Raw genomic sequence first — 72089 nt, forward strand, 5'->3', positions numbered from 1 at the left:
GGGGATGAAATGGGCAGACGGTGGAGGTGGTCGGGTCCAGGACCCCCAGGTCAGATGCCACACATCGTCCCAGTAACCCACACCTTCCCCTCCCTCTTGCCCAACCCCAACCCGCTCCTCATCTCTGCCATCCCATGGGTTCGATGAGACTGTGTGATGGAATGGCTCTCTTGCATGCAGGGATCACCCCGGTGGCAGTGGAAAGTTCTACGATGGGCAGGAATCAGACATTGTCAAATGACGTGGAGCATCAGAGCTCATCGCAGAACGGATCGTCATCATTCTCCAACCCATGGACCAGACCCGCTGTTACTGCCAACCCAGGGCCGCACCTGCAGGTAGGGGTTTCAGTAGGGGGGGGGGGGGGGGAGCAGGACAATTGGTGCTCGTAAGAGGACACACATCCATTCAATCACCCTCTAAACCCTGGGCTTGTCAGCGATGGCGGCAAAACCCACTGCCCAGGCATCCTGGTGGGCTCGGTCCACATTGAAATGGATGTATTGTGCCAACTGGGCATATAGGGCCTCAAAGTTGGAAAGAATACACCCGTGCACCGAGCTCTGTGAGATCCCGGACAGGTCCCCAATCGGTGCCTGAAATTACCCCGTGACGTAAACATTCAGGGCGACCGTCACCCTGACGGCCACCGGGAGCAGATGTCCTCCCCCATGCTCCTGCTTCCAGGTGCAGCATAATCCAGCAGATATGTGGCACTTTCCCCCTCGATGTCATGCTCGCTCTGGCAGTTCCTCGAATGGCAGGCGCTGTCGGTACACACGAGGCCTCATGTGGCACCTTCTTCCTACCTCCTCCTCAGCTTGTTGGGTGGCTGGCTCTCCATCCTCACAGGCCTCCTCCTGTTTCACTGGGACAGGCTCCACTGCTGCAGGGTCTCCCCAAGCAGCTCCTGCTTGTACAGCCTCAGTGCATCTCCCAGGGCTGCAGCGGCTAGGATGAAGGCCACATTCCTGGTTGCATTCAGTCGTGCATTATCTGCAGGGGTGAAAGGCAGACATGTTAGCATGATGCATACCTCCGTCCCCGACCAGGTCCAACAGGCTACATGGAGGCCCGACCTGCACTGCAGCCCTGCCCCTGCATGTCCCTCTCCCGTCCACCCTGCTCTCCATCCCCAAACCTATGCCCGGCCATTCCCACTGGCACTCTTCCCTTTGCATCCCTGGACCCATTGGTGCCCGGCACTGTCGAAGCCTCTGGCCCGGCACCTCTCCCTGCCGGCAGGGGAACCTGTGGCTTGCACGACCCATGCCAGCAGTACGCTCCACGGTGCCCATCTGGTGCCCTTCTTCAGGGGTTACCATGGGTATTGCCCTTGGGTGGGTGGGATGGTGCCCCACAGGTGGATGGTGTCTGGTTGTGGGTGGGGGGCATGGGGCATTGGAGTGGTGCAGGTGGGGGGTAGGGAGGGGTTGGGGTGAGGGAGGTGGTTGTCACTCTGCGTAACCACAGTGAACCACGGTGGTTGGTCAGTGGGGCATGCAGCAAGATGGCTGCCCTGCAGGCCATGGCAATGGTGGTCCGTGCCTGGACACCCCAGTCCCAGGGGTTACCCTGACACCACGGCCCATCCCTTGGTCACCCCCTGTTACAACACACTCCCTTCCCTGGCAGACCACCCCCTACCCCTCACACCCAGCCAGCCTTGCCAGCAGCAGGACCGGCAGCCCACGGTAGCACCTCTTTGAACATGTCCTACCTCCTCTCCCTCCCTCAGCAGTGACGGCGCCTGTTTCCAGGTTTTTAAAATCACAATGATACTCGCCGTCGGTAATTCTTCCTGGCGGAGGCAGAGCATCATGGAGGCTACGGAGAATACCAGGTTGGGCCTATTAATGAGATGCCTGCGGCGTTTACTGTATATGTGGAGTAGAACGCATTGACACCGCCGTTGAGGCACTGGAGCATGGCATTCCATCGGGTGCCCACGCGGCCATGATTTTCAGCTCATGTGTGATTCTCTGTCCAATCGCGTTTCCCGATTCCGGTGTCGCTGCTTTCTATCCTGCCCATAATGCTCCATGACTCTTACCAAGTCAAAACAAAGCTTTGAAGAAAGATGGTTAAAGATCCATCCGTTTCAAAACATTGGTTGGTTCTATTTTTCATCTCCACAGTATTTCATGGTATGCGTAATTTTCAAAGGATTTTCTTTCAGTTATTGTGCTGAAAACACTAAATAGCTCAGAAGAAGTTGACTAAGTAAGGCTGCCACATATGGTAAATGAGGAAACGCAGCTGATGATTAAAGAGATAACTGAATTCCTTTTTGTGGTTGAAAGTCTGTTTAGTCATTTGTGCTGGCTAGTACTTCGCCACTCTTGGAACATGTTCATGATTACTCAGAAGCTGTCAGAAATAGCTCACGGCAATTTAGAATGATTTTCTGTCTCATTTCTTCAGCTCACCTTAAGGTAAGTGATATACTCACTTAGACGTTTCTGTGATGGTAAATACATAGTGATCAAGCTCTGTAAATACGGCCAGAGAGAAATATTACTGAGAAAAATTCAATTAATTGCATAATAAAAGGCTCAGAAGATGTGTACTTTCTCCTCGAGTTGAATTTTCAACTTTGATTTTCAATTTTCAATTTTTGATTTTCAAAACTTCAATTTTGAAACGCATCCTTAAAAGTAACAATCTGCGGGTTTTCAGGAGCAAACTTGTAAATATTGAATGTTATCAGTTGTTATCACCATGGTGGCTAGTTTCAAAATTCAAATTGAAGACACAGTTATGATTGAATCTTTAGATAAGTGCAACAGTAAAGCCAACATCGGCATTCAGGATAAAAATAGTAGTTTGTTCTCAGGGATAGATAAAGAGGATTTACTTGTACGATTTATCAAGGTTCTGAAATATCGCAGAATTACCGAGTTTGTGTTTCCTTAACAATGAGTAACATTTGGTTGCTTGAGGTTAATGTGGACTTAAGCGTCCATTTTTCAAAGCACTGCTGCCAGAGCATCACTTCACAGAAACAAAGTGCTCCTGCATTTTTTTCTGATTAATTTAATTGGGAGCACTGTGAATTTGTACCGAATCCCTTTCCACCCTACCACTGCAACCTTTTGCAGGCATATATTCCAACTTTCACCGCCTGGTTTCTTTGGATCCCCCTCTGTCCACTCCATCTAGGGCCAGTCGTTCAGCCACCATGTTCCAATCGATAGAACCACATTTCTCCCCACATAAAAAATTCCTGAAAATCGTCTTCCTCAGCATTTCCTTTTCTCACCACATCTAACTTTCCTTTGGAGCCTGCTTCTTCATTCATTGTGATCGTATTTAAAGAAAAATGTCCTTGGACTGGAGGTGGCACAGTGAGAGTAGGGATGCCAACTCTCCAGGATTAGCCTGAAGTCCCCAGGAATTGAAAGTCAAGAGCCAGGACACTGCTGTGTGCAACCCTGAGAAAAATCGTTGGGACATTAAAAAAGATTGTTTTTAATTTTCGTTGAACATTTCACTTTGCCAGGCATAAAAATATTGAAAATGTGTGTGAGTGTGTGTGTGTGTGTGGGGTGGGGTGGGGTGGGGGGGGGGGGGGGGGGGGGCATTTGGCTGACAGTCTAGCTGAATCCAATTGGGGTAATCAGTCCTGTTGCTTTCCAGTTGACAAAGAAAAGTGACATGTCATAAGGATATTTGTGTTGGCCAACTAATGTCTGGACTGTGGGGGAACGTGAGATGAGAGTGGTGATCGTCTGCCTCAACTTCACTTGCTTGCCCACTCCCTTGAATCCCTGAGAGTCCAAAAGATCTGTCTATCTCAGTCTTAAATTTATTCAATGATGGGGCAACCACAACCTTCGGGAGTACAGAATTCCAAGTATTAACAAATACTTGAGTGGAGAAATTTCTCCTCACCTCAGTCCTAAATTATCATCCCCCACATCTGGAAACTGTGCCACATTATTACGGATTCACCAGTAAGAGGAACAACCTCTCACTATTTGCCACCCTTCAGATACTAGGACTCTGTTCTGGTCAACCGGTTGGACAACTGGCAGGCGTGGGGCAGCCTGACAGAATCAAGAAATCTTCAGTGCTTGAGTCGCCAAAGTTGGGACTTCCCTGGGATTCGGGTCCCCGTCTGCCGAGTGCAACAGGCCAATCAGGGGGTGGCATTTCGAGGGTGTCATTGCAATGGGTTTGTAGAGGGTTTTAAGGATAATGGCTCATTAATTAGCTTATTAATGTGCCTATTTAACAATTCGGAACCTACGGCCAGGAATCCCCTGTCAGCCCATCCATACCCAACTCAATCAGAAGAGGTTTGCCACCACCAGGAAACCAAAACAGAGCCTCTCCCATAATTAAGTGCATCAAGCGGCCATGTTTCCCATATACAGGATGCATAATATCCAGCTCTTAATCATGAAAATACCAAATGTGATCACTTATCATTCTTCTAAATTCAATCAAATATAGACTCAATTTATTCAGCCTCTCATCCTAGGAACCGATCTAGTGAGTCTTCACTGTACCGCCTCCAATGCACGGATGACCTCCCTTAAATATGGAGAACAAGATTAAACATAGTATTCTAAATGTGGTCTCACCAAATTCCTGTATAATTGTTCTTGTACTCCAAACCTCTTAGAATTAAGGCCAATATGCCATATGCCTTCCAAATTGCTTGCTGTACTTACTTGCTAACCTTTTGTGTTGTTTGTATAAGTACACCCAGGTCTTTCTCAACATCAACATTTACAATTTTCACACCTTTTAAAAAAACATTCTGTTTTTCTTTTCTCACACCTCCCCACATTATACTCCACCTGTCACAATGTTGTCCACTCCCTTAATCTGTTTTTTTTAAAGTTGCTTTGTGTCCTGTTCACAACTTTTATTAACACCTAGCTTTGGCTGGTCAGAAAAACATAGATATATGTCTTTGTCCAAGTCATTAACATAGATTGCAAATTGTTGAGGTCCCAGCACTGCTCCTTGTCATTAGTCATAGCCTACCAACTTGAAGATGCCCCATTTATCCCTACTCTCTCCTTTCTATCCATTACCTAATCCTCTATCCGTGCTAATGTATCACCAAGAACCAGAGATGAAAGTAAGTCGGTACATTCCAGTACAACTTATCAGTAAGAAACTGGCTCAAGCATTCCTTTTTAATTGGAAAATAGCCAATGCTATTTAGATACCCCTTTAGTTTCATGTTTATTTTGTAAGGTGTTTGTCCTTATAGCGGATACTTGAAATCACCGCCAGCTTTGAATTAAGTGCAGTAAGTAACCCAGCGCCACATGTTAAATGGCTTTTAACTAACAAGAAAGTGATATGTGTTTTAACGTTTGAGTGTCAAACAGAAATTAAAATTCTTTAGAAATTGCAAGTTCAGAGGGGAGATTATACAATTACTGTGATCAGAAGTAATATGCTTTATTTTTACATCATATTGTGTGTCAGTGTGCCTATAAAATGAACAGTGGAACAGAACAGATCAGAGTTTACATTCTGCTGATTGATTGATGTTGATTCAGTTAAAATAAAGCTTTCAGACATTGAAACAAAACGTTCAGTTAATCAATAAAGATTTAAGCCATGGAAATTCACCGCATTGTTTTCACTTTGCAAACACTCTGTTGCGCAAAACATTTAAATAAAATGTTTAAAATTACTGAAAATATCCCAGAATAGGATTTAAAAAAAAATTTTTTTTTATAAATTTAAATTACCCAATTATTCTTTCCAATTAAAGGGCAATTTAGTGTGTCCAATCCACCTACTCTGCACATTTTTGGGTTGTGGGGGCGAAACCCACGCAGACACGGGGAGAATGTGCAAACTCCATACGGACAGTGACCCAGAGCCGGTATCGAACCTGGGATCTCAGCGCCGTGAGGCGGTTGTGCTAACCACTAGGCCACCGTGCTGCCCAAAATAGGATTTTAAAGCTTTAAAATGATTTGACAGTAATATTCAGAAGGTAGGATTTTTATCCAAAATACTACACTACTAAATTGAATAAACGAGGAGGTTTGAGTTCAAAAACAGAAAGTTCTGGATAAACTCAACAGGTCTGGCAGAATCTGTGGAGAGAAAAGATAGAGTTAACATTTCAAGTCCCTTTGACTCTTATTCAGCTCTCTTTAGCTCTAAAGAAGAGGCATACAGATTTGAAACATTAACTCTATTCACGGATGGAACTGAGGGTCCTGGTACATGTATCACAAAATGTTATTATACAGGTGCTTAGTAAGGTATTGTTTTTTTTGGTATTTATTGTAAGAGGAATGAAATATTAAAGTAGAGAAGTTTTGCAGCAGTTGCCCAGGGCAGCTATTATATCAGGAGCACCATGTTTGAAAAGGGTTGTAATAACATTAGAAGCAGTTCAGAGATAGTTAACGACTCATTCCTGGGAAAAGGGGCTTATCCTATGAAGAAAGGTTGAACAGGTTGAAGCTATATGCACTGGAGTTCAGAAGAATGAGAGGTGCTCTTATTGAAGCATATAGGATCCTGAGGGGACATGAGAGGGCAGATATTGGGAGGATGTTTCCTCTTGGGGAAAGACTAGAAATAACGGGCACAATTTAAGAATCAGAGGCCTCCATTTTAAGACAGAGATGAAGTGAGTTATTTTCCTCCCAAGCAGGCCATTTGTTTGTGGAATTCTCTTCTCCAGAAAGCACTAGAGGCTATATAATTTATTCATGGTCACTATTACTGAGACTATTTTAATTCCAGATTTTTTAAATTGATTTTGAATTCCAGCAACTGCCATGGTGGGATTTGAACTCATGTTCCCAGAATATTAGCCTGGGTTTATGGATTATTAGTTCAGTGACATTGCCACTACACTACCAACACTGGACTGGCTCACTGCCTCGCTACCATTCTCCTTCTTTAAGCTACCCTTAAAACATCACCTGCCCTCATATCGTCTTAATTTGAACTGTGTTAAACTTTTGTTTGTGCTGTACCTTGCAATGTTTTACATATTAAAAATGCTCTATAGGTATTGTTGGTGTGGTTGAAAGCTGTTGAGTTAATTTTCTTGATTAAAGAAGAGCAATTACATATCCCAGTGTGTACAGGGGCCAGAAGTAGTTTGAGATCAGGACCTACCTGCCTCTGTTAGTAGTTCAAATGATCATAGAATCCCTGCAGTGCAGAAGGAGGCCATTCGGACCATGGAGTCTGTACCAATCATCCGAAAGAACACCACACCCAATCCCCCCCCCCCTCCCCCCTCCCCTATCCCCGGAACACCACCTAATCTTTGGACACTAAGGGGCTATTTAGCATGGCCAATTCATCTAATCTGCACATCTTTGGATTGTGGGAGAAAACCCACGCAGACACAAGGAGAATTTACAAACTCCACACAGTCACCCAAGGTCAGAACTAAACTCGGGTCCCTGGCGTTATGAGGAAGCGGTGCTAACCACTGTGCCACCCGTATATTTGTGTTATATTTGTGAGGAGAACGTGGTGGCACAGCACAATACTGAAAGGAAAAATCTTGGGTGGGATTCTCCATCCGTTTTCTGGTGCGGCGCGCCTTGCCCACAGCGAGATTCTCTGTCCCGGCTTCCGGTCAATGGGGTTTCCCATTGTGGGCACCCCCACGCCATCGGGAAATCCATGGCCGTGAGTGCGCTGCCAGTAAAACGGAGGATCCCGCCGACTGAGAATCCAGCTGCTTAACTTTATACAGTTTGAGGTTGAAGTTTTGTCGACATTCTCCACATTCTCGACCATACGTTCCACAAAAGATTGTCTGAAATTCAAGAGGAATTACATTATGGACAAATTTCCGAAGTATCCAGAATATTCTGCTGAAGTTACAGCAGGAGATTAGCAAAACCTTATGAAAATTCTTTGTATTTCTGCAATACAATGCATGGTTATGATTTTAAAAAAGAGTAAAGCATGTTCAAACAATATTTACGTAGAATTTTACAGTGCAGAAGGGGGCCATTCGGCCCATCGAGTCTGCACCAGCTCTTGGAAAGAGCACCCTACCCCCTACCCAAGGTCAACGCCTCCACCCTATCCCCATAACCCAGTAACCCCACCCAACACTAAGGGCAATTTTGGACACTAAGGGCAATTTATCATAGCCAATCCACCTAACCTGCACATCTTTGGACTGTGGGAGGAAACCGGAGCACCCGGAGGAAACCCACGCACGCACGGGGAGGATGTGCAGACTCCGCACAGACAGTGACCCAAGCCAGAATCGAACGTGGGACCCTGGCGCTGTGAAGCGATTGTGCTATCCACAATGCTACCGTGTATGTCAGTATATAACAATTTGGCTATATATATTTTGGATAAAAGAGCTGGACACAAGAAGTGAAATGACAGCCTGCCCTTGACATCAAGTGTGACATCAAGGAGCCTGAGTAAAACTGGAGTCAATAGGAATCAGGGGGAAAACTCACCAGTAGTTGGAACACCCATATTTAGCATAGTGGACTAAACAGCTGGCTTGTAATGCAGAACAAGGCCAGCAGCACGGGTTCAATTCCCGTACCGGCCTCCCCAAACAGGTGCTGGAATGTGGTGGCTGGGGACTTTTCACAGTAACTTCATTGAAGCTTACCTGTGACAATAAGTGATTATTATTATTATAAAGGAAGATGGTTGTGGTTTTTGGAGGCCAATCAACTCAGTCCTTGGATATCATTGAAGGAGTTCCTCAGTGCAATGTGCTAGACCCAGCCATCTGCAGCTGCTTCACCAATGACCTTCCTTCCATCGTAAGCTCAGTGATGTTTGCTGACTATTGTGTAGTATGCAGATCCATTCACAACTCAGATTATGAGGTAGTCCTTGTCCAAATGCAACAAGACCTGGACAACATTCAGGCTTGGCATGAAAAGTGGCAAATAATATTGACATTATATACTATATCCACCGCAGCAACACCTCAAGATTCCAACAGCAACACCTTCCAAACCCACAACTTCTACCACTGAGAAGGATAAGGACATCAGACGCATTGGGCAGAATTTAATGCTGTCCCAAGAGGTGGGACCGGAGGTGGGCAGTTTATTTAATTGGGTGGGAGGTAACCAGGTGGGGACACCACCGCATTTCCACCTCAGCCCCAATCAAGACCAAGGTGGGAACGCTCATGGTCAATCTTCCCACCCCGCTACCCATTGTGGCCTTTAAGTGGGGCCACAACTTAAAGCTCCCAGGACAGGGCCCCGCATTGTCAGGTACTCAGTGCTGGATCAATAAGGGCAGCCTGTCCACTGAGATCCACCACCCTGCCTTTGCTACTGACCCTCTCCCCTCCACCCCCGCACCCCCTCAATGACTCCCTCCCTGCGACCCTCATCCTGCCCTCACCTTTGTCTTGATTTTACTTTTGTTCATTCACGGAATGTAATAATAATCTTTATGTCACAAGTAGGCTTACATTAACACTGCAAAGACGTTACTGTGAAAAGCCCCTAGTCGCCACATTCCGGCACCTGTTTGGGTGCATAGAGGGAGAATTCAGAATGTCCAAATTACCTAACAAACATGTCTTTCAGGACTTGGAGGAAACTGGAGCACCCGGAGTAAACCCACACAGACAGGGGAACAATGTGCAGACTCACACAGACAGTGATCCAAGCCAGGAATCAAACCTGGGACCCTGGAGCTGTGAAGCAACAGTACTAACCATTGAGCTACCATTGCGCCAATGTGGGTGCGGCTGGCGAGGCTAACGTTCATTGCTCTTCCCTAATTAATCTTAGGGTGGTTGTGATGGTGAACTGTCTTCTTGAACCTCTGCAGTCCATGGAGTGTAGGTACACCCACTGTGCTGTTAGGGACGGCTTCCAGGATTTTGACCCAGTAACAATGAAGGAACAGCAATATAGTTCCCTGATGATCCTGGGTCTCTAGTGGTTCCATTACCAGCACCTACCATCACTCCCACTGACACTGCCTACGATGTTATCTGGCAGCTCCTCAGGGGCTGAAAGCTCCGATTCTCTGATGCTGATGCTGGCGTGGGAACGGTAGTGCTTTACGACCGAAAAAACGGCGCAAAACGGCCACCGATCCTCCATCTGGTGGGGGGGCTGGCAGGCACGCAGCGTAGAGCCCCTGGCTTTAGCTGCGGATACGGCCGGAAATTTGTGGCCTGCAGCGTCCACGCTGTGTAACATGGTCCTGGCCTCCCAAATAGTGACCAGGCTCACCAGACCAACCCCCACCAGTGCCCGCAGCCCCCGCTAAAGCCATCCCCTACCCACGGATTGGAGCCCCCCCCCCGACTGTGGCAATGCTGGACATAGTCCGCAGTGGCCACGCCGAGTTCCTGAAATAAAATACCACACACGACCGACACTGTCGGGAACTCGGCCCATTGGGGGCGGAGCATGGGGGGGTCAGGTAACATCCTGAGGCCGTTCCGACGGCGTGCAGCGTATTCTGCGAGTACGCGTTTTGGAGAGGGTGGAGCATTGCAAAAGCAGCGCCGCCCCTGATATTGGTGCCAATGGGGATTCTCCAGCCGATCGCTGAACGCGATTTTGGCATCGGAGACCGGAGAATCTCCCTCAAGGTGTTTTCTCCACCCCGCAGGTCCTTTCTCCCAGCTAAGGCATGCCACTTGCCACTGAACTACCTAATTAGCATGAATATGGGAGGCCTTCACCAAAGAAGGTAACATGGTGCCCTATTTGACTCTTCAGCCAGTGAAGTTGTCACCCAGATTAAATTCTGCTCATTGGAACAGCATCAACTGCAAGTTTCTCTTTAAGACACATACCTTCCTGACTTGGAACTATATCATTATTCCTTCAATGGTGTTGCTGGATTAAAATCCTGGAACTCCCTTCCGAATACACTGTGAGCGTACCTGGCCTGCTTCATGGCAGTGGCTAACCGCCGCCTCCTCAAGGGCAGTTAAGGATGGGCAAGAAATGTTCGCTTTGCCAGCGATACTTAAATACCATGAAAGAATATAATATGGCCTGGGTTGGGGTATATAAGACGCAAAATCAAATTTACGCCTACAGCACCAAGAACAACAACATTATTGAACGGGACTTTGCCGTTTTCTTTGGCCTTGGTGAGGAACGGCCCACTGTACCTCTTAGGGGTCCTCAAGCCCCCCCTCTCATCCCACATTTTAAGTGCACGGCACCCCTTGGACTGATCCCTGGCATGGGTAACCTGGCACCTGGGCAACATGGAATTGTCAGCCTGGCACCCAGCCAGTTCCCCTGCCAGCCTAAGAGTGCCACCCGAGCACCCTGACAGTGGATGGCACTGTTTGCGTGCCTGGGTGGCAGTGCCATGGTGCCAGGCTGGCAATGCCAAGGTGCCCAGTTGTACCATCCTGCCCAGAGCCCGATCACCCAGGGATCTTTAATGGTGTGGGAGAAACCCCAGGTACCATTACACCTGATCCTCATTTGTGGAAGTTGCTGCTAAACAGCAAGGCTGTTAATTCCCAAGTCCCAGGAGAATACAGCACAGACATATTTAAATCAGCCTAATGGATAATTACATTTTTTTTTGATCCCAGCCAGTGAGGGCAAGATCCAGATCGCGACGTCGCGTGAGATTTCATTAAATCTCGTGAGATGTTTCGGGCATTGTCAATTTTGCGAGCGATCTCTTACGGGATTTGACAGCCTCTTCACATCACCAAGTCGGGCGTGATGAGGCCATTAAATCACGCTCAAAATTTTTGAAGGTGATTGGAGAAGTTGATAAGGCTGTTAAAAACACATATCCAACAGTCAATGGAGCAGCGGCGGCGGCAGGGGTGGGGGGGGGATCCATATATGGGCCACAGAGCATAAAGAAAAGGGGAAGGATAAAGGGGGGAGAAACGGAAAGAAGGGGGAAGAGAGGGGGGAGGGGGCGGAGACCAACAAGGCAGACGGCAGAAAATCGAAAACACAACAAAGGAATGACCCAAAAGCAGGGTTAAAATGTTCCAGGGTAGAACACACTGACCACACTCTGTGATGCCAGGACCCCAACCCCAACCTCCCCCCCCCCCCCCCCCCCCCGAGCCCCAGGTAGAAACTTGCAAATATGTTCGGCAGATTAGGGTTGGACTATTGTTATGTCTCATATCTGTTACCGTATGACCGTGCTCTTCACAATATGCTCCGTACATTCTGATGTGAAATAACGAAAAGCCAATAAAACATTTAAAAAATACATGGGATCATTAGCTTTATAAATAGAGCTGCATTGCACAAAAGCTAGGATGTCATGAAAAATATTTAATAATCACTGGTTAGACCTCAGTCAAAACAATATTTGCAATCCTGAGCACCACACTTTAAAAAGAATGACAATGCCTTGGAGAGAGTGCAGAGGAGTTTTATCAGAATAGAAACAGGAATGACTGAATTCCGTTATGTGGAGAGATTAGAAAAGCTGGGATTGTTTTCCTGTGAGCAAAGGACCAGGACAGATTCAATTGAGCTGCTTATGATTATGAAGGGTTTTGATAAGGTTGATGGGAAGAAACTGTTTCTCTGCCAGAACAGTTGGTCATCAAAAGGTACAGATTTCACATAGCTGGCAAAAGAATTCCAGAGTGGAGCTTGACTCCTTCCCTCAGGAAAAGCTTTCATTTAGTGTTGAAATGATCAAAAGCTAAATTGCTAGCACTAGCAAAGTGTCCGAGCTCTGTTCTGGTAAAGTCAGCCATTGTCCTATTTGCAGCCATGTATCCTGCCTTTCCAACACATTCGGATACACACCCACTGTGTTTCCATGCACACACTGAATTTTGGTGTGGACATGTTGGTACGCCTACACTGGGCATTAGTCTTCACAATGTAGAACATCCGTGTCACCCAGGAGGATTGTTTGTACTTGCTCTGCATAAGTGAACCATTGTATGCTGAAAGTGTCAAAGTAATAGGTTTAGCCATGGCAGTGGATGCATGTATTTCAGAGTTCACAGGGCGACTTTGTTGGCAGTTGCCCAGTGTCAATCTTGGCCAATAACAAGGAGTTACCAACTGATGCGCTATCAATTGCACTTAAAGACTCGAATCGGTACAAGAGAGGCTTTATTACCATGAGATGTTTATCCTCCAACTGCAGCTGGTAGAATGGCAGCTCAGGAGAACTCATACATATTTATACTGCTCCCTGTGGGCGGAGCTAGCCGGCAGGGGCTACCAACAAAACTGTAATATAGGTACTGCTGTACATCCCCTAATACAGGCACACACACAATTACACAGTGGTGGATCACCACACCAACTTTATTAGAGCAAATCGTTTGAATCTTGGCAACACTTCAGTGTATTCCATGAGATTCACAGTGTGAAACATGTGTTCACTGCTCTTCGTCTCATCTTGCACAGCATCGTAATTTATTGGTTTATCAATCAGTTCATGTATATGCCTCTGACTAAACAGGTCCAGGCAGCGGGCAACCGAGGGGGTCCTCCAGCCTGACTGTCTGCCTCTCTACTATGGCTATATTAGTGGCCGGGACTTCCCGGAGAAGGAGCATGTGGTGTCTGCTGGCACCATAAGATCGTGGGTGTTTTAGCAACCTCTTAAATAACATTTTAATTCAATGTTTAAAGCTTCTTTTGTCATTTGCTTTTGTTCGATGCAGTATCCCTTTAAGTGGCTTCTCCTTTAATTTGTCCTTCAGTTTGTTAAATTTAGTTTAATTGGTTTAACCCAAAATAGTATCTGCTTCCGACAGGAAATCAGATGATCCTTTCTATTGGTTGAAGGTACCGATAGTGTATAGTCTGCTTATAATAGTTTGTGGCTCTTTACAGCTGCATCAAGCTTTGCTCTTAATCGCTGTTGCTGCTAATGGTCCTGTAGCTGCATCAACATTTGCTCTCGATCACGGTTGTTGCTAATGGTCCTGTAGCTGCATCAACCTTTGCTCTCAATCACTGTTGTTGCTAATGGTCCTGTAGCTGCATCAACCTTTGCTCTCAATCACTGTTAAAGAACATAAGAACATAAGAACTAGGAGCAGGAGTAGGCCATCTGGCCCCTCGAGCCTGCTCCGCCATTCAATGAGATCATGGCTGATCTTTTGTGGACTCAGCTCCACTTTCCGGCCCGAACACCATAACCCTTAATCCCTTTATTCTTCAAAAAACTATCTATCTTTACCTTAAAAATATGCAATGAAGGAGCCTCAACTGCTTCACTGGGCAAGGAATTCCGTAGATTCACAACCCTTTAGGTGAAGAAGTTCCTCCTAAACTCAGTCCTAAATCTACGTCCCCTTATTTTGAGGCTATGTCCCCTAGTTCTGCTTTCACCCGCCAGTGGAAACAACCTGCCCGCATCTATCCTATCTATTCCCTTCATAATTTTAAATGTTTCTATAAGATCCCCCCTCATCCTTCTAACTTCCAACGAGTACAGTCCCAGTCTACTCAACCTCTCATAATCCAACCCCTTCAGCTCTGGGATTAACCTAGTGAATCTCCTCTGCACACCCTCCAGTGCCAGTACGTCCTTTCTCAAGTAAGGAGACCAAAACTGAACACAATACTCCAGGTGTGGCCTCACTAACACCTTATACAATTGCAACATAACCTCCCTTGTCTTAAACTCCATCCCTCTAGCAATGAAGGACAAAATTCCATTTGCCTTCTTAATCACCTGTTGCACCTGTAAACCAACCTTCTGTGACTCATGCACTAGCACACCCAGGTCTCTCTGCACAGCGGCATGCTTTAATATTTTATCGTTTAAATGATAATCCCGTTTGCTGTTATTCCTACCAAAATGGATAACCTCACATTTGTAAACATTGTATTCCATCTGCCAGACCCTAGCCCATTCACTTAACCTATCCAAATCCCTCTGCAGACTTCCAGTATCCTCTGCACTTTTTGCTTTACCACTCATCTTAGTGTCATCTGCAAACTTGGACACATTGCCCTTGGTCCCCAACTCCAAATCATCTATGTAAATTGTGAACAATTGTGGGCCCAACACGGTTCCCTGAGGGACACCACTAGCTACTGATTGCCAACCAGAGAAACACCCATTAATCCCCACTCTTTGCTTTCTATTAATTAACCAATCCTCTATCCATGCTACTACTTTACCCTTAATGCCTTGCATCTTTATCTTATGCAGCAACCTTTTGTGTGGCACCTTGTCAAAGGCTTTCTGAAAATCCAGACATCCATCGGCTCCCCGTTATCTACTGCACTGGTAATGTCTTCAAAAAATTCCACTAAATTAGTTAGGCTTGACCTGCCCTTTATGAACCCATGCTGCGTCTGCCCAATGGGACAATTTCTATCCAGGTGCCTCGCCATTTCTTCCTTGATGATAGATTCCAGCATCTTCCCTACTACCGAAGTTAAGCTCACTGGCCTATAATTTCCTGCTTTCTGCCTACCTCCTTTTTTAAACAGTGGTGTCACGTTTGCTAATTTCCAATCCACTGGGACCACCCCAGAGTCTAGTGAATTTTGGTAAATTATCACTAGTGCATCTGCAATTTCCCTAGCCATCTCTTTTAGCACTCTGGGATGCATTCCATCAGGGCCAGGAGACTTGTCTACCTTTAGCCCCATTAGCTTGCCCATCACTACCTCCTTAGTGATAACAATGCTCTCAAGGTCCTCACCTGTCATAGCCTAATTTCTATCAGTCGCTGGCATGTTATTTGTGTCTTCCACTGTGAAGACCGACCCAAAAAACCTGTTCAGTTCCTCAGCCATTTCCTCATTTCCCATTATTAAAACTCCCTTCTCATCCTCTAAAGGACCAATATTTACCTTAGCCACTCTTTTTTGTTTTATATATTTGTAAAAACTTTTACTGTCTGTTTTTATATTCTGAGCAATTTTACTCTCATACTCTATCTTACTCTTCTTTATAGCTTTTTTAGTAGCTTTCTGTTGCCCCCTAAAGATTTCCCAGTCCTCTAATCTCCCAGCAATCTTTGCCACTTTATATGCTTTTTCCTTCAATTTGATACTCTCCCTTATTTCCTTAGATATCCACGGTCGATTTTCCCTCTTTCTACCGTCCTTCCTTTTTGTTGGTATAAACCTTTGCTGAGCACTGTGAAAAATCGCTTGGAAGGTTCTCCACTGTTCCTCAACTGTTCCACCATAAAGTCTTAGCTCCCAGTCTACCTTAGCTAGTTCTTCTCTCATCCCCTTGTAATCTCCTTTGTTTAAACACAAAACACTAGTATTTGATTTTACTTTCTCACCCTCCATCTGTATTTTAAATTCCACCATATTGTGATCGCTCCTTCCGAGAGGATCCCTAACTATGAGATCATGAATCAATCCTGTCTCATTACACAGGACAAGATCTAGGACCGCTTGTTCCCTCGTAGGTTCCATTACATACTGTTCTAGGAAACTATCGCGGATACATTCTATAAACCCCTCCTCAAGGTTGCCTTGACCGACCTGGTTAAACCAATCGACATGTTGTTGCTAATGGACCTGTAGCTGCATCAACCTTTGCTCTCAATCGCTGTTGTTGCTAATGGTCCTGCAGCTGCATCAACCTTTGCTCTCAATCACTGTTGTTGCTAATGGTCCTGTAGCTGCATCAACCTTTGCTCTCAATCACTGTTGTTGCTAATGGTCCTGCAGCTGCATCAAGCTTTGCTCTCAATCACTGTTGTTGCTAATGGTCCTGTAGCTGCATCAACTTTTGCTCTTGTGCACCGTTGTTGCCAATGGCCTTTTCTGTCACATGCTTGTAGAATTGTTGGAAAGCTGGGTTGTTCCTCAGTGCATGCAGAAGAACACACCATGAGTCCTGTTACATTGGGGTGAGTGCATCAATAATTGGGGTGGTTCTTCGAGCTTAGAAGCTTCATCAGCCTGCAAGAATTGCTTTGAACTTACATCCATCCCTGAGTCATTCAATAATACTATATGTTTTGGGTTTGTCCAGCAGATCTCACTTGAATGCTTCCGTAGGAGTGAATGCAATCACCACCTGAACAATTCTACCTACTAGCTCTGTGTTTGCAAAGTCACAGTGGGTAACCTTTTCTATGCTTCTGCTGACAAAGTTGTTTGTGGACTCAGTAGGCTTCATTGAAATGACATGAACTCCAGTCGATCAATATGGAAGTTAAATCTGATTATGAGCCTGTTTTCCTGGCAGCCCGGGGATTTCCCAATGGGGGGGGGGGGGGGGGGGGGGAGGGGGCTGCCCCGGGGGCTGCCCCACAATGGGAAACCTCATTAACTGGCCGGCGAAATGGAGAATCCCGATGACGTGCTGCACCAGAAATCTGGTGCGGCGGGATGGAGAAACACGCCCCAGATCCTTAGGAGACTTTTACACTTTTTCTGTTGATCCTGATGTGTTCAGCCTGAGTAAACCTTCACTCACAATTACTAGAGCAGTTTTTATGCCTTGCTTTTCTAGTTCAGACATACCTGAATCAAGAAACCATCAAAGCTCTGTACATTGTCTAAAGGTTTTGAATTTGGATAGTAGGTCAGCTGCATTCCAATTTAAACTGGGGAATTTTGTGGATATTTTGACAATATGGCTTTGACCTTCCTTTTACAGTACTTGGGACAAGTGTTACCCCAGCTTTTGGAAGCCTTTCTGAAACTTTGCTGGTCATAATCACAACCTACGCTGGCCTGATGTCTGTGACTGTTTTTTTGTTTCTGGAATCTCCCTTGCATGCTATTGTTCCAACTCCACCCTGGTCACTCACCTTTCTCAACTGAGCTACCAGGTGCTGGTCTTCTCAACATGCTGACCGACTCGCTAAACCACAGGCTTTGCAGCGCAAACTCACCACAAGGGAACCGTTGGCTCACTAGCTCGTATCCGAGCACTATCTGAGTGCTGTTTCTTCAAAGCTATTCTTCACCATCACCCATTACATTTTAAACACTCTGAGACACTGCAAATACGATGAAATGAAAAATGAAAATCGCTTATTGTCACGAGTAGGCTTCAATGAAGTTACTGTGAAAAGCCCCTAGTCGCCACATTCCAGCGCCTGTCCGGGGAGGCTGGTACGGGAATCGAACCGTGCTGCTGACCTGCTTGGTCTGCTTTAAAAGCCAGCGATTTAGCCCAGTGTGCTAAACCAGCCCCTTGCAGCCTGACCATAGAATCAAGGGTCTTCTCATGCCATGTAACGTGCTGTTAACCATGTTGTACCTGCCCTAAATATTGTCTGTCATCACCACTAACCACCATATTGCATTGTCATAATTATATAAGCACCAATCGCACGTAAGGGATTGTGTAAACATTTGTGGGTTCATTTATGTAGACTAGGCACATAAGAACAGATATGCATAGGTAGAAAGCTGGAAAACATCAGCAGCAGTCTGTGTACGTGTGTATGGTCTGTTCAAAAGCAAAAGTGAAAGTAAGATTGGGTCGTATGGTACACTTCCCTTCAATTGATATCATGCTGCTATCTCTGAAAGGCATATAACAATACCCAGGGGAACCGTTCATTCAGTGGGAGGCTTCTCCCACTGATGGAGGAGGACAGCAGACCTAGGATAGGTACTCCCTGTGGTCCAGCAAGGTGAGGAACCTGCTGCAGAGCAAGGGCCTGTGGAAGGGAGGCAGCAGCAGGAAGGCAGATCGAGGTAAAGTCAATAAAGGGCCAGTTTAGCTCAGTGGGCTAGACAGCAGTTTGTAATGCAGAACAAGGCCAGCAGCGCGGGTTCAATTCCCGTACCGGCTTACCCAAACAAGCGGCAGAATGTGGCAACTAGGGGCTTTTCACAGTAACTTCATACTTGTGACAATAAACAATTATTATTATCTGCTAGCAGAGTCTACTGGACAAGGCTGTTCAAGGTGACAGAGTGCCAGTGCCTCCCAAGATGCCAGCTGGCCAGGGGACAGTCACAGCAATTGTGACGGGAAGGCTGCTAACATTGCATCCAATTTTGATGGTGGGTACAGGGCTTATGGCCTTGAAGGTAACATTGGCCCTAATTTTTTTCATCATAGGGTCCTTCCAGACCTCAGCTGGAGACCTGTGGGGGATCCTGCAGCTGGCTGTACATTGTTGCATCAAGATAGTGGCAGATGCCCTGTTCAGGCATGTACATGAATTTATTTAATACACTGACGGCAACTCCAGTAGATTGAAAGAACCAGAGGCTTCAGCGATATTGCTGGTTTTCCAAAAGTGCAAAGAATAATAGACTACACACATGTGACCAATGAAAAAAAACAGCCAGGGGCAGTCATAAACAGGAAATTATGTAATTTCCTTAATGAGCAGCTGATATACGACCACACCCTGTCACTGTGCTGGAGACATAATCCTTCTGCCCCTTTAGCTAGGGTGCCTTTGAGGCATGTCCTCCACCTGAGACCACAAGGGCTCCGACGTAGTGGGAATTTCCTGCATAAGGCAGGTGACTCACCCGTCATCCCAGCACTCAGAGGATTCAGGGTCAATAGCAGAGGGGCGGAGGAGATGCTAACCCCATCAGAAATACTCTGAGGTGTGACTCTAATGACGACAGCTCATCCACTACCATGAGGTCCATTTGGCCCTCCATGCTTTCCTGAGAGGAACCAGGAATGGTTGTAACAACAGATTCCTTGTCCCCCTCTTGGCTGTCCATCAGATGACAAATACTCAGTATTCCATCAGTGAGCTACTGAGATTTGCACTCCCTAACAGTCACCAATGTCTCAATGGGGGAGCATATACATTCCATAGAATCACTTGTCACAGCGCTCATGGCCTGGATGGCTTCCTCCACTCCCCATGCCAGTACATGCAACATGCAAGTATACAGTGCAAGCTCTGCCTTATCTCCATGCAACTTGCACTGTACACCCAGCTTTGACTGCCTAATGGCTGATTCAGAAGCTCATCATCTTACAGGGATTCAGCACCTAGGTCGCCTCCAATGCTCCTCCGAACACAAGAGGCCTGCTCCATCTCAGTCTCTGACTGCTGGTCTGGCAACTGTGATGTGCTCTCACAGCTGAACCATGGCTCTGCTGCTGGGTGCAGAACAAGGATGTGATGCTTTGAGGCTCTGTCCTCCTCCTCAGAGGTTAGTGAAGGTCCCTAAAGGCTGTGGCAATTGCAACCCATGTTTGTCCTCTGGGAAACCAAAACAAAGCGATTGTGTGGCTTCATCATTATTTGAAATGAGCTTAGCGAGATGCACTTCCCCAAAACATACAAAGGCACCATTTTTGTTATTTTTATCATGAGTCATGGGTATTGTTGGCAAGGTCTGCATTTGCTGTCCTTCCCTGAATGTCCTTAAGCTAACTGGGCTTGCTAGGCCATTTCAAAGGGAAGTTAAGAGACAACCAGATTGTCATGGGTCTGACAGGTAGGCCGGATCAGGTAAGCATTGCAGATTTTCTTCCTTAAAGGACATTAGTGAACCAGATGGGGTTTTAGGACAATCAATGATAGTTCCATGCTCACCACTAGGAAATGAGGCAGTGTTTGAACCTCAGACCATCCGACATTCATACAGGCCATCAACCCTTAACTGTGCAAACCTCCACACTCTCCACTTGCCTGGAAGAATGCAGCTTCATCAACAAGCAAGAAGCTCGCCACCATCCAGGGCCGTTTGACTGGCATCCCACCCACCATCTCCAACATCCATACACTGCCCCAGTTATGCACAGTGGCAACAGTGTCTACCATCTACAAGATGCACTACAGGAACTCACCAAGGTTCCTTAGACAGCACCTTCAAAACCCAAGATCTCTCCCATCTAGAAGGACAAGGCAGCAGGCACATGGGAAGACTGCAACCTGGAGGTTCCCCTCTAAGCCACTCACAATCCTGACTTAGAAATATGTCACCATTCCTTCACTGTCACTGGGTTAAAATCCTGGAACGCCCTCCATAACAGCACAGTGGCTGTACCTGCACCATATGGACTGCTGTGGTTCAAGAAGGCAACTCACCACTCCCTTCTCATGGCCAATTAGTGATGGGCTTTAAAAATGCTGGCCTAGCCAGCAATGTTCACTTCCAATGAAAGAATAAATAAAATTAAATATCCATTAATGCCATCGTCCCAACAGCGTTTCCAGTTTCTCAGAAAGTTCCCCCATTCCTCTTGTATAGTTTGTAGAACTGAACTATGAGCCTTTGCAATCCCACTGCCCCAAGCTCATCCTCCAACCTCGCCTCAACCAATGGTTGACTTTAGTGATGGGCCTTCTGCTCTAGCACCTTCTCCTCTAGTGGACTCAGGAGGGCCAGTTTTGACTGAACATGTCCAGACCTGCGCCTCTCCCTGTTACTGTGCACACTCTTACCCTGAAAATGAAAAGCAACTTTGTAATCAAATTCCTGATTTGTAATCAGGCCTTCAACTGCGTGGCCAATTTGTTTGGGGTCAATATTACTCAATGGTCCTTGCCAGCAATGAAGTGTTACCTCCCATGCCGTCCCACACCACCCCTCCCCCTGTTGCTATGGAGATTTGCATATTTTATGCGTCATGCTGTCTTCTACACTTGAGCCATACAGGAGGCAAGCCCATATTCTACCCATTTGACATCCTTACGCCCTTCCATCTAGGCTTATCTTCATAGTACTTAAACACTTAATGTAGCAGATTTCAAAAGGTGTTGAGCCTTTTCTGGCATTTCAGCCAGGTTCTCTGGAACCCCGTGTCTGGCAACCTCCACTGTGACTCCTTCCAGGCTGGCTTCCTCTGGCTAGGTTCTCTTTTCATCTTCCAGCATGAGGACCTCCCACCAATCACACATTGTGAGGAAGAGGATTTGCAAGGAATTATCAGCAAACCGTACTAGAACTAGAGGATACGGTTTACCTCAGTTAAAATAAAGGAGTCTTCCATTTAAGATGGAGATGAGAAAAAAAAATCTCTCAGAAGGTTGTAAATCTTTGGCACTTTCTTCCCCAGACAGTGGTAGAGGCAGCAACAATGAATATTTTTTACAGCAGAGGTAGATAGATTCTTGATGAACAAGGGGGTGAAATGTTATTGGGGTAGGCAGGAGGTGCCTACATGAGGCTACAATCAGATCAGCTATGATATTATTGAGGGGGCTGTATGGCCTACTTCTAATTTGTATGTTCATAGAATCATAGAATTTACCGTGCAGAAGGAGGCCATTCGGCCCATCGAGTCTGCGCCAGCCCTCGGAAAGAGCACCCCACTTAACCCCACACCTCCACCCTATCCCCATAACCCAGCCACCCCACCTAACCTTTTTGGACACTAAGGGCAATTTATCATGGCCAATCCACCTAACCTGCACATCTTTGGACTGTGGGAGGAAACCGGAGCACCCGGAGGAAACCCACGCAGACACGGGAGAACGTGCAGACTCCACACAGACAGTGACCCAGCAGGGAACTGAACCTGGGACCATGGAGCTGTGAAACAACTGTGCTAACCACTGTGCTATCATGTTCCTATGTTCTGAGTCTGGACCCCTCAGCAGCTGGTGCCTCCATTCTCTCCTCCATCTGTGATGAATAAAAGGGAGGTGGTGGTGTAATGATATTGTCACTGGACTAGTAAACTAGAAACCCAGAGTAATGCTCTGGGATCCCGGGTTTGAATTCCACCACCGCAGATGGTGAAATTTGAATTCAATATATGGAATTAAAAAGTCAAAAGATGACCATGAAACCATTGCCCATTGTCGTAAAATCCCTTCTGGTTCACTAATGTCCTTTAGGGAAGGAAATCAGCCGTCTTCTCCTAAAGAGAGACTTCTCCTAAACACTTGCTATTTATAAGGGAAGTGGGTCATCTGCATTCAAATGTCCTTTCCTCCCTGGCACTGAATGATAACACTGTTATAGCAAAAAGATCATCACACATGTGAAACTTAGACCTTACCTGCTGCAGTTCTTCATAGGATTTGAATGTCTTTCTGTCAAGAAGGACATGATTTGCGTGGGAGGGGCCACATTCTCGTGCCTGGGGTTGTCTTTAAATGGCATTTGTGTCTTACTTCTGCTTCATGGGCCGGAATTCTCCGTTCCTCACACCGGGTGGGAGAATCACGAGAGGTCCGCTCTCGCACCTCCCGTGATTCTCACACCCGCCCCCCCCCCCCCAAAATGAGAATCGCGGGCCACCGTTTTTCACGGCGGCCCACGATTCTCCGACCCGGATGGGCCGAACGGCCTGCCGTTCGCAACCGTTTCACGACGGCGGCAACCACACCTGGTCGCTGCCGTCGTGACCACGGCGTGAGATGCCCGTTTGGGGCTTGTGGGGGGCGGGGCCTTGCACTGGACCAGATGGCAAGGATAGGGCCATTTGAAGTCACAAGAATTTTGCAGACAAAAACATGGTGAAATAAATTCAAGGTAGTTAATCTAAGTAATGTGACTGGCTCTTGAATCACAGAATCTTGGTAAATCTTCCTTTCCCGGAAGTGCCGCACTGTCCGAAGCTCAGATTCCCGCCCATCAACTTGTCATAATATACACAGAAGTATATGATGGTGCACAGACAGACATTGATTGACACACAGGATGACCAATGAACACACAGAACACAGCAGCCAATCATCAGACAGAACACAACCACTATAAAGCCAGAAGGCACTAGTTTTCCCGCTCTCTTGGGATCCAGCCTCTGAGACAGTCAGAGCCCGTGAGCAACAACTAGAACATCCACCATGTGGTAGTAAGATAGTCTGGTCAGGTTAGCCTCAGGTCTCCAGTCAAGTCAGCATAGTGTCAACCCACAGTTAAAGTATGTTTAATAGTTAAGAGTTCAATAAAATAGAGTTGCATTTCTTCAAGTGTTGGAAATATGTCTCTCTGACTGCTGCAGTAAACGTAGTCCTCGCAGACCCAGCATACCCAACACATCACAACTCTGAGCCGAAGTTCCTTGAGTAACCAAGACTTGCTACAGATGTGGTCACTAGGAACCACAATGGGGTGCACCAGCTGCCACATCATGCTGGTACAATGCATCGCTTGGCCCTGCATCTCAATTTAAAAAAATATGTTTTTTTAAACTTTCCAGCTGGTTTTTAGTTTTTGGAATCTGTAAAATATTTCTCCTTTTTATCTTTAATCTGAAAGTAATTTAGAATAGGTAATTCATATTAGCAATTATTTACAGCCAATGAACCTACCATTTTCCTGTATTGTCACTGCTGGATTGTTTTCAAACTCAGCCCACCGTCCAGAGGTCATAAAGTCATAAGGCGGGATTCTCCCAAATCCGAGTGATGACCCGAAGCCGGCGAACCACTCCGGCATTGGGCCAACCGGAAATTGCGGAATTCTAGTTGCGGGCTAGGCCAGCTCCGGAGAGGTCGGCGCCGTGGCAACCAGCGCCGAAGGGATTGCGCGAGTTAGTGCATGCGCAAAGCTGCCGGCGTGGCTCAGCACATGAGCAGACCAGCGGCGTATTCTAGCGCATGCGCAGGGGGGGTATCGTCTCCGCGCCGGCCATGGCGGAGCCCGACAGGGGCCGATGCGGAAGGAAGGAGTACCCCCATGGCACAGGCCCGCTCACAGATCGGTGGGCCCCGATTGCGGGCCAGGCCACCATGGCCCCCCCCCCCCCGGGGTTGGATCCACCCCCCCACCCCCGAGAACCGCACCAGCCAATTTATCTGCCAGGTCTCGTCGTGTGGGACTATGGCCAGAAACTGATGGCTGCTCGGCCCATCGGGGCGCTGAGAATTGCCGGGGGGACGGCTGCCAATGGCCCCGACCGGCGCGATGTGATCCCCGGCCCCACTCGCAAACTGGCGCCGGAGAATACGGCAGCCAGCGTCGGAGCGGAAAGGCGGGATTCACGCCGCCCCCCGGGGTTTTTCTGACCCGACGGGGGGTCGGAGAATCCCACTCATAGAGTTATACAGCACAAAAAAGGCCCTTCAGCCCATCAAGTCTGCACCGACAATACTTATTCCTAATCTCGCGCTAATCCTACTTACCTGCATTTGTCCCATATCCTTAAATGTGATGGGGCGTGATTCTCCGCACCCGCGAGAAATCGTGAGGCTGGCGTCAAAAACGGGCGGGTTTGGCGCCAGCCTCCACCCCCCCGACCGGGAACCGATTCTGGTCCCCGGTCGGGGCTAGCATCGCGCGGCCGTGAACTCCGGCATCGCCGGCTTAACGAATTTCGTTAAGCCCGCTAGCCAGAGTTAGCGACGGCTGACGCGTCAGATGACGTCAGCCGAGCATGCGCGGATTGGACGACTCCAACCCGCGTATGCGCGGATGACGTCATCACGCATTTGCGTGAAACCCGCGCATGCGTGGGCCGGTATGCCCCTCAGCCGCCCCGTGAATGGATACAGCGGGGCGGCGGAAGGAGAAAGAGTGCGCGGGGTAAGTACCTGCTGCCCGCGATCGGTGGGCACCGATCGCGGGCCCATGGCACCCTTGGCACGGCCGTGGTACTGCCGTGCCAATCGGTGCCATGGTTCCCCAGATCGGGACTTTACGGCCGTTTTTACGAACGGTCAGACCAGGTGTGATTTACGTTCATAAAAACGGTCGTAAAGGCCTTGGAAATCAGCCCATCGGCCAGGGGTGAATCGCTGCTCGCCGTAAAAAAAACGGCGGGCAGCGATTCGTGTTGGGAGGCGGGTGTGGGGGGGGGGGAGAATAGCGGGAGGGCGTCAGACCAGCGTGGCCGTAAAAATTTACGCCGCCCGCTATTCTCCGCCCCGTCGTGAATGCGGAGAATTCCGCCCATGGTGTTTCAAGTGCTGATCCAAACTTTTTAAAGGTTGTTAGTTTTCCAACCTCCACTACCTTCCCAGGCAGTGAATTGCAGGTTCTCACCATCCTCTGATAGAATTTTTTTTTCTCAAATTCCCTTGGAATCTCTTGCCCCTTGCTCTATAACTATTGTCATTGACCCCTCAATCAAGGGGGATAGCTGCTTCCTATTTACCCAGTCCAACCCGCTCACAATCTTATACACCTGAATCATAACACCCCTCAGCCTTCTCTGCTCAAAAGAAAACAATCCAAGCCTAACCAACATCTCCTTATAGCTCAGATGCTCCATCCTGGGCAACATCCTGGTGAATCGCCTCTGCACCCCCTCCAGTGCAATCCTCTTCCTGAGGTGACATGACCAGAACTGCACACAGTACTCCAGCTGTGCCCTAACCAACATTATGTACACCTCCAAAATGCCAACAACTTTTAAAAGCAATTGTCCAATATGATTTCTTAACTACCCTATTCACCTGCTCAGCCGCCTTCAGGGATCTGTGAACAAGCACATCAAGACCCATCTGTTCCTCTGAGATTCCTTGTGTCCTGCCATTCATTACATACTCCCTTAGCCTGTTTCTTCGTCCAAAGTGCATCACTTCTCACTTACCAGGGTCAAATACCATAAGGCATAGGAGCAGAATTAGGCCATTCAGCCCATTGAGTCTGCTCTGGTCATTCAAGCATGGTTGATGGCTGATATGTTTCTCATCCCGTGGGCAGCACGGTAGCACAGTGGTTAGCACAGTCACTTCACAGCTTCAGGGTCCCAAGTTAGATTCCCAGCTGGGGTCACTGTCTGTGCGGAGTCTGCACGGTCTCCCCGTATGTGTGTGAGTTTCCTCCGGGTGCTCCGGTTTCCTCCCACAGTCCAAAGATGTGCAGGTTAGGTGGATTGGCCATGATAAATTGCCCTTAGTGTCCAAAAAGGTTAGGTGGGGTTATTGGGTTACGGGGATAGGGTGGAGGCATGGGCTTAAGTGGGGTGCTCTTTCCAAGAGTCGGTGCAGACTCGATGGGCCGAATGGTCTCCTTCTGCACTGTAAATTCTAGGATTCTATGATCCCCATTCTCCTGCCTTCTCCCCATAACATCTGCCACTGCTCTGCCCATCTGACCAACCCATCTATATCTTCCTGTAACCTATGACCCTCTTCTTCACTGTTAACCACCCTACCAATCTTGGTGTCATCTGCAAACTTACTTATCATTTCCCCTGTGTTCTCATCTGTATCATTTATATGTAAGACAATCAATAAAGGACCCAGCACCTATACCTGTGGTATTTCGCTGGACATTGACATCCAGTTACTCAAACAGCCTTCTACAACTACCCTTTGTGTCCTATTACCAAGCAAGTTTCAGATCCATCTTGACAAGTTCCCTTTAATTCCATGTAGTCGCTCAGCGGACGATACCAGCAGCAGCCAGGCCTGTGGCACCACAACTGGTTTTGCTGTAGGGCAGGGCAGGCTAAATCCAAGCGAGTGATAGTAGTAGGAGACTCGATAGTCAGGGGCACAGACAGGTGTTTCTGTGACCGCAAACGGGATTTCAGGATAGTGTGTTGCCTCTGGTGCCAGGGTCCTGGATGTCTCTAAACGGCAACAGGGCATCCTGAAAAAGAAGGGTAAACAGACAGATGTCATTGTCCACACTGGTACTCATGACATAGGCAGGAAGAGGGAATAAGTTCTGGAAAGACAATTCAGGGATTAGGTCAGGAGCTAAAATGCAGGAACTCTATAGTAATCGCAGGATTACTCCCCATGCCAGGTGCTAGTGAGGCTTGGAACAGGGAGATAGTGCAGTTGAACCCATGGCTAAAGAGCTGGTGTAGGAGGGAGGGCTTTAGATATATGGATCACTGGGATGTCTTCTGGGGAAGGTGAGACCTGTACAAGAAGGACAGGTTGCACCTGAACTGGAGGGACACCAATATCCTGGGCGGGAGGTTTGCTCGTGCTGTTCGGGAGAGTTTAAACTAGTGTTGCAGGGTGGTGGGAACCGGAACAGCAGGCCAGTCTGTGTAGAGGCTGGGGAAAAAACAGTGAGACTGGGATAAACATAGCGCAGAGTAGGAGCAGGCAGATGGAAGCCACAGGGCTCAGCAGGATTGTAGGTCTGGAGTGCGTTTGCTTCAATGCAAGAAATATAACAGGTAAAACAGATGAACAGAGAGCCTGGATTACTGCATGGAGCTATGATGTAATTGCAATTACGGAGACATGGTTAAAGGAGGGACAGGACTGACAACTTACAATTCCAGGACGTTGTTTGAGACTGGGCAGGAGGGGGAACAAAAGAGGTGGGAGAGTTGCATTGCCGTTTAGGGAGCAGATCACAGCTGTGTTGAGCGAAAACACGTTGGAGGGATCTTTTAGTGAGGCATTTAGGTGGAGCTCAGGAATAAGAATGGTGAAATCACAATGTTGGGAGTGTACTATTGACCTTCCAGCAGCCCACAGGAGACAGAGAATCAGTTATGTCATCAGATACTGAAAAGGTGCGAAAAAAAGCAGGGGAGTTGTGATGGGTGACTTTAACTTCCCCAATATTAACTGGGAATCACTTGCAGCCAGGGGCTCGGATTGAGAGCAATTTGTTAGATGTATCCAGGAGGGCTTTTTGATACAGTATGTTGCCAATCTTAGTATTAGGGAATGAGCCAGGTCAGGTGATTGATGTTTCAGTGGGGGAGCATTTTGGGCTTAGCGCCCATAATTCTATAAGATTTTGAATAGTCATGGATAAGGACAAGAGTGGCCCACCGGTGAGGGTGCTTAATTGGGTGAGGGCCAATTACATCCAAATTAGACAGGAACTGGGGAATGTGGATTGGGAGCGGCTGTTTGAGAGCAAATCCACATCTGACATGTGGGAGGGTTTTAAATGCCAGTTGATTGAAGTGCAGGATAGGCATGTCCCCAGAAAAATGAAGGATAGAAATGGCAGGATGACGAGGGAAATTGTAAGCTTAGTCAAAAGGAAGCATACGAGAGGTCTGGGCATCTAAAAACTGACAAAGCCCTTGAGGGGTCCAGTGAAAGTAGGAAGAAGCTTCAATGTGGAATTAGGAGGGCTAAAAGGGACCATGAATTGACTTTAGCAAACATGGTCAAGGAGAATCCTAAGGTTTTTAATATTAGGAGCAAGAGAATAGCAAGAGAAAGAGTAGGCCCACTTAAGGGCAATGGAGGGACATTATGCGTGGAACTTCAGGAAGTGGGTGAAATCCTTGATGAGTACTTTGTATCGGTATTCATCAGGGAGAAGGACATGGCGAATGTTGAGGTCAGGGGCAGATGTGCGAACTCTCTTGAAAAGGTTAATATATCAAAGGAGGGCGTGTCCTAAATTGCATTCAGGTAGACAAGTCCCCGGGGCCTGATGGGATCTATCCCAGGTTACTGCGGTGGGAAGGGGAGAAATAACTGGGGCCTTAACAGATATATTCACATCCTCTTTGAACACAGGCGAGGTTCCAGGGGACTGGAGAATAGCCAATGTCATTCCCTTGTTTAAGAAAGGAAGCAGGGATAATCCAGGAAATTATAGGCCGGTGAGTCTGACATCAGTGGTGGGGAAACATTTGGAAAGGATGCTGAGGGACAGGATAGATGCAGATTTGGATGAAAATGGACAAGTTAGTGACAGGCTTGGTTTTGTAAGGGAAAGGTCATGGGCGGAATTTTCCCAAAGGCCCGACGCCGTTGTGAAACCCGGAGCGGTTCACGGCGGCGTCGGAGGCTCTCCTGGCCCCCGATTCTCCCCTACCCGGGGGGCTAGGAGGGCCATGCCGTGAATCTCGGCCGCCGGGCCTTGTCGCTGGCGTCAAGGCCCGGCGCGCCGAGAATGACGCGGCCGACGCGCCTAATGACGTCAGCCGCGCAAGCGCAGGTTGGCCGGCTCCAACCTGCGCATGCGTGGTTGCTGTCTTCCCCTCCGCCGCCCCGCAAGATGTGGCGACTTGATCTTGTGGGGCGACGGAGGGGAAAGAGTGCGTCCCATTGAGACGCCGGTCCGACGATCGGTGGGCACCGATCGCGGGCCTGTCCCCTCCCGAGCACGGTCATGGTGCTCAGTCCCCTCTAGGCCCCCCACAAGCCCCAAACGGGCATCTCACGCCGTGTTCACGACGGCAGCCACCAGGTGTGGTTGCCGCCGTCGTGAAACGGTCGCGAATGGCAGGCCGCTTGGCCCATCCGGGTCGGAGAATCGCGGGCCACCGTGAAAAACGGTGGGGGGGGGGGTGGGAGAATCACGGGAGGTGCGAGAGCGGACCTCTCACGATTCTCCCACCCGGCGTGAGGAGCGGAGAATTCCGCCCCATGTCTCACCAACTTGATTGAATTTTTTGAAGAGGTGACAAGGAAAATTGATGAGGGAAGGGCTGTGTATGTAGTTTATATGGACTTTGTTAAGGCGTTTGACAAGGTCCCACATGGCAGACTGGTACAAAACTAAAATCCCATGGGATTTGGGGTGGGCTGGCTGGATGGATACAGAACTGGCTTGGTTGTCGAAGATAGAGAGTAGCAGTGGAAGGATATATTTCTGAATGGAGATCTGTATCTAGTGGTGTTCCGCAGGAATAAGAGCTGGGACCTCTGTTGTTTTGTGGTATAATAATAATCTTTATTAGTGTTGCAAGTAGGCTTACATTAACACTGCAATGAGGTTACATATAAATGATCTGGAGGAAAATGTGGGTGGTCTGATTAGTAAGTTTGCAGATGCATAAAGATTGGCAGAGTTACTGATAGTGCTGAGGATTGTCAGAGGATACAACAGGGGAAAGATAGATTGGAGACTTGGGCTCAGAAATGGCTGATGGAGTTTAATCTGGACAAATGCATTTTAGTTGATCAAATCTAGGTATGAATTATACTGTAGTTGGCAGAACCCTGAGGAACATTAACATACAGAGGGATCTGAGCGTGCAGTTCCCTAAAAGTGGCAACACAGGTGGCCAAGGTGATTCAGAAGGCATATGGCAAGCTTGCCTTCATCAGTAGGGCCACTGAGTACAGGAGTTGGGAAATCATTTTGCAGCTATATAAAACCTTGGTTCGGCCACATTTGGAGTATTGCGTGCAGTTCTGGTAATCACATTATCGGAAGGACGTGGAAGCTTTGGAGACAGTGCAAAGATGGTTCACCTGGATGTTGCCTGGTCTCGAGGGTGTTGGCTATGTGGATAGGTTGAATAAACTAGGATTGATTTCACTGGAAAGACAGAGGCTGAAGGCAGACCTGATAGAGGTCTACATAATTATGGGAGGCATGGGCAGGGTGGATAGTCAGAGGCTTTTTCCAAGGGTGGAAATGTCAATTACAAGGGGGCACAGGTTCAAGGTGAGAAGGGGAAAATAGGGAGATGTGCAGGCTGCTTTTTCACATAGAGAGTGGTGGGTGCCTGGAACGCACTGCCAGAGGATGTGGTGGAAGCAGGAACATGAGCAATATTTAAGAGTCATCTGTCTGGATACATGAATAGTGAGGAAATAGAGTGATACGGACCGAGTAAGGGCAGTAGGTTATTTTGTTTTAATTAGGGCACCATGATTGGCACAGACATGGAGGGCTGGAGGGCCTGTTCCTGTGCTGTACTTTTCTTTGTTCTCAATCAGTCCCCATGTGGGATCTTGTCAAAGGCTTTGCTGAAATCTATGTAAACTACATCGTCCGCACACTCAGTCACTTTATCAAAAAATTATATAACATTTGTTCGGTATGACTTCCCTCAGACAAAGCCATGCTGACTATCCCTAATCAATCCTTGCCTTTCCAAGTGAAAATTAATTCTCTCCTTCAGGATTTTCTCCAATAGTTTCCTTATCACTGATGTGAGTGTCACCGGTCTGTAATTCCCTGTTTATCTCCACCATCCTTCTTGAAAAGTGGAACAACCTTAGCTGTTCTCCAGTCCTCTGGCACTTCCCCCGTGGCCAATAAGGAATTAAAAACTTGCGTCAGACCCCCTGCAATTTCTCACCTCGCCTCCCACAATTCATCCAAGCCTGGGGATTTGTCTATTTTAAGCCTGTCAAAGCCGCCAATACCTCTTCACTTCCTATGTCAAACTGGTCAAGGTCCTCACAGTCCTATTTCCTGAATTCTGTACATACGTCCTCTTTCTCCTGAGTGAAGACCAATGAGAAATATTCATTTAGCACCCTAGCAATGTTCTATGGCTTCACACACAGATTGCCCCTTGGTTTCAAATGGACCCTACTCTTTCCCTGATTAACCTCTTCTTCTTAATATATTCAGAGAATATCTTAGGGTTTCCCAAATCTTATTCACAAGTTTTTTCATGCCCTCTTTTTGGTTTTCTAATTGATTTCTTATGCTCCCTCTTGCAGTTCCTAACTTCCTCTGGGGCCGCAGTTGAATTTCCCCCTTTGGACTTGCTATACGCCTTTCAATTTCTCCTTATCGAGTCCAAGATAGTCCTAGACAGCAAGGGTTCCCTAAACTTAATGCTCTCTAGAGGAAACATGTTGGACCTGTAGCCTCCCAATTTTCCTTTTGAATGACCTCTTTTTAAATCTCCGCTCTGACTGTCAGCTCCCGCTCTTTTTAAATCTCCACTCTGACTCTCAGCTCCCGCTCTTTTTAAATCCGCGCTCTGACTCTCAGCTCCCGCTCTGGTTAAATCTCCGCTCTGACTCGCAGCACCCGCTCTTTTTAAATCTCCGCTCTGACTCTCAGCTCTCGCTATGACTCTCAGCTCTCGCTATGACTCTCAGCTCTCGCTATGACTCTCAGCTCTCGCTATGACTCTCAGCTCTCGCTATGACTCTCAGCTCTCGCTCTGACTCTCAGCTCCCGCTCTTTTTAAATCTCCGCTGTCTCAGCTCCCGCTCTATTTAAATCTCCACTCTGACTCTCACCTCTAGCTGTGACTCTCAGCTCCCGCTCTTTTTAAATCTCCGCTCTGACTCTCAGCTCTCGCTCTGACTCTCAGCTCCCGCTCTTTTTAAATCTCCGCTCTGACTCTCAGCTCCCGCTCTATTTTAATCTCCGCTCTGACTCTCAGTTCCCGCTCTATTTAAATCTCCGCTCTGACTCTCAGCTCCCGCTCTTTTTAAATCTCCGCTCTGACTCTCAGCTCCCGCTCTTTTTAAATCTCCGCTATGACTCTCAGCTCCCGCTCTTTTTAAATCTCCGCTCTGACTCTCAGCTCCCGCTCTTTTTAAATCTCCGCTCTGACTCTCAGCTCCCGCTCTATTTAAATCTCCGCTCTGACTCTCAGCTCCCGCTCTTTTTAAATCTCCGCTCTGACTCTCAGCTCCCGCTCTTTATAAATCTCCGCTCTGACTCTCAGCTCTCGCTCTGACTCTCAGTTCCCGCTCTTTTTAAATCTCCGCTATCACTCTCAGCTCCCGCTCGTTTTAAATCTCCGCTCTGACTCTCAGTTCCCGCTCTTTTTAAATCTCCGCTCTGACTCTCAGCTCTCGCTCTTTTTAGATCTCCGCTCTCTCAGCTCCCGCTCTGGTTAAATCTCCGCTCTGACTCTCAGCTCCCGCTCTTTATAAATCTCCGCTCTGACTCTCATGTCTCGCTCTGACTCTCAGCTCCCGCTCTTTTTAAATCTCCGTTCTGACTCTCAGCTCCCACTCTTTTTAAATGTCCGCTCTGACTCTCAGTTCCCGCTCTTTTTAAATCTCCGCTCTGACTCTCAGCTCCCGCTCTTTTTAAATCTCCGCTCTGACTCTCAGTTCCCGCTCTTTTTAAATCTCCGCTCTGACTCTCAGTTCCCGCTCTTTTTAAATCTCCGCTCTGACTCTCAGTTCCCGCTCTTTTTAAATCTCCGCTCTGACTCTCAGTTCCTGCTCTTTTTAAATCTCCGCTCTGACTCTCAGTTCCCGCTCTTTTTAAATCTCCGCTCTGACTCTCAGTTCCCGCTCTTTTTAAATCTCCGCTCTGACTCTCAGTTCCCGCTCTTTTTAAATCCTCGCTCTGACTCTCAGCTCTCGCTCTTTTTAAATCTCCACTCTGACTCTCGGCTCTCGCTATGACTCTCAGCTCCCGTTCTGACTCTCAGCTCCCGCTCTTTTTAAATCTCCGCTCTGACTCTCAGTTCCCGCTCTTTTTAAATCCTCGCTCTGACTCTCAGCTCTCGCTCTTTTTAAATCTCCACTCTGACTCTCAGCTCTCGCTATGACTCTCAGCTCCCGTTCTGACTCTCAGCTCCCGCTCTTTTTAAATCTCCACTCTGACTCTCAGCACCCGCTCTATTTAAATCTCCGCTCTGACTCTCAGCTCTCGCTCTGACTCTCAGCTCCCGCTCTTTTTAAATCTCTGCTGTCTCAGCTCCCGCTCTTTTTAGATCTCCGCTCTCTCAGCTCCCGCTCTGGTTAAATCTCCGCTCTGACTCTCAGCTCCCGCTCTTTATAAATCTCCGCTCTGACTCTCAGCTCCTGCTCTGGCTGGAGCGTTGCCAACCACTCTGGCATCAACCTAGCCCCTGAGAAATTGGAGCATTCCTCACTTTCGGAGGCTGTTGACGCCGGAGTGGTTGGTGCCAGTTTACCCACCGGCGTGGGGACATAGCCCCATTTTCAGAGAATCCCACCTCATGGGCGAAATTCTCCGCCCCCCACGACGGGTGGGAGAATAGCGGGAGGGCCTTCCTGACATTTTTGCCGCCCTCCCGCTATTCCCCCCCCCCCCCGCCGAAGTCCCGACCCGAATAGCTGCCGCCATTTTTTTACGGGCGGCAGCGATTCTCAGCTGTTAGATGGGCCGAAGTCCCAGCCCTTTACGCCGTTTTTACGAACAGCAAACACACCTGGTCTTGCCGTTCGTAAAAACGGCGTGACTAACTCGCTATTAATAACCATGGCACTGATTGGCACGGCCGTGGTACGGCCGTGCCAAGGGTGCCATGGGCCCGCGATCGGTGGGCACCGATCGCGGGCAGCGGGCCCGATGCCCGCGCACTACTTGTCCTTCCGCCGCCCCGCAGTATCCATTCGCGGGGCGGCTGAGGGGCAACCCGGCCCGCGCATGCGCGGGTTTCGCGCAAAAACGCGATGACGTCACCCGCGCATGCGCGGTTTGGAGTCTTCCAAACTGCGCATGCGCGGCTGACGTCATATGACGCGTCAGCCGGCGCTAATTCCGGCAAGCGGGCTTAACGATTTTCGGGCGGCAGCGATTCTCAGCTGTTAGATGGGCCGAAGTCCCAGCCCTTTACGCCGTTTTTACGAACAGCAAACACACCTGGTCTTGCCGTTCGTAAAAACGGCGTGACTAACTCGCTATTAATAACCATGGCACTTGCCGGAGCCTACGGCGTCGGGCTGCTAGCCCCGACCGGGGACCAGAATCGGGTTTTACGCCAGCTTTACGATTTCTCCCGTTTTGGGAGAATCGCGCCCCATGTGTTTCCTTCTGCACACCTATTTCAACAAAGAAAACCTTTTATGGAAGTCTGTACTCTCAGCCAAGTATACATAATGCGGCTTCAACAATTCAAAAGCAATTTAAAAAATTAAAAATTCGACAAACCAAGTTCAACAAACCTGTCCTCATAATTTACCCCTTTAAGCCTCTGTATCTCTCTGTTAATCACCCCACTGCTCTCTCACTGTTACTCTCCCCACTGCTCCTCTCTCCCTGTTACTCTCCCCACTGCTCCTCTCTCACTGTTACTCTCCCCACTGCTCCTCTCTCACTGTTACTGTCCCCACTGCTCCTCTCTCACTGTTACTGTTCCCACTGCTCCTCTCTCTCTGTTACTCTCCCCACTGCTCCTCTCTCACTGTTACTGTCCCCACTGCTCCTCTCTCTCTGTTACTGTCCCCACTGCTCCTCTCTCTCTGTTACTGTCCCCACTGCTCCTCTCTCACTGTTACTGTTCCCACTGCTCCTCTCTCTCTGTTACTGTCCCCACTGCTCCTCTCTCACTGTTACTGTCCCCACTGCTCCTCTCTCTCTGTTACTGTCCCCACTGCTCCTCTCTCTCTGTTACTGTCCCCACTGCTCCTCTCTCTCTGTTACTGTCCCCACTGCTCCTCTCTCACTGTTACTGTCCCCACTGCTCCTCTCTCACTGTTACTGCCCCCACTGCTCCTCTCTCTCTGTTACTGTCCCCACTGCTCCTCTCTCACTGTTACTCTCCCCACTGCTCCTCTCTCACTGTTACTCTCCCCACTGCTCCTCTCTCACTGTTACTGTCCCCACTGCTCCTCTCTCACTGTTACTGTTCCCACTGCTCCTCTCTCACTGTTACTGTCCCCACTGCTCCTCTCTCTCTGTTACTGTCCCCACTGCTCCTCTCTCACTGTTACTCGCCCCACTGCTCCTCTCTCACTGTTACTGTCCCCACTGCTCCTCTCTCACTGTTACTCTCCCCACTGCTCCTCTCTCACTGTTACTGTCCCCACTGCTCCTCTCTCACTGTTACTGTTCCCACTGCTCCTCTCTCTCTGTTACTCTCCCCACTGCTCCTCTCTCACTGTTACTGTCCCCACTGCTCCTCTCTCACTGTTACTCTCCCCACTGCTCCTCTCTCACTGTTACTGTCCCCACTGCTCCTCTCTCACTGTTACTCTCCCCACTGCTCCTCTCTCACTGTTACTGTCCCCACTGCTCCTCTCTCACTGTTACTGTCCCCACTGCTCCTCTCTCACTGTTACTGTTCCCACTGCTCCTCTCTCACTGTTACTGTTCCCACTGCTCCTCTCTCACTGTTAATGTTCCCACTGCTCCTCTCTCTCTGTTACTCTCCCCACTGCTCCTCTCTCACTGTTACTGTCCCCACTGCTCCTCTCTCACTGTTACTGTCCCCACTGCTCCTCTCTCACTGTTACTGTCCCCACTGCTCCTCTCTCTCTGTTACTGTTCCCACTGCTCCTCTCTCACTGTTACTGTCCCCACTGCTCTTCTCTCACTGTTACTGCCCCCACTGCTCCTCTCTCTCTGTTACTGTCCCCACTGCTCCTCTCTCACTGTTACTGTCCCCACTGCTCCTCTCTCACTGTTACTGTCCCCACTGCTCCTCTCTCACTGTTACTGTCCCCACTGCTCCTCTCTCACTGTTACTGTTCCCACTGCTCCTCTCTCACTGTTACTGTCCCCACTGCTCCTCTCTCACTGTTACTGTCCCCACTGCTCCTCTCTCTCTGTTACTGTCCCCACTGCTCCTCTCTCACTGTTACTGTTCCCACTGCTCCTCTCTCACTGTTACTGTTCCCACTGCTCCTCTCTCACTGTTACTCTCCCCACTGCTCCTCTCTCACTGTTACTGTCCCCACTGCTCTTCTCTCTCTGTTACTCTCCCCACTGCTCCTCTCTCACTGTTACTGTCCCCACTGCTCCTCTCTCACTGTTACTGTCCCCACTGCTCCTCTCTCACTGTTACTGTCCCCACTGCTCCTCTCTCACTGTTACTGTCCCCACTGCTCCTCTCTCTCTGTTACTCTCCCCACTGCTCCTCTCTCTCTGTTACTGTCCCCACTGCTCTTCTCTCTCTGTTACTCTCCCCACTGCTCCTCTCTCACTGTTACTGTCCCCACTGCTCCTCTCTCACTGTTACTGCCCCCACTGCTCCTCTCTGTTACTGTTCCCACTGCTCCTCTCTCACTGTTACTGTCCCCACTGCTCCTCTCTCTCTGTTACTGTCCCCACTGCTCCTCTCTCACTGTTACTCTCCCCACTGCTCCTCTCTCTCTGTTACTGTCCCCACTGCTCCTCTCTCTCTGTTACTGTCCCCACTGCTCCTCTCTCTCTGTTACTGTCCCCACTGCTCCTCTCTCACTGTTACTGTCCCCACTGCTCCTCTCTCACTGTTACTGTCCCCACTGCTCCTCTCTCTGTTACTCTCCCCACTGCTCCTCTCTCTCTGTTACTCTCCCCACTGCTCCTCTCTCACTGTTACTGTCCCCACTGCTCCTCTCTCACTGTTACTGTCCCCACTGCTCCTCTCTCACTGTTACTGTTCCCACTGCTCCTCTCTCACTGTTACTGTCCCCACTGCTCCTCTCTCACTGTTACTGTCCCCACTGCTCCTCTCTCACTGTTACTATCCCCACTGCTCCTCTCTCACTGTTACTGTCCCCACTGCTCCTCTCTCACTGTTACTGTCCCCACTGCTCCTCTCTCTCTGTTACTGTCCCCACTGCTCCTCTCTCTCTGTTACTGTCCCCACTGCTCCTCTCTCTCTGTTACTGTCCCCACTGCTCCTCTCTCACTGTTACTGCCCCCACTGCTCCTCTCTCTCTGTTACTGTCCCCACTGCTCCTCTCGCACTGTTACTGTCCCCACTGCTCCTCTCTCGCTGTTACTGTCCCCACTGCTCCTCTCTCTCTGTTACTGTCCCCACTGCTCCTCTCTCACTGTTACTGTCCCCACTGCTCCTCTCTCACTGTTACTGTCCCCACTGCTCCTCTCTCTGTTACTGTCCCCACTGCTCCTCTCTCACTGTTACTGTCCCCACTGCTCCTCTCTCTGTTACTGTCCCCACTGCTCCTCTCTCTCTGTTACTGTCCCCACTGCTCCTCTCTCACTGTTACTGTCCCCACTGCTCCTCTCTCACTGTTACTGTCCCCACTGCTCCTCTCTCACTGTTACTGTCCCCACTGCTCCTCTCTCACTGTTACTGTCCCCACTGCTCCTCTCTCTCTGTTACTGTCCCCACTGCTCCTCTCTCTCTGTTACTGTCCCCACTGCTTCTCCCTCACTGTTACTGTCCCCACTGCTCCTCTCTCACTGTTACTGTCCCCACTGCTCCTCTCTCACTGTTACTGTCCCCACTGCTCCTCTCTCTCTGTTACTGTCCCCACTGCTCCTCTCTCTCTCTTACTGTCCCCACTGCTTCTCCCTCACTGTTACTGTCCCCACTGCTCCTCTCTCACTGTTACTGTCCCCACTGCTCCTCTCTCACTGTTACTGTCCCCACTGCTCCTCTCTCACTGTTACTGTCCCCACTGCTCCTCTCTTATTGTTATTGGTCCTGTTTCTTTTCACACGTGATTTGTTGGCCGATTTGCTTCCCTGTTTTAATGGTGGTCCCTGTCGTGTTATTCACCCTGCTGTAACACGAACTGCAACACGATGCAGATAAACGATAAAGCATACATCAAACGTAGGCGTTGGTTCAAGATTAATTGAACCTCCGTAACGAAGCATCCAGCTGCCTGTGGGTTGACTCTCTACTACTCTAAGTAAACTAACTCTAACTATCTAAACCAGGCTAGCTCTGATCCATGGGTAGAAGATGTTGAATGATTTGTACACCCTGACTGTCACTACAGTTGTCACCAGTGGAAAGAGGCAGAGTGTTGATACCTCGTGTGTTTTATAGTTGGAAGCCCCCCTCTGGTGTTCTGTCTGGTGATTGGTTGTGTTCTGTTCTGTATATTGATTGGCTCACCAGGGTGTCTGTCACTGTCTGCTTTTACCTCATGGTGTGCATGGGTGCATATTATGACATTCCCCTTTTATTAAAAAAAATTGTTGGTTGCTTATAGTATATATGACATATTTACAGAAGTAACTATTTACAGCAATTGGTGAGTGAATGCATATGTACATGTAATGTGTCTAGCGTGCAGAAACATAACTGTATATATACAAAGGAACTATTTATAAGTCCAGTCGTTGGGGCTGTTGTCGGATTCTTGTGGACCGCCTGAGAGGTGGAGGTGGGGATAGAGCATAGAACAGTACAGCACAGAACAGGCCCTTCGGCCCTCAATGTTGTGCCGAGCCATGATCACCCTACTCAAACCCACATATCCACCCTATACCCGTAACCCAACCCCCCCCCCCCTTAACCTTACATTTATTAGGACACTACGGGCAATTTAGCATGGCCAATCCACCTAACCCGCACATCTTTGGACTGTGGGAGGAAACCGGAGCACCCGGAGGAAACCCGGAGGAAACCCACGCACACAGGGGGAGGACGTGCAGACTCCACACAGACAGTGACCCAGCCGGGAATCTAACCTGGGACCCTGGAGCTGTGAAGCATTTATGCTAACCACCATGCTACCCTGCAGCCCCTAATGGCGCCTTGACAGGTTGGCATGCAGCCAGACTGGTGGCCTCGTGAAGCGAGGTGTCCGGATAAGGCATAACGACACCTGGGAACGTGAGATCCGGTGGTGGCCAGGCAAGTTTGCGTAGTGCCCTTCCTTTGTGCCTGATAATGGATCCATCAGCCATGCAAACCACAAACGTCCTGGGAGCAGCCTGTGGAACAACAACAGCTGGAGCTGACCAGCCTCCACCAGGCAACTTGATGCGAACAGCATCTCCCGGAGAGAGCACGGGCAGATCAGTGGCATGAGCATCAGATGTCAGCTTTTGCCGGGTTCTGATCTGCTGCATCTTTTGCAGCACTGGAAGGTGATCCAGGTCAGGTACATGAATGGCCGGAACAGTCGTCCGCAGGTTACGATTCATAAGGAGCTGTGCTGGAGACATACCGCTGGACAGAGGGCTTGCCCTGTATGCCAGAAGAGCAAGATTAAAGTCCGAAGCTGAGCCCGCAGCCTAGCAGAGCATTTGCTTCATGATATGGACCCCTTTTTGAACCTTCCCATTAGATTGCGGGTAATGCGGGCTCGAGGTGATGTGCTGGAACTGGTATTGCCTTGCAAAGTTGGACCATTCTTGACTATAGAAACAGGGACCATTGTCGCTCATAACAGTGAGCGGGATACCATGCCTGGCAAATGTCTCCTTACAGGCCTTTATGACAGTCCTGGATGTTAGGTCAGACAGTTTCACTACCTCGGGATAACTGGAGAAGCAATCAATTATAAGGACGTAGTCACGCCCATTGGCGTGAAAGAGGTCAACTCCTACCTTGGACCACAGAGAGGTCACGCTCTTGTGCTGCTGGAGCGTTTCTTTGGGCTGAGCAGGCTGGAAGCGTTGGCAGGTCGCACAATTGAGGACGACGTTTGATATATCCTCATTAATGCCGGGCCAATAGACAGCCTGCCGGGCCCTGTGCCTGCATTTCTCAATACCGAGGTATCCCTCGTGTATCTGCGTGAGCACCAAGCTCTGGAGGCTGTGAGGAATGACGATGTGATCCAATTTGAGAAGGATCCCTCGACAACTGTTAGGTCATCCTTAGATTATAGTACTGGGGACACTCCCATTTCTGCCAGCCATTCGTGAGGTGAGCTGCAGAAGAGGATCTTGGCGGTCTCTTCTCGAATGATGACGAGTCATTCATCGGATGACAGGAGGGTGCTGGCGCACAGTTGCACCTGTGCCTCAATATCGTGTATGAAGTCTACCTGCTCACATGGCGAGGTGATGGCACGCGACAGGGCATCCACAATGATTAGCTCCTTTCCAGGTGTGTAAACCAGTTCAAAATCATACCTGGGGAGTCGAAGGAGAATGCGCTGGAGCCTGGGCGTCATGTCATTTAAGTCCTTGTGTATAATGTGCACTAGAGGTCTGTGCTCCGTCTCTACTGTAAAGGTTGGGAGACCGTAGATATAATCGTGGAATTTCACAATACAGTGAGAAGGCCCAGGCTTTCTTTCTCTATTTGAGCATATCGTTGCTCAGTGGGAGTCATGGCCCTTGACACATCGGCCGCTGGAGCCCAGGATGAGGTGTCGTCCTTCTGAAGGAGCACCGTCCCAATGCCATCCTGGCTGGAGTCTGTGGAGATTTTAGTCTCCCTCGCTGGGCCAAATAAAGCTAGAACAGGAGCGGTGGTTAGCTTCACCTTCAACTCAAGCCACTCTGCTTGATGTGTGGGTAGCCATTGGAAAGTGGTGGACTTCTTCACCACGTGTCTGAGGGCCGTGGTGTGTGAAGCGAGGTTGGGAATGAACTTCCCCAAAAAATTGACCATACCCAGGAAGCGGAGGACCGCCTTTTTGTCTTCTGGGGTCTTCATTGTGTTGATGGTCTTGACTTTGTCCGGGTCCGGTTGCACACCCTGCTGGGATATCTGATCACCCAGAAATTTAATTGACGACATGCCAAAGGAGCATTTGGTTTTGTTTAACCTCAGGCCGTTGGCATGTATGCGTCTGAAGACTTGATGTAGACAAGAAATATGATCCTCTGGGCCGTGGACCAGATGATGCCATTATCAACATAAACCCTCAATGCCCTCTAGCATTTGTTCCATTATTCGATGAAAGACTTCAGAGGCCTAAACAATACCAAACAGCATGCGGTTGTAGCAATACCTTCCGAAAGGTGTATTAAATGTGCACAGCTTTCTGCTGGACGGGATCAGGTTCCAAATGCAGCAGCCCTTGCTGCACACTTCGACCACGTCTGCGTTGGAGCTGGGATCGCTGGCGCCCTATCGGAGGTGCAGACCTGCACAAGGCCGCATAATGGCCAGGCTTCTTGCAGTTGAGACATCGCCTGCCTCTTGCAGGGCATTGCCGCTTTAAATGGGCGGTGCCACAGTTAGGGCACGTCATCATGTCGACGTCGTGATGCTCCGTGCGTCGTCGCACATGCGCAGTGCGGTCAGCCGCCGCTTTGTTCTCCCGACCGTGGTGCGCATGCATGGGACCCCTGGAAAAGCACGTGAAATGGCCGTCTTCGTTGACGCTCAGGCACTGCATTCGGGCGATGGCCTGTACACTCTCAGCCTCGTGGGTGGCAAGTTGGTCCTGCTCTACGACTTAAGGCGGAAATAGCAACTTTTTGCCTGTTCATGGACTTTGCACGTCTCAATGGCTACTGGCAGGGTCATATTTTTTATTTTTAGGAGCTGCTCCTGCAGGGCGTCGGAGTGGACGTCAAACACGATCAGATCCCTGATGAGGGAGTCAGCGGTGTCACCGTAGTTGCAGGATTGCACTAGAATGCGCAGATGAGTGAGAAAAGATTGGAAAGGCTCATCCTTACCCTGAAGGCACTGTTAGAAGACATAACGCTCAAAGCTTTCATTCATTTCGACTTCAGAGTGACTGTCGAACTTGGTCTTGTCCTCACCGTCGGCAAAAGTGAGCGAATTGAAGATTTGGATGGCGTGGTCCCCCGCAGTCAATAGTATCAGCGTGGTTTTTCAGGCATCGGACGCACTTTCGAGGTCCAAGGCCTCAAGGTATAGACTGAATTTCTGCTTGAAGACCCGCCAGTTGGTGCCAAGGTATCCGGAGCTGTGGAGGTGCCTGGATCTTTTCCATGCCGCTGGAAGGCAGTTGCTGGTCGTCAGTGAATTTTTGAAGATAAATTACTTAGAAGCAGTAGCCACTCCTGGTATCATGTCGTGTTAGTCACCCTGGGGTAGCACGGACTGCAACACAATGCAGATAAACCAGGGGTGGGCAAACTACGGCCCGCGGGCCGCATGCGGCCCGCCGGAGGTATTTCTGCGGCCCACCAAGTCATTAAAAAAAAAAAAAAATTATTTAAAAAAATTTTTTTTTTTTTTTTTTTTTAATTTTTTAAGGTTAATGGGGGGGGGCTGTTGGGTTACTTACTGGTATAGGGTGGATACGTTGACTTGAGTAGGGTGATCATTGCTCGGCACAACGTCGAGGGCCGAAGGGCCTGTTCTGTGCTGTACTGTTCTATGTTCTATATGAGGCGCCCAGAATCATAACCGGGTGAAGTAATTATTTTACTTAATATACTATGCGGCCCTTTGTGAATTGTGAATTTCTGAATGTGGCCCTTGCACGGAAAAGTTTGCCCAACCCTGAGATAAACGATAAAGCATACACCAAACATAGGCGTTGGTTCAATAAAATTTATTGAACTTCAGTAACGAAGCACACAGCTGCCCGTGGGTTGACTCTCTACTACTCTAAGTAAACTAACTCTAACAATTCTAGCAAATCTAAAGGATGTGTTATCCACATGTATTACTGAGTAGATTTGGTGGGTGTCTGCTTTGAAGTCCACTGTACTCACCAAATAAAAGGTTTAAATATATTAAAAGATCAAATGTGACTTCTACATCTTAGAATCTTTTTCTTTTGTATTTTAGATGCATATCCCAAGAGATGTACAGTTCGTAGTCTTTTTTGTCCTGAAGGATATTACACATGTCTTATTAACAACACAGTCTTCTGTAACTACCTCTGAACCAACTTCTGGGACTACCTTTGGATCAACTTCTGGGAACGCTGTGACTATTATTTCGATTTTCATCTCTTTACTGTTGGTGTTTGGCATTGCTGGACTTTTAATTTGGTACTTTGTATGTGTTAGATCAAAAGGTTTTACTTTCCCAAGAATGTTGAAAATGTCCAGAGAAAATTCCCCTAATCTGGATGTGACACAACAAGGTGTTCAACCACAATACACCTGCAATCTTCATCCAACTCTTGAGATGCAGCTTTCGACTGGAAACACCTCTCCAATGTATCAAGTCAGTAACTTGCAAGATCCGACTCATCCTTATGAGAATGTTATGATTGGTCCCGCTAACGAAATTGAAGAAAATATGATGAAATATGTACACATATCAGATGAAGATCAACAGCCTGTGGATTCTAATGAAGCTGTTTATGAAAATAACCCCTCAATGAATGAATCGGCTGTGTACTGTAACTATACAGGTCATCCAAATGATGAGCATGATGATATTTACATTATTCCAAGCGAGTAATCACTTGCACCGTGTCAATCCCATTGAAAAGTAAGATTGCGTTGGTGTTTCTTCGACATTGAAAATTGGAGAGGGAATTGTCCAACTAATTGTGAATGCAGAAATAATGTAAACCCAATGTGAAAAATAATGAACTCAGATTATGATGCACAAAGCAATGGAACATTGAAACTGCTGCTTGAAAGAAAACAATGGGCTGGCAATTTAGGCTCAGGCCAATAGAGGAAATGGAAAAGAACATTGCACTCTGTCAGATATTTTGTATCAAAGTTGTTTTTCCAAACTGAGATGCTGATAAAGCTGGTTTGCAGAGAGAGAGAGGGCGACTGTTTTCTAATCAGAGATTTGACATCAGAGATTTGACACTTGGCTCAGTCTAGAACCAAGGGGAAAGATTTCTGACAACTGAAAGAAATCAATAAGAAATCATCCATGCTTTGGCTAGTTATTCATCTGACCATTGCTTTACTGCAACACTTCTATCTATTAAGTATAAATTCCATTCATCGTACTGACCCAGATTTTACCGCTACAATGATAATAAAATTGTCAGCATTCATCGTCATTACCCTGTGAATGTGACAGCAACAGAATGCAAAAGTCTGAGAACACGCATGAAAAGATTCAAAAACAGCTTCTTCCTCGCTGTCACCAGACTCCTAAACTCCTCTTATGGACTGACCCGATTAATACTACACTGTTGTACACGTCACCCGATGCTAGTATCTATGTATTTACATTGCGGACCTTGTGCTGCCCTGTTATGTATTTTCTTTTTATTTTATTTTCTATTCGCAGAAAAATACTTTTCACTGTGCCTCGGTGCACGAATAAACAAATCTAATCCAATCCAATTTCTGCCGACAGCAAGGGTGGAGTTAAATAATGCAATCCAGAAGCTGTTGTCAGTAATTCCCAGCTCCTTCACAAAGTTGAAGTCCTCACAGATAAAAACCAAACGGAACTTAAGTGCCTTTCCACATTTTGCCTATTATTCAAGTATTTAAAAACACTTGAAAAAGTGGCATCCTGTTGAATGAGGTGTAACTTGGTTCTAAATGATGTATTGAGTAAAGATTATCACCTTTCTGTCTCTGAAAAAACATTTTATGTTTGTTCAATATTCCATGCTAAAATTCATATATTTGGTAGGTGTTTTATCGCGGTTTGTTTATACTATTTCAGCTTCTATTTTAATCTGTGTAAATCCAAATCTTTATTTTACTTTTTGTAACATTATAAACTGTGAATGATAAAACCTAGTTGTTACTTCCTGGTTTGCAGTCTGAGAGAATTCTTCATTGCAATTGGTTACTTAGCCTGCTTCGTGACATAATTATTATTGGATGCTGGATGATTGGGCATAGCTGGCACCAGAAAATGAAATTAATATCAGGAAAGGCACAAAAAAAATTTTAATAAAAAAAAAAAATTTAGATTACCCAATTATTTTTTTCCAATTAAGGGGCAATTTAGTGTGACCAATCCACCTACTCTGCACATTTTTGGGTTGTGGGGGCGAAACCCACGCAGACACGGGGAGAACGTGCAAACTCCACACGGACAGTGAACCAGAGCCGGGATCGAACCTGGGACCTCAGCGCCGTGAGGCAGCTGTGCTAACCACTAGGCCACCGTGCTGCCCAGGAAAGGCAAAATTGATAAGAGAATGATCTTTCTGGACAGCTTTACTTGAAGTCAGCAGCGACTTCTTCGTTGATTACAAAGTTTGAATTATTATTGAAATTTCCATTAGCTATACAATATCATGGGTATAGCGCTTTCTAATGGCCTTTTTATACCAGTGCATCATCAACAATAGCAGCCTTGGGTTTGATTTTGAGGACCCATTGGGGCTGGGAGCAGAGGGGGGCAGATATTAGATATAATGCTGTCGACCTGTGAACTGGTTCCCGAGTCCCATCCCACTCTCAAGTCATTTTTGTGGAGGCAGTATGAGGGGCTGACAGGATTACTCACCTGGACGTGATGTGTAGCCAATTAACGTTAAGAACATAACATAAGAACTAGGAGCAGAAGTAGACCGTCCGGCCCTTCGAGCCTGCTCCGCCATTCTATAAGATCATGGCTGATCTATTTGTGGTCTCAGAACCACTTACTCGCATTCTCGCCATAATCCCGTAATTCCTTTATTTTTCAAAAAAACATCTACCCTATCTTTAAATATATTCAATGAAGTAGCGTCCACTACTCCTTTCGGTAGGGAATTCCATACTTTAACCACCCTCTGAGCGAAGAAGTTCCTCCTTGATTCAGTCCTAAATCTGCTCCCCCTAATCTTGAGGCTATGCCCTCTTGTCCTACTTTCACCTACCAGTGGAAACATCCTTTCTACTTCTATCTTATCCATTCCCTTCAAAATTGTATATGTTTCTATTAGATTCCCCCCTCAACCTTCTGAATTCCAGTGAATATAATCCCAATCTCCTCAGCCTCTCCTCATACGATAACCCCCTGGACTTTGGAATCAGCCTAGTGAAACTCCTCTGCACCCCCTCTAGTGCTAGCACATCCTTTCTCAAGTGTGGAGACCAAAACTGCACACAGTACTCCAGGTGTGGCCTCACCAGCACCTTGTACAACTGCAACATTATCTCTCCACTTTTAAACTCAATTCCCTTCGCAATGAAGGACAAAATTCCATTTGCCTTCCTAATTACTTGTTGCACCTGCAGACCAACCTTCTGTGACTCATGCACAAGTACACCCAGGTCCCTCTGCATAGCAGCATGCTGCAGCTTTTTACCATTTAAGTAATAATCCGTTCTATTGTTACTCCTATCAAAATGCACGACTTCACACTTATTGACATTATACTCCATCTGCCAGACCTTTGCCCACTCACTCAATGTGTCAGTGTTCCTCTGTAAGGTTTTACAGTCCTCAGTACACTTTGCTCTGCCACACACCTTTGTGTCATCTGCAAACTTGGATACCTTACACATAGTTCCCAACTCCAAATCGTCTATATAAATTGTAAATAATTGTGGTCCCAACACCGATCCCTGAGGCACACCACTCGTCACTGATTGCCAGCCAGAATAGCACTCATTTATTCCCACTCTTTGTTTCCTGTTAGACAACCAATCTTCATCCATGCTAGTACTCTACCCTTAACACCATGCATCCTTATCTTATGCAGCAGCCTCTTGTGCGGTACCTTGTCAAAGGCCTTTTGGAAATCTAGGTACACCACATCCACTGGGTTTCCTTTGTCTACCTTGCTCAAAATGTCTTCATAGAATTCCAAGAGATTTGTCAAGCATGACCTGCCCTTCATGAATCCATGCTGCGTCCGTTCAATGGGACAATTTCTATTGAGATGCCCTCTTATCTCTTTCTTGATAATACTCAAGCATCTTCCCCACGACAGAGGTTAAGCTAACCAGTCTATAATTCCCCGTCTTTTGTCTACTTCCCTTTTTAAACAGTGGCGTCACATTTGCTGTTTTCCAATCCTCTGGGACTGCCCCAGTGTTCAGCGAATTGTGGAAAATTACCGCCAGTGCATCTGCTATTACTCCAGCCATTTCTTTCAGTTCCCTGGGATGCATTCCATCAGGGCCAGGAGACTTATCTATCCTGAGCTCCATTAGCTTGCCCAACACTTGCTCTTTCGTGATAGTAATGGTTTCCAGGTCCTCACCTACCTTCTTCTCTTGGTCAATTGCTGGCATGTTATTAGTGTCCTCCACTGTGAAGACCGATACAAAATATTTGTTCAATGCCTCCGCCATTTCATCATCCCATAACTAAATGACCACTCTCGTCCTCTAACGGACCAATGTTTACTTTAGCCACTCTTTTTAGTTTTATATAATTCTAAAAACTTTTGCTATCTCTCCTTATATTCTATGCCAGTTTTTTTTCGTGTTCTATCTTACTTTTCTTTATGGCTCTTTTCGTGGCTTTCTGATGACCTTTAAAGTTTTCCCAATCTTCTAGTTTCCCACTGATCTTGGCCACTTTGTAAGCTTTCTCTTTCAAATTGACAGCCTCATGTATCTCCTTAGACACCCATGGTAGATTACCTCTTTTCTTACAATTCTTCCTTCTCACTGGAATATACTTTTGTTGAGTACTATGAAAGATTTCTTTGAAAGTACTCCACTGCTCCTCAACTGTCCTACCATAAAATATTTGTTTCCAGTCTACTTTAGCGAGGTCCTTCCTCATTCTAGCGTAGTCCCCTTTGTTCAAGCATAGGACCCTGGTATTGGATTCTATCATCACACACTCCATCGGTATACTAAATTCAACCCTGCTGTGATCACTCCTCCCAAGAGGATCCCTAACGATGATGTCATTAATTATTCCTGCCTCATTACACAGGACCAGATCTAGGATAGCTTGCTCTCTCGTCGGTTCCATTATATATTGTTCCAGAAAACTATCTTGGATACATTTAACAAACTCCTCTTCAAGGCTACCCTGACCGAGCTGATTTGACCAATCTATATGCAGATTAAAATCTCCCATGATAACTGCTGTACCCTTTTCACAGGCATTAGTTATCTCTTCATTTACTGCCCGTCCCAGTGTGATGCTATTATTTGGTGGCCTATAGACTACGCCTATCAGTGTCTTTTTCTTCTTAGAATTTCTAATTTCTACCCAAATGGATTCAACCTCATTCTCCATAGAACCTATATCATCCCTCAATGCCACCCTGATGTCGTCCTTGATTATTAGTGCTACTCCACCTCCCTTACATACCTGTCTATCCCTCCGAAATGTCTGGTACCCCTGGATATTTAACTCCCAGTCATGACCATCCTGCAACCATGTCTCCGTAATGGCTATCAAGTCATATTCATTTGTGATGATTTGTGCTGTTAATTCATCAACATTGTTACGAATGCTACGAGCATTCAGGTAAAGTGCCTTAATGCTGACTTTCTTATCATTATTAGAGAAATTGGACATCATGAGATGTCCTAAGTTATCCTTCCTTTTTACTTCATTCCTAGTCTGCCTTGAACTTAAACCCACCTGCACACATGCTAACCTGCTGCCTATCCTTCCATTTAACTCCCTACTCCCTGTCGCTTTCCCTATCCCTTCCCCCCGACTCAGAAGTTTAAAGTCCTACTGACCACCCTATTTATCCTTTTCGCTAGAACACTGATTCCAGATCGGTTCAGGTGGAGACCGTCCCAACGGTACAGATCCCCCCGGTTCCAAAACTGGTGCCAATGCCCCATGAAATGGAATCCCTCTTTCCCACACCAATCCCTTAGCCACGTGTTTACTTCCCTAACTTTCTTATCCCTTTGCCAATTAGCACGTGGCCCATTAATGGCCCATTAAAGTCAATTAAAGGCAAGCAACTGGAATTTTCCAGTCAGCCTCTAAGCCTCCTGGGAGGAAATCCAGGGGCCAGCACTCCAGGCAGGTTTAGAGGTCAATTTTGCCTTCCTGGGTGGTGCAGCAGCCACAAGCTTCATGCAACTCCCCTCTCTTCCCGTTCCCCAACCTCTCCTCCAAAATATGGCCTGTCTGCAAAAGCCATTTTTGAATTTAAATTTTAAAAATTTGGGGAGAAGGTTCCTCCATTATCCTTACTTACTTTCCATTACAGCCTGTAGGCCCTTTCAAATGGAAGGCCTCTAATGGGCCCGCCAGCTTTGGGAGCCCACACACTTTCCTTTTTGGATGGCAATCCTGCCATTTAGCCATTAATTGGCTGCCCAGGGAGGATTACAATGGACGCTCTTTCCCATGCTGTGATGTCTCCTGACCCACCTTTTAGCCTGACTGTAGGAATCCACAGGGAGAATCCTGCCTCTTCCATTTAGTCCAGTGATGTGCAGGTTAGATGTATTGGCCATGCAAAATTTCCCCTCACTGTCCAGGGAAGCACAAGTTTGGTGGGGTTATGAGGATAGGGCGGGGTGGGCAGGGGAGTGGACCTAGCCTCTTGTGGAGACTCAATGGGCTGAATAGCCTCCTTTTGCGGTGGATTCTATGATACTGTCACCAGTGAAGTTGAGAACAAATCCAAGAACTGAATTTTACGCCTCCTCCCGCTGGTGGAGTTTTACGTTCATGCCAAAGTGAAGGAATGTTGAAGAGCTAGCCATGTTTTATAGCACAGACCTGCTGCGACAGTGCTGGAAATCTCCACCACAATCCAGGGCTGCATTCTCTGATTTTGTGGCTATGGCTGGAGGAAGAGTCTGGACTTAAACATCTGAGACATCCCTGCACCGATGCCCCGCCCGGTGGGGGGTTAGCAGCCATGACATGTAAAGCCTTTACCTGCAGATAAGGACGCAGCATGGCCGGGTCCATGACTGCATATACGCATGACAGCAGCCTGCAGCGGCCGAGCTGTGCAACATGCGCCAGCCGCACGCGTCCCTGGCCTGCCAGATAGTGCCCCCCGTAACACCCCTCGCCACCCTAGGACTATCCCCACCAGCCCCCCAGCCCCCGCTGAAGCTCCCCCTACCAGCAGAATGCCTCCCCCCCCACCAATTGTGGCGGTCCTGGACACAGTCTGCTTCCGCCTCGCGAGGTCTCAAAAATTGAGAGGACACACGACTGACGCCATCGGGAATTCGGCCCATCGGGGAAGGAGCATTGGGGGAGTGCCTCAGGTGACGTCCTGCCACCCCAACAGTGTGCAGCGTACTGCCCCAATTTCGGCCTAAAAACTGATTCTCCGGCCAATCGACGAACGCGATTCTGGCGTCGGCAATCGGAGAATCCCGCCCCATTTTCTTCGGCTTCACAGTACAGTTGCCAGCTATTGTGGATGGGTCATGGTCACAATAAATTGCATTTTGTGACTTTTAATCAAAGAATTTGCACATGAAAGACTTTGGGTGGGATTCTCCGTCGGCTGACGCCGAAATTGGGAAACACGATTGGGTGAAGAATTGGCACCTGTCCTGGTATTCTCTGTGGCCTCTGCGATTCTCCGCCTCTGATGGGCCGAGTTCCCAAGAGTGCGGTTCACTTGTGCTTTTAAAAATCGTGAAACTGACATCATGGCTGGTGAGGGAGAAAGAGGAAGTAGGACACAGAGAGGTGTGATTGAGAGAGATCAGTAGGACACAGAGACCACCATTGTCGCAGCCTGCAAGGCAGCCATCTTGCTGTGCACCCCACTGACCATGCACCTTGGCCCCTTCTACTGCAGAATTACACCCCCCCCCCCCCCCCTGCAGCCCAGCTCCCATCCCAACACTCCAATCTCCACCTCACCCCCCACTCCAACCACTACCTAACCGGCTACCACTCGCCGGCGGGGCATCACGCAGCCCACTCAGGGGCAATATCCACTATAGCCCCTACAGGAGTACCAGATTGGTGCTTCAGAGCTTACCACTGACAAGGGCAGTGCCAGCCAGTGGAACCTGATTGACATCAATTCAGTCGAGACGCTGAGTAGCAGTGAACCGATGCTTTAATAGACTAAAAGTGTGCCAACCTGCAGCTCCTCCCGCACTGCAAGACTGCCCCAGATCGACGGGCTTTATACCCCCTCAGAGGGGCGGAGCCAGAGGCGGAGCCAACAGCAGCACCAATAACAACATTCCAACAGCAACAACCAATAACAGAACAGCAATAACATTAAGTATACACAACAGTGGAGATAATGATAGTAATAGAACAGTAGAACAATAGTGAACATATATACAACAGCCTTACGTAGCCATAAATGAAAGGGAAAATGCTGGAAAATCTCAGTAAGTCTGGCAGCATCTGTAGGGAGAGAAAAGAGCTAACGTTTCGAGTCCGATGAGTCTTTGTCAAGGCTGACAAAGCATCGGACTCGAAACGTTAGCTCTTTTCTCTCCCTTCAGATGCTGCCAGACTTGCTGAGATTTTCCAGCATTTTCCCTTTCGTTTCAGATTCCAGCATCCGCAGTAATTTGCTTTTAATTTACGTAACCATACGTGGCTCACCACATTCACCCCCCGTTAAGAAAAAAAGTCTGGCGGGGGTGAAGCGGACTCACAAGTTCAGTCTCACAAGAGGATGAATTGTTCGCTGCGAACGCCTCAGCTCCGGCTGCGGTATGGACACTGGCATCGAGACCTTCGGCTCCAGGAGCACATCGTCCGCACAACAGGGTCCCGGATAGGGTGACGACGCAGAGGCAGGGCTTAAGGACCTTGTGGGAGATGTTGGTGAAGGTGTGGGTGGGGAGGTGAGTGGGGAGGTGGCTGGGAGGGGCGCGGTGATAATGGGCACGGGGGTACCCGCGGGAGCCAAGTCCAGGAGGGAGACTGTGTCCTGTCGTCCATCGTGGTGTGCCACATACGCGTACTGAGGGTTCGCTGGAGAAGCTGAACCCGCTCGACCAGGGGATAGGCCTTTTGGCTCCTTGCATGTTTCCGTAGGAGGACCGGCCCAGGTTTTGTTAACCAGGCCGGGAGCGAGACCCCAGAGATCGACATCCTGGGAAAGACAAATAGACGGTTGTGAGGGGTCTCATTTATGGCAGTACACAGAAGCGACCGGATGGAATGGAGCGCGTCAGGGAGGACCTCATGCCTGGGAGACTGGGAGACTTCCTGGACCGTAGAGTCAGTAGGACGGCCTTCCAGACCGTAGCATTCTTCCTCTCCACCTTCCCGTTCCCCCGGGGGTTGTAGCTGGTAGTCCTGCTCGAGGCGACGCCCTTACTCAGCAGGTACTGACGCAGCTCATCACTCATAAAAGAGGAGCCCCAATCGCTATGTATATAGGCGGGGAAACCAAACAGGGAGCAAATGCTGCGCAGGGCCTTGATGACAGTGGCAGAGAACATATCAGGACAAGGGATTGCAAACGGGAAGTGGAAGCACTCTTCAACAACATTGAGAAAGTACACGGTTAGTGGAGGGGAGTGGCACTTTGAAGTCCATGCTAAGACGTTCAAAAGGGCGGGAGGCCTTCACCAGGTGAGCCTTGTCCGTCTGATAGAGGTGCAACTTGCACTCTGTACAGATTTGGCAATCCCTGGTCACAGCCCTGACATCCTCAGTGGAGTAGGGCAGGTTGCGGGCCTTGACAAAGTGAAGAAGCCGGGTGACCCCGGGTGACAGAGGTCGCTGTGGTTGGCCTGTAACCGGTCTGTTTGCGCGCTGGCGCATATACCGCGGGACACGGCATCTGGGGGCTCATTGAGCTTCCCAGGGCGATACAAAGTGTCATAGTTATAGGCGGAGAGCTCGATTCTCCACCGCAAAATCTTGTCATTCTTAATCTTGCCCCGCTGTGTGTTATTAAACATGAAGGCAACTGACCGTTGGTCCTGCCGGCCAGGTAATGCCTCCAGTGTCGCACAGTTTCCACAATGGCTTGTGCCTGCTTCTCGACGGAGGAGTGTCGAATCGCGGAGGCATGGAGGGTACGGGAGAAAAAGGTGACAGGCCTTTCTGCCTGGTTGAGGGTAGCGGCCAGGGCAAAGTCAGACGCATTGCTCTCCACCTGGAACGGAAGGGTTTCATCCACAGTGTACATCGTGGCCTTGGCAATGTCGGCTCTGATGCGGTTGAAAGCCAAGCGGGCCTCAGCCGTCAGGGAAAAAATGGTGGACTTAATGAGTGGGCGGGCCTTGTCCGCGTGGTTGGGGACCCACTGGGCATAATACGAGAAAAACCCCAGACATCGTTTCAGGGCCTTGGGGCAATGGGGAAGGGGGAGCTGGAGAAGGGGGCGCATGCGGTCGGGCCGGAGGACACCGTTTTCCATGACATAGCCGAGGATGGCTAGCCTGGTTATGCGGAAAACGCATTTCTACTTATTGTAGGTTAAATTAAGGAGTTGGGCGGTACGGAGGAATTTGTCTGGGTTTGCGTCATTGTCCTGCAGGTCATGGCTGCAGATGGTGACATTATCCTAATACGGGAACGTGGCCCGCAGCCTGTGCTGGTCCATCATTCGGTCCATTGTTCGTTGGATGACCGAAACCCTGTTGGTGCCGCCAAAGGGGACCCGGAGGAAATGGAAGAGGCAGCCATCTGTCTCGAAGGCAGTGTACTGGTGGTCTTCCGGCCGGATAGGGAGCTGGTGGTACGCGGACTTCAAGTCTACCGTAGAGAAGACTCGATACTGCGCAATCTGATTGACCATGTCAGATATGCGCGGGAGGGTGTACGCATCAAGCTGCGTGTACCGGTTGATCATCTGAACTACCATCCAGTTCTTCTCCCCGGTCCTGACGACCACCACTTGCGCTCTCCAGGGGCTCTTACTAGTCTCGATGATCCCTTCCTCCAGGAGTAGCTGATCCTCTGACCTGATGAAGGCTCTGTCCTGAGCACTGTACCGTCTGCTCCGGGTGACGATGGGCTTACAGTCTGGGGTGAGGTTCGAGAAGAGTGAGGGAGGAGCGACCTTCAGGGTCACGAGGCTGCAGATCATGAGAGGGGGCAGGGGTCCCCCGAATTTTAGAGTTAGGCTTCTGAGGTTGCACTGGAAACCTAAACCGAGCAGGAGGGGAGCGCAGAAATGAGGAAGGACGTAGAGCTTAAAGTTAGTGTACTCCACACCTTGTATTGACAGGCTTGGGACGCAATACCCCGGGATCTGCACGGAGTGGGAACCGGAGGCGAGGGATATCGTCTACGAGACGGGTAGGACCCGGAGGGAGTAGCGTCTTACCATATCCGGGTGGACGAAACTATCTGTGCTCCCGGAGACAAAGGGACAGGACACCTCCTGCCCATTGAGTTTGACGGCCATCATAGAATTTCGAAGATGGTAAGGCCGGGTCTGGTCGAGGGGGACCGAGCTGAGGTAATGTGGAGGACTATCTGTGGCAGCAGCGTGATCACAACATGGCGGCGTCGATGATGTCGGCCAAGATGGCGGCTCCCATGGGTCGCACGCGGCGGAAGGGGGCGGTCCCGGCCACATTGCGAGGTCTGTGAGCCTCAGGCTGGCCCTGACAGGCTTTTGATTTTGGGGCTTTAAAGCGGCTCAGACACACCTTTACAAAATTACCTTTCTTACCGCACTCATTATACGCAGCACTGCGTGCTAGGCAGCGCTGCCGGGGATGCTGGCCCTGCCCGCAGAAATAACAGCAAGGTCCTACGGAGCTGGCTGGCAGCCGTGCGGCGCAGGAGTGAGGTACGCCTGGGTCGGGTGATGGCTTCGCCTCTGATGTCCCCGAGGATTCCGCATAGTAGAACGGAAAAGCCTCGAGGCTCTGGAAAGCCACTTCTAATGAGGTAGCCAGCTTCACTGTTGCCTTGAGGTCCAGGGCCCCTTTTTCGAGGAGGCGCTGCCGGATATAGCTGAACCGGACTCCAGCCACATAAACCGACACTTCAGCGGCCTGCGGGTCCAGTTGGAGACGTTCAGGTTTGAGGGCAGCATCCATTATCAAAAAAACTTTTAGTCTATTAAATTGATGGATCAATTCAGTCGAGATGCTGAGTAATAGTGAACCGATGCTTTAATAGGCTAAAAGTGTGCCAAACTGTAGCTCCTCCCGCACTGCAAGCCTGCCCCAGATCAACGGGCAGCGCCGGCCCTAGGGTTGCTGGCGCCCCGGGCAAGCTGAACTTAAGCGCCCTTCGGGGGGGGGGGGGGGCGAGGCGGGGGGCGGGGCCGAGGCGGGGGGCGGGGGCGAGGCGGGGTGGGGCCGAGACGGGGGGGGCGAGGGGGGCGGGGGGGCGGGGCCGAGGCGGGCTGGGGGGGTAGGGGGGGCGGGGCTGAGGCGGGCGGGGCCGAGGCGGGCAGGGGGGGCGGGGCCGAAGCGGGCGGGCGGCGGCGGGGTGGGGGGGGCGGGGCGGCGGAGGGGCGGGGGGGCGGCGGGGCGGGGGGGTGGTGGGGCCGAGGTGGCGGGGGCAGGGCCGAGGCGGGGGGCGGGGCGGGGGCGAGGGGCCGGGGGCGCACGGAGGGGCGGACGGAGGGGGGGTGGCGGCCGGTCGGAGGGGGGGGGGGGGCGGCGGGAGGGGGGGGGCGGCGGGAGGCCACCGCGCATGCGCTGGTTGGCACCGGCCCAACTGCGCATGCGCGGGACCCGAGTCTCTGGCGCCCCCTAGCACATGGCGCCCCGGGCGACTGCCCGAGTTGCCGGTACCTTGGGTCGGCCCTGCCAACGGGCTTTATACCTCCTCAGAGGGGCGGAGCCAACAGCAGCACCAATAACAACATTCCAACAGTACAACAGCACCAACCAATAACAGAACAGCAATAACATTATGTATATACAACAGTGGAGATAATGATAGTATTAAAACAGTAGAACAATAGTGAACATACATACAACAGCCTTACGTCGCCATACGTGGCTCACCACAGTACCCCTGGCAACAATGATAGGTGCCAGGCCCAGAGGCCTCCACGGTGGCTGGCACCAACAGGGCAAGGGGTGCAGAGGTAGGTGAAAGGGCATGCAGGGGCAGAGCCCGCAGAGGCAACCGGGGCTACCGTGGACCCGGTTGGGGACAGGGGTACGCACCATGCTAACATATCAGCCTTTCGCCCACTGCAGTCAATGGATATTGGAATTCAACCAACAATGGTGGTCTTCCTGCTAGTGGCTGCAGACCTGGGGAATGTCCTGCGGTTGTACGAGCTGGCGCTGTTCAAGGAGGAGGAAGCTGCAACAGCGGAGGGCAGGGATGGGCAGGACATGGGGCCCAGGCAGGCACAGGAAGCCTCACGAAGTGTACACCAGGAGCAACATTCATGAGCGCTCTGAACGCCTCCTGATTCACTGACCGGGTTTTGGGGGGGGGGGTTGCAACTGGTCAGGGGCACGATCACCGGATCCAATCCCCAAACCACTCCCCCTCTTTCCAGGCCACACCTCACCTGCAACCCCCTCTGTGATACATACATGCCACATTATGGGGTGTGAGCCCTGGGTTGGCAGTAACTGCGGGTGATGGAGGATGGTGACAATCCACTCTGCGATGAGCTCTGGTGCTCCGCATTGTTTGACTCCGTCTGACTCCTGCCAATGGCAGCGCTTTCCAGCATCCACCTGGGTAATCACTGCATGCGAGCTGGCCATCGGATCCCTGGCCACAGTCCCATAGGATCCCTGGAATGACAGTGATGGGGACAATGGGAGGGGAGATCCCAGCCCACCCACAATGTCTGCCCTTCCCATCCACCACTCGCCCTATCTGGCCAGCCCAGACCAGCCCAGACTAGCCCACCCATTACACCCATATGACAGATCACCGAGGCAGGTTGTAACAGTGTGAACAGGTGTTAAATGTGAAAACACATAAACAGATATGTGCCCTAGCCCCTATCACCAAACTGTACCCTGCTAACTTAACTGATAGTCTCTGGCCTACAGGCCCCAACGCTCCGTCTAGGTGGATACAAAGACGGTACAGCAGGAGTGGAGGCGGCCTGCTGTCATTCCTGCCTTGCAACCTAGGTCGTCATTGGCGGCCTTCGTCTAGGGTGACCAGGCCTGGAGGGGCCTGGCTGCTGCTCGGATCTCTCAGGTGGCATGGTGCCACCCTATTCTAGCCGCTGCCTACCAGATGTGCCAGGGACAGAAGTGGGGGAGTCCGAGGTGCTGTGGTGTTCTGGCACTCCCCCCTGTGTGAGAGTCACTTGCGCATGCGCCATCACCTCCTCCTCCCGATGGCCCCCAGGCTACTCCATGGGATGGGGGTGCTAGCAGAGTAAACCGTGAGGCTCCCCCGCCACCTGGCACTGCCAGTCCTGGAGGCCCACTCTGATCTCCACCAGGGTCTGCATGCTTGCAACCATCTCCCGCTGGGACTGGGTGATGTACGATCAATTGCACAAAGACGAGAGTTGAATACAACTGAGGCTTTATTGCTCTACGATGTGTGGCCTCCCAGAGCAGCTGGCGAAATGGCTGCTGCACGGAGGACACACATATTTATACTCCGCCTACTGGGCAGAGCCAGCAGGCAGGGGCTACCGCCGTACCTGTGGTACAGATCCCACCATACATCACCTAATATAGGTGCGATAGTGGTTTACCACATTCACCGCCTGTTAAAATTGAGTCCGGCGGGGGGGGGGGGGGGGGGGGGGGGGGGGGGGGGGGGGGGGTGGAGAACTAAATACAACAACTGAATTTTACATACACAATATTTGTGAGGGACCAAAAATGTCTTTTGAAGTCCAGTGGACCAGTTAGAGGTTTAACCAGTCCGGGGCCTTGATGTGCCGCTGGGAGCGACGCAGTGGTGGCAGCGATGCCAATGTTGGTCTGGTCTTCATCTTCAGGCGTGGGCAGGGGGAGGATAGATGGTCCTGGGGGGGTTGCCGCTGGGAGCGCCGGGGGAGAGGAGGGTGGCACCGGGCTGGAGGGGTGTGTGTGTGGGGAACCTGCTGGTGCCAGGTCCCTGAGGGAGACCGAATCCTGAAGGCCGCCGGGGTACGCCACGTAGGCATACTGGGGGTTCGCGTGGAGGAACTGCACCCTCTCAACCAACGGGTCCGCCTTGTGAAGTTGGACGTGGCTACAGAGAAGGATGGGTCCTGGAGCTGGGAGCCAAGTCGAGAGCGACACCCTGGATGTCGACTTCCTGGGAAGGCAAATAGATGTTCATGGGGTGTGTTGTTGGTGGCGGGAAGGTAAGTTTAACCTTTAAAAACTTACCTTGCAGGAGAAGTGGCCTTCAGATTTTCGGCGGGAGCAGTGTCCAGGGGCCTGTCGGGAAGGTAAGTTTAACCTTTAAAAACCTACCTTGCAGGAGAAACAGCCTTCAGATTTTCAGCGGAGCAGTGTCCAGAGGCCTGTCAGGAAGGTAAGTTTAACCATTAAAAACTTGCCTTTCAGGAGAAGTGGCCTTCAGATTTTCGCCGGGAGCAGTGTCCAGGGGCCTGTTGGGAAGGTAAGTTTAACCTTTAAAAAAGTACCTTGCAGGAGAAACAGCCTTCAGATTTTCAACGGAGCAGTGTCCAGGGGCCTGTCGGGAAGGTAAGTTTACCTCTTTAAAAACTTACCTTTAGAGCTGCAGGAAATCGGCCGTGGGGTTTTTTGGGAAGATTTGTTAGTACCTTAATATAAGTTGGGTGGTTGCTAAACTCGAGACACTACACTTGTAGTGTCCCCCACCCTTCCACCTCCTCTAACCCTAAGGGTTGAGTGAATATCAGGTAAGCTCTTCCTGCAAGACTTAGGATGCATCGGATGGGGATGGAAACTGCAGGGGATGGGCACAATTGAAATGTGGAGCTTGTTCAAGGAACAGCTACTGCGTGTCCTTGATAAGTATGTACCTGTCAGGCAGGGAGGAAGTGGTCGAGCGAGGGAACCGTGGTTTACTAAAGTAGGACAATCACTTGTCAAGAGGAAGAAGGAGGCTTATGTAAAGATGAGACATGAAGGTTCAGTTAGGGCACTTGAGAGTTACAAGTTAGCTAGGAAGGACCTAAAGAGAGAGCTAAGAAGAGCCAGGAGGGGACATGAGAAGTCTTTGGCAGGTAGGATCAAGGATAACCCTAACGCTTTCTATAGATATGTCAGGAATAAAAGAATGACTAGAGTAAGAGTAGGGCCAGTCAAGGACAGTAGTAGGAAGTTGTGCATGGAGTCCGAGCAGATAGGAGAGGTGCTAAATGAATATTTTTCGTCAGTATTCACACAGGGAAAAGACAATGTTGGCGAGGAGAATACTGAGTTACAGGCTACTGGACTAGACGGGTTTGAGGTTCATAAGGAGGAGATGTTAGCAATTCTGGAAAGTGTGAAAATAGATAAGTCCCCTGGGCCAGATGGGATTTATCCTAGGATTCTCTGGGAAGCTAGGGAGGAGATTGCTGAGCCTTTGGCTTTGATCTTTATGTCATCATTGTCTACAGGAATAGTGCCAGAAGACTGGAGGACAGCAAATGTTGTCCCCTTGTTCAAGAAGGGGAGTAGAGACAACCCCGGTAATTATAGACCAGTGAGCCTTACTTCTGTTGTGGGCAAAGTCTTGGAAAGGTTTATAAGAGATAGGATGTATAATCATCTGGAAAGGAATAATTTGATTAGAGATAGTCAACACGGTTTTGTGAAGGATAGGTCGTGCCTTACAAACTTTATTGAGTTCTTTGAGAAGGTGACCAAACAGATGGACGAGGGTAAAGCAGTTGATGTGGTCTATATGGATTTCAGTAAAGCGTTTGATAAGATTCCCCATGGTAGGCTATTGCAGAAAATACGGAGGCATGGGATTCAGGGTGATTTTGCAGTTTGCATCAGAAATTGGCTAGCTGGAAGAAGACAAAGGGTGGTGGTTGATGGGAAATGTTCAGCCTGGAGTCCAGTTACTAGTGGTATACCACAAGGATCTGTTTTGGGGCCACTGCTGTTTGTCATTTTTAGAAATGGCCTGGAGGAGGGTGTAAAAGGATGGGTGAGTAAATTTGCAGATGACACTAAAGTCGGTGGAGTTGTGGACAGTGCGGAAGGATGTTACAAGTTACAGAGGGACATAGGTAAGCTGCAGAGCACGGCTGAGAGGTGGCAAATGGAGTTTAATGCAGAAAAGTGTGAGGTGATTCATTTTGGAAGGAATAACAGGAAGACAGAGTACTGGGCTAATGGTAAGATTCTTGGTAGTGTGGATGAGCAGAGAGATCTCGGTGTCCATGTACATAGATCCCTGAAAGTTGCCACCCAGGTTCAGAGGGTTGTTAAGAAGACGTACAGTGTGTTAGCTTTTATTGGTAGAGGGATTGAGTTTCGGAGCAATGAGGTCATGTTGCAGCTGTACAAAACTCTGGTGCGGTCGCATTTGGAGTATTGCGCGCAATTCTGGTCGCCGCATTATAGGAAGGATGTGGAAGCACTGGAAAGGGTGCAGAGGAGATTTACCAGGATGTTGCCTGGTGTGGAGGGAACATCCTATGAGGGAAGGCTGAGGGACTTGAGGCTGTATTCGTTAGAGAGAAGAAGGTTAAAAGGTGACTTAATTGTGGCATACAAGATGATCAGAGGATTAGATAGGGTGGCCAGTGAGAGCCTTTTTCCTCGGATGGTGATGTCTAGCACGAGGGTACATAGCTTTAAATTGAGGGGGAGATAGATATAGGACAGATGTCAGAGGTACGTTCTTTACTCAGAGAGTAGTAAGGGTGTGGAATGCCCTGCCTGCAGCAGTAGTGGACTCGCCAACACTAAACACATTCAAATGGTTATTGGATAGGCATATGGATGATAAGGGAATAGTGTAGATGGGCTTTAGAGGGGTTTCACAGGTCAGCGCAACATCGAGGGCCGAACGGCCTGTACTGCGCTGTAATGTTCTATGTTCTATGGCGTGCACAGTAGTGACCGAATGGAGTGTAGTGCATCAGGGAGGACCTCCTGCCAGCGGGAGGCCGGGAGGCTCCTGGACCGTAGGGCCAGTTGGACGGCCCTCCATACCGTCCCGCTCTCCCTCTCGACCTGTCTGTTTCCCTGGGGATTATAGCTGGTCGTCCTGCTGGAGGCGATACCCCTGCTGAGCAGGAACTGACACAGCTCATCACTCATGAATGAGGATCCCCTGTCACTGTGGATGTAGGCGGGGAAACCGAACAGAGCGAAGATTGTGCTGAGGGCTTTGATGACGGTGGCAGACGTCATGTCGGGGCATGGGATGGCGAAGGGGAATCTGGAGTACTAATCGACCACACTGAGAAAATGCGTGTTACGGTTGGTGGAGGGGAGGGGCCGTTTGAAGTCCACGCTGAGGCGCTCAAAGGGGCGGGAGGCCTTCACCAGGCGCTCACGGTCCGGCTGGTAGAAGTGCGGTTTGCACTCCGCACAGACCTGACAGTCCCTGGTGATTGTCCGTACTTCCTCGACGGAGTAGGGCAGATTGCGGGCCTTTATAAAATGGTACAACCTTGTGACTCCGGGGTGACAAAGGCCCGGCGTCGGTCTACTTGTGCGCTGGCACATGTACCTCGGGATAGGGCGTCTGGGGGCTCGTTGAGCTTTCCGTGGCGATCCAAAATATCGTAATGGTAGGTAGAGAGCTCGATCCTCCACGTCAAGATTTTATCATTCTTGATCTTGCCGCGCTGCGTGTTGTTGAACATGAAGGCTACCGACCGTTGGTCAGTGAGGAGAGTGAATCTCCTGCCGGCCAGGTAATGCCTCCAATGCTGCACAGCTTCAACGATAGCTTGGGCCTCTTTTTCGACGGATGAGTGCCGAATTTCTGAGGCATGAAGGGTGCAGGAAAAGAATGCCACGGGTCTGCCTGTCTGATTGACGGTGGCGGCTAGGACGACGTCTGATACGTTGCTTTCTACTTGGAAGGATAGTGTCTCATCTACTGCGTGCACCCCGGCCTTGGCGATATCGGCTCTGATGCGGGCGAAGGCCTGTTGAGTCTCGGCCGTCAGGGGAAAACTGGTGGACTGTATGAGTGGGTGGGCATTGTCCGCATAGTTTGGGACCCACTGGGCGTAGTACGAAAAGAACCCCAGGCAACGTTTGAGGGCCTTGGGGAAGTGGAAGAGGGGGAGCTCCATGAGGGGGCGCATGCAGTTGGGATCGGGCCCCAGAACTCCGTTCTGGTCCACAAAGCCGATGATGGCTAAGCGGTTCGTGCTGAACACGTACTTCTCTTTATTATAAGTAAGGTTGAGGAGAGTGGCGGTGTGGAGAAATTTGGCAAGGTTGGCGTTGTGGTCCTGCTGATCATGGCCGCAGATGGTGACGCTGTCTAGGTACGGAAAGGTGGCCCGCAAACCGTACCGGCCGACCATTTGGTCCATCTCCCTTTGGAAGATCTAGTTGGTGACGCCGAAGGGAACCCTGAGGAAGTGATAGAGGCGACCGTCTGCCTCGAAGGCAGTGTATGGACGGTCCGCTTTACGGATGGGGAGCTGGTTGTAGGAGGATTTGAGGTCTACCGTTGAGAAAACCCGTACTGTGCAATCTGATTGACCATATCAGATGTGCGTGGGAGGGGGTACGTGTCGAGCTGCGTGTACCGATTGATGGTCTGGCTGTAGTCCACGACCATCCTGTGTTTCTCCCCAGTCTTTACTACTACCACTTGGGCTCTCCAGGGACTGTTGCTGGCCTCGATGATGCCTTCCCGAAGCAGCCGCTGGACTCAGACTTGATGAAGGTCCTGTCCTGGGTGCTGTACCGTCTGCTCCTGGTGGCGACGGGTTTGCAATCCGGGGTTAGATTTGCGAAGAGGGAAGGTGAATCAACCTTTCGGGTCGCGAGGCCGCACACAGTAAGGGTTTCAGTGTTAGGCTCTGGGGGTTACACTGGAAGGCCAGGCCAAGTAGTAGGGCAGCGCAGAGATTAGGGAGGACGTAGAGGCGGAAGCTGCTGAATTTTATGCTCTGGACCATGAGTGTGACCGTGCAGTACCCCCGGATCGCCACGGAATGGGATCCAGAGGCCAGGGAGATTTCTTGATTGGTGGGGTGTATCGCAAGGGAGCAGCGCCTTACCGTATCCGGGTGGATGATGCTTTTCGGTGCTCCCAGAGTCCAGCAGGCAAGAGGTCACGTGTCTGTCGATCTTAACACTGTTCAAAGCGGTGGCCAGGTTGTGTGGACGAGACTGGTCTATGGTCACAGAGGCGAATCGTGGTTGGTCGTCGCCGGCGACGGATGATGGGGTGCTCGGGGGTCCTGGAACGCAGGTGGTTGCCATGTGTCGTGGGGAAGACAAGTGTTGCGCAGAGGGGAAGATGGTGGCGCCCACTGGCCGCGCTTGGTCTGAGGGGGAGAAGATGGCGGTGCCCATTGTCCGTAAACGAGGGGGTGGGGGTGATAGCTGCGACTGCGCGGGCCTGGCACACAGTGGCGAAGTGCCCCTTCTTACCGCAAGCCTTACAAAGGGCAGCACGGGCCTGGCAACGTTGGCGGGGGTGTTTCTGCTGGCCGCAAAAGTAACATCGGGGACCACGAATGGCAAGTACGTGCCTGGCGAAGAGCATGTTTGTCTTCTGGGCGTAATTTTCTTTAAGTAGCGTCATGGCTTCGGCATAGGTTGGCGCGTCCTGGATCAGCGGAAAGACGTTGGAGCTCAACGTCGAGTACAGTACCTGTATTTTCTGAACCTCCGGAACAGGGCTTGGCGCCGGGTTGATGTACGCCTCAAAACAAGCTAGCCAATGCTGAAAGTCCTTGTTGGCGTCACTTGATTGCGGATCCAGCTGCAGGTGATCCAGCTTGATACGGAGGTCCATCTTCTGAAAATCTTAGAGGAATAAATTGATGCACGATCAATTGCACAAAGACGAGAGTTGAATACAACTGAGGCTTTATTGCTCTAAGATGTGTGGCCTCCTACAGCAGCTGGCGAAATGGCTGCCGCACGGAGGACACACATATTTATACTCCGCCTACTGGGCGGAGCCAGCAGGCAGTGACTACCGCCGTACCTGTAGTGCAGGTCCTACCATACATCACCTAATATAGGTGCAACAGTGGTTTAACACACTGGGCCATCTCCCTCTGTGTCCGCACTATGTTGGCCAGCACCTGGGCAATGCTGCCAATGTTCTCAGCCATGGCTCGCTGTGACTGGGCCACGCTCAGATGCGCCATGGCAATTTCCTGGTGGTTCTCGCACATGGCTCCCTGTGAGGTGGAAACCCGGTCCTGGCCCTCAGCCAGCGCCTGCACAGAATGCCCAAGTCTTGGATATCTGACCATAGCCGCAACCACCTCCTCCAATGCCTCCACAACAGACGCCACCCATGCGGTCTCAGCCTGGGCAGTACGCAGGGCCGGCACCACGTCCTGCCTCTGCATGCGGTTGGACTCCTGCGCGCACAGGTGCTGGATGCTCACCAACAACTACTTATTCAGTCCTTGGCTCTGTGACTGCAGCTCGACTACAGATGGACTGTCCGTTCCAGAAGCCACAAACCTGTCTGGGAGGCAGCTAGTTCCTGGGGTCAGCCTGACCTCTGACTGTCCGTTCCTACCTCCACCTGCTATAGCGGATCAGCTGTGTGGTGAGTACCAGATAGTGTCCCAGGAGCCTCTTCACTAAAGTGCCCAACCGAGGTGAGTGTCTCTCAGATGGTGAAGGGTGTTGGAGACAGCTGTGTAATCCTTCGGCTCGAGCTCTGGGGTGTCTTGGGTCTCAGGTCCATGGCTCGCCTCCGTGCTGCTGTCCTCATCACAGCTCGGCACCCAGGAATCCAGCTGTGGCACTGGCTGGAGGTGGAGGATACCTGATGGACCTGCCCATCACCAGCAGGTCCTGCAAGACACAAGAAAAGACGCATTGTTAGACCGTGGGCCGGGGGGGGGGGGGGGGGGGGGGGGGGGGGTGAGGTGTGAGTGGGGGTGGTGGGGGTGAGGCTGAGTGGTGAGTGGGGATGGTAGGGGCGAGAGTGAGGGGGGAGTGGGGGTGGTGGGGGTGAGGAGAGAGTCGGGGTGGTGGGGCGAAGGTGAGTGGTGAGTGTGGGTGGTGAGTGGTGAGTGAGAGTGGTGGGGGTGAGGGTGAAGGTAAGGGTGCAGGTGGGGTTGAGGGTGAGGATGGGGGGGGGGGTGATGGAAATGTACAGTGTTAGACAGCCGGAGCATGCAGCCAAGGGGGTGAGTAGCTGGTGGCCTCTGTGGCCAGGGCACCAGGCCATGGTGGCGGTATGGGTACTGACATGTGGTGCAGGGTGGGTGTTCGGCCGCCCTCCAGGTGTGAGGGGGAGGGGAGGTTAAGTTACGGTTGCATGGGATGGGGGTTAATTCCAGGGGCACAGTGTTGCCTACTCACCCTGGCCGCCCTGAGGAGGTTGTGCAGGTTTTTAAGGCACAACTGGCCGGTCCGGAAGGTGTTGCTGGTTGCACTCACCACTTCTGTCAACTGCGCCCAGTCGTGGAGGATGGCGATGGCTGGCTGCCTTCTTCTCGGGTCGGGGGAGAGCGAGGCCCGCCTCTCCTCCATCGCATCCAGCGGAGTCTCCAGCTTGGCATCCGTTACTCATGGGTTCATGCATCTTGCTGCCATTTTGTTGGCTGGCATGGTGTGTGTGGGGAATGAAGTGTGGATATGTGGCTGCAGCTTGTCAGCCTCCTGAGTGCCAATCGCGAATTCGGTGAATCCGGCACCATTTCTCATTGGGATCAATTGTGTTTCACATGGCGCTGGTGCTAGCCCCTCCACAGTCGTTGAATCGGCCCAAGTGCAGTGCCAGTTTAGCTGTCGTAGAACTCTAAGAATATTGCTTGGAAGAACTCCGGAATCAAAACTTAGGGCTGGATTCTCCGATTTTGAGGCTATGTCCGGAGGAAGTGTCAGTTTTACGATGAAAAAGCCGGCGACGCCCCTGCACTGATGCTCCACCCAGTGGGGGGCTAGCAACCGCTCCATGTAAAACCCCAGCGTTCCCGACAGAAATGGCCGGGGAATTTCAGGGTCTGTGGCTGCGCATGCGCATGGTGATGACCTGCAGCGGTCGCGCCGTACAACATGGTGCCAGCCACGCGCGGACATGGCCTGCCGGATAGTACCCCCCTGCAAACCCCCTCTTCACCCCGGACCAACCCCCACCAGTCGCCACAGGCTCCGCCGAAGCCCTCCCGGCCAGTGGAATGGCTCTCCTCCCTAACTGTGGCGGCACTGGACACAGTCCACAGCCATCCAGCGAGGTTGATGTAAACGTGTCACACGTCGTCGGGTCCTCGGCCCATCGGGGGCAGACCATCGGGGGAGGGCTTTCAGTGGATGTCCTGAGGTCGTCCCAACAGTGTGCGGTGTACTCACTGATGACGCCGTTTGGCGTTTTCGAGAGGGCGGAGCACCCAAAAACAGGCGCCACCCCCAATTTTGGCATCAAAAGGGATTCTTGGCCCAATCGCCGAATACGATTTTGGCATCGGCAAGCAGAGAATCCCGTCCTTAGTCTCAGGAATGGAGGATCCAGTCCATCTAACTCCAGCACAGTTGGGGAATGTGCCTGCAGTGGGAATGAAGAAGTTTGCACAGCATGCAGGGCCACAGGGCACGAATCTCCAGAAAGGTTTCTAAGTATGGTAGCGAGTGGTAACTGCTGCGGGCTTCCCGGTGCCCGGCCCCATGAGGCCAGTAACGCAACACAACGTTAATTTGTCCAGTTAACGAGGCCTCACAGGCTTCTCGCCACAAATGACAGCCCACCAGCCGATTCAACAGGACCTCCCTCATCAGCCCCCGCTAACTAGGTCGCGCAGCATTTAAACAGCACTTGCACAGCCAGCCCCACTCAGCTCACAGCCATGGTTTCGAGACGACCGGCCCCAAGGTTTGAAGATGCAGATCGGGGGAGGATCCTAGATGCGATCGTGGCCAGTAAAGATGTCCTGTACCTCAGTGGGTCCCGGAGAGTCAACCACAGGGCAGCTCCCCCGGGACCGTTCCGCCCACAGGCGAGCATGCACATCAACCTCCCATGTGCCCCCCAACCCACCCTGCATACCCTCCTTTCACCTCCCCCTCCCTTCAGCCCACCTAAATCCTTCCTTCACCCTGCCCCTCCCCTCACTATGGTGAACTACAAGTGTGGCTGACGATGCCCTCTGTGTCTCCACAGGAGAAGCTCTCCCACAATCGCCGGGTGAGGGCCCAGACTGGCAGAGGGGTGCCTGGCATAAAAATCCTCACGACCTTCGAAGAATAGGCTCTGGAGGTGACAGGGGTGGCCCAGAACAGAACTCTCATGAATGCGGAGGTTGGCACATGCCGCAGAGGTGTGGCAACCAGGCCCCCCTCAAACCCAGCTGGGTCCCAGCCAGATGCTGAGCCTATGAACCAGGCTATCCTGGGGCTGATGGAGACGTTAGGGAGCGGCCAGGACATTCAGTGGGAGATGTCATTGAAATTCAAGCAGGATTAGCGGAGTCCCAGAGACTACAGGCGCAGCAGTTGTCGCCGACAACACTGTTAGGGTGGCGACCGCAGTGGAGAGCCCAATGCATGACATTAGCAGAATAATGGAGTTGTCCAAGGCGTGGTGTAGTCATGACAGCCGTGGCTGAGGGTCTCGGCAGAATGTCCGACTCGCTGAGAGATGTCACCCAGTACCAGGCCGACCATGATGAGGTTCTGTGGGACATGTCCGGCTCTCAGATTGGAATAGCCAAGGTGCTGTGGAGCTTGTCCCAGTCACAGGTGGGCATTGCTGAGGTGCAGCAGAGCATGCCCTAGTCACTGAGGAGCATTGCCGTGGGCATCATGCAGATATCAAGAAGCCACCAGGGCTGGCAGAGGCACAAGATGCAGTGTCAGCCAGGGCTCAAACCAGCTGCCCCTATGTCCTGAGCGGGAGGAGGGGGCTCTGGATGGAGGGCAGAGTGGGCGGGTCTAGGGGTGAGTGGGACATTGTTGGACACCTGTGAAACATTTAAAACCCTTCAGCAAACAGTATGACGCCTCTCTCCCTTTCTTTCAAAATGTGGTCTGACCTCCAAACCCTTGGCCAATCTTTCCAGGCACTCCCCCCCCCCCCCTCCCCCACACCCACCCCTCCCCAGACACACCACGTGCAGGTGATGGGTGTGAGCGTGCACTCAGCAGATAAGCAGGAGTCAGACTATGACATAGATTGAGGAGCACCAAACCTCAGCTCTCTGTGGATTATCATCACTCCCCTGCCCTCGACAGTGACCTACTGACGTTGCCGATACAGTCTGGTTTGGGAGGATGGGAAATTAGGGGGGGAGGGGATTGGGGAAGTTAGCAAGATGGACCAGGCCACACCCCATGAGAAGCGGGCGAGTATGAGGGCCTCCTTTGCCCTTCCGGACTTGCCACAGCCTCACCGCTGCCGTCTGACCTGCAGCCCCTTGGTTGGTGCGCCAGTTTATCGCTGGGATAATCCTCCTGCCGACCCAGCGCCTCCTCATCATCCTCTTCCTTCTCCTCAGAGACGGCCACATGTTTCTCATCCTCCACCTCCAGAACGTCGCCCCGCTACTGTGCCAGGTTGTGGACCAACACAAAGTGGGTGACCCTCTGGATGGTGTATAAATTTCTGAAGTTTTTCAAAGAGTTGACAGAGAGGGTTAATGAGGTAATGCTGTTGATGTTGTGTACATGGACTTCCAAAAGGCATTTAATACAGTGCTGCACAACAGACTTGGAAAAGGTTATAGTTCGAATAAAAGGAACAAGAGCAATATGGATGCAAAATTGGTTAATAGATACCTTTTCAGTGGAAGGTTTGTATTGGAGCTTCTGAAGGGTAAATGTTGAGACTCTTTCTCTTCCTGATGCACATTAATGAAATAGACCTTGGTATACAGGGTGTACTGGACATAATTTCGAAATTTGCAAATGATAGGAAACTTGGGAGTATTGGGAACTATGAGGAGGATAGTTTAGAACTTCAAAGGGATATCGGCAAGTTGGTAGAATGGTCGGACAGGTGGCAAATTAAATTTAATATGGGAGAAGGGTGAAGTGTTTCATTTTGATAGCAAGAAGATGGAGAGACAATGTAAAATAAAGAGTAAAGTTCTAAAGAGGATGCAGGATCACAGGGACCTGGGTGTCTAAGTGCATTAATCATTCAATGTGGCAAGACAGGTTGAGATCACAGTTAATAATGTATACAGTATCTTAGGCTTTGTTAATAGGGGTATTGGATAGAATAGGAGAGGCTGTGGCATAGTCGTTCAGTGGAAGCAGTGGTATAGTGGTATTGTCACTGAACCAGTAATCCAAAAACATAGGGTAATCCTCTGGGAACCCAAGTTCAAATCCCATTGGGGCAGTTGGCGGATTTCAAATTCAATTTTTTTAAAACGGCAGTAAAAACCTAATTGCTGTAAAAACCCATCTGGTTCACTAATGTCCTTTAGGGAAGGAAATTTGCCACCCTTACCTGGTCTGGCCTACGTATGACTCCAGATCCACAGCAATGTGATAGAATCTTAATTGCCCCCTGAGAGATGGGCAATAAATGCCCACATCCCATGAACGAATAAAAACAAAGAAAGAAGGATCTGTTAAACCTGCATAAAATTTTGGTTCGCTGTCAACAGGAATATTGCATCCAGTTCTGGCATCGCGCTTTAGAAAAGATGTGAAGGCATTAGAAAGGGTGTAGAAAGGATTCACGACACCAGGCATGAGGAACTTCAATTACGTAGCTAGATTGGAGAAGTTGGGGCCATGTTCCTTGAAATGGAGAAGATTGAGAGGAGGCTTGATAGAGGTATTCAAAGTTATGAGGGGTCCAGACAAAGTAGATAGGGAGAAAATGTTTCCATTCATGAAAGGATTGGCAGACTAAACTAATAGAAAATCCGAAGCATTACAGTGGGTGTGATTCAGACAAAACCTTCATTGTGTCATTTTGGGCAAGTTTAGCGTTGTGATTCCTGCCTGCTTTCTTTTTAGTAATTTAGTAATTTTTTGGGCCTCTTTGGGCCTTGGGGAGTTTCTTACTGGTTACAGTTTGCACTTCAAAATTTTTTCAGTAGTGTGGCGCTGTACTCGCAGACGGGACATGCTCCTTAGAGAAAGGATGCCTCGATCTCGACGCCCCCACGTCCCCAACCATGGGCAATGACAAACCCTGCATAATAGGCATTAAGCCCATCCCCCAAGTCAGGGCAACTTGCTATTGGGTCGTTGAGGGCCCCCTTTTCAGGCTACCCAACCACCCCTTCCAGGCAACCCCTCACCTTTTATGAGACTGCCACGTACCCTGACTTTACATCCACCTTTCATACCCCCCTCACCTCCCATTTTATGGGCATGGTGCCTCTCAGACTCCACCCCTTGGCAGTGCCAGGTACCTGGGCACCCTGGCACCTCATTAGTGCCCTTCACAGTGCCAACCAGGTACCGATGCATCCAGGCTGGCACTGCCAGGGTACCCAGTTGGCATTGTCAGGGGGAGTGCCAGGGTACTTGAAATGAAATGAAAATGAAATGAAAATCGCTTATTGTCACAAGTAGGCTTCAAATGAAGTTACTGTGAAAAGCCGCTAGTCGCCACATTCCAGCGCCTGTTCGGGGAAGCTGTTACGGGAATTGAACCGTGCTGCTGGCCTGCCTTGGTCTGCTTTCAAAGCCAGTGAATTAGCCCTGTGCTAAACAGCCCCAGTATCCCCATTCACTATCCCCATCCACCTGGGGCTCCACTTTGTCTCCACTGTGGAGACCAGTACTAATCGGTTGAGGCCTTGCCGGTGCAGCCGGTGACTCCAGGGTGGCAGGTGAATGCGGCATTAGCATACTTAAATGAGACATTTCATTATCTGGATCACACCCAGCGAGTGTGTGATCCAGATCATGCATAGTGCCGCGAGCTGGGTGACCCACGATCGGCTTGGGACCCGGCTCAAAGTCCGATTTGGGCTTTCATGTGAGAGTACCTTTAAGAAATTGGTGTTTATCAAATAGCTGCAGTGATGTCAGAGTGTGGGTGGAGCTGGGCTGTCTGTCTGCTTTTACTTTCATTTTTGAGCTAGCAGCTACAGTGTGTGTCTAGTTTCATTTTCAGAGTTGGAGCTGCATCCAGCCAAACAAGGTATAATTTTGATCTTTCTCTGCATGAAAAGATTGTCTTCAGATCACTTGCTAATTTAAAAGTGATAACTGCTCTCAGTAGAAAATTTAAACCTTATATCTTTGTTAAAGAGGGTATTTGGCTGATGGATGTTGGTAGGAAAGATTAAGGGTTACTTATAGAGTACTGTATTCTTTGACGGAAGTATTTGAGTTGATCGTTGCTAAGATGTTTACTGTGTGTTTATAAATTGTTAACTGAAATAATAGAATAAACATTGTTTTGTTTTGAAAGTACTTTAAATCTTTGTTGCATCACACCTGTAGAGTGGGCCTTTGCGCTTCCCATAACCAAAATCGATTAAAAGTTGTGGGTCAGGTGAACTCCATGATACGCTTTGGGGTTCTCTGAACCCTGGCCCATAATAGGGCCTCACCTGCGATTCACCC

General features: G+C 49.7%; 1 protein-coding gene across 3 annotated transcripts; it reads left to right on the plus strand.

The window, feature by feature from the left end:
* Nucleotides 1-2281: 2281 nt before the first annotated feature.
* On the plus strand, nt 2282-45541 carry LOC119962829. 3 transcript variants are annotated; one of them, XM_038790963.1, is made up of 3 exons: nt 2314-2435; nt 16906-16989; nt 43642-45541. In XM_038790963.1, exon 3 carries the CDS (start codon nt 43642-43644, stop codon nt 44263-44265), a length of 624 nt encoding a protein of 207 aa, XP_038646891.1. In that variant the 5' UTR covers nt 2314-2435; nt 16906-16989; the 3' UTR covers nt 44266-45541. The 3 variants fall into 3 exon arrangements, with proteins under 3 accessions (XP_038646889.1, XP_038646891.1, XP_038646890.1); XM_038790962.1 differs by having other exon boundaries at nt 2331-2435; nt 16903-16989; XM_038790961.1 differs by lacking the exon at nt 16906-16989 and having other exon boundaries at nt 2282-2435.
* The last annotated feature ends 26548 nt before the right edge of the window (nt 45542-72089 follow it).

Source organism: Scyliorhinus canicula, chromosome 3 (genome assembly GCF_902713615.1).
Source record: "Scyliorhinus canicula chromosome 3, sScyCan1.1, whole genome shotgun sequence".
NCBI lineage: Eukaryota > Metazoa > Chordata > Chondrichthyes > Carcharhiniformes > Scyliorhinidae > Scyliorhinus > Scyliorhinus canicula.

Bases quoted from the DNA above. Each gene is read 5' to 3' on its own strand.
- LOC119962829 (XM_038790961.1), top strand. From the start codon at position 2,400: ATGATTTTCTGTCTCATTTCTTCAGCTCACCTTAAG. The intron at 2,436-43,641 runs GTAAGTGATATA...TTTGTATTTTAG, and splicing joins TTTCTTCAGCTCACCTTAAG to ATGCATATCCCAAGAGATGT.